At 39.7% G+C, this 60,948-nt stretch overlaps 2 protein-coding genes across 2 annotated transcripts in view; one reads left to right on the top strand and one right to left on the bottom strand.

The window, feature by feature from the left end:
* The first annotated feature begins 331 nt into the window (after positions 1–331).
* Positions 332–26,408, top strand: LOC143420000 (integrin alpha-X-like). The gene is made up of 29 exons (XM_076887862.1): positions 332–427; positions 688–791; positions 1,632–1,702; positions 2,054–2,168; positions 3,792–3,919; positions 4,045–4,190; positions 9,093–9,243; positions 16,594–16,744; positions 17,008–17,081; positions 18,576–18,696; positions 18,830–18,969; positions 19,097–19,243; positions 19,334–19,546; positions 19,651–19,784; positions 20,371–20,513; positions 20,624–20,778; positions 20,916–21,038; positions 21,598–21,671; positions 23,893–24,034; positions 24,123–24,221; positions 24,335–24,414; positions 24,500–24,586; positions 24,666–24,735; positions 24,835–24,933; positions 25,056–25,136; positions 25,252–25,362; positions 25,524–25,637; positions 25,724–25,834; positions 26,001–26,408. The coding sequence occupies exons 3-29, from the start codon at positions 1,652–1,654 to the stop codon at positions 26,097–26,099; spliced, it is 3,159 nt and encodes a 1,052-aa protein (XP_076743977.1). The 5' UTR covers positions 332–427; positions 688–791; positions 1,632–1,651; the 3' UTR covers positions 26,100–26,408.
* Positions 26,409–54,496: 28,088 nt separating this feature from the next.
* The window catches only part of LOC143419842 (carbonic anhydrase 4-like), a 7,506-nt gene continuing 1,054 nt past the window's right edge, over positions 54,497–60,948 (bottom strand). The window contains exons 2-9 of the mRNA XM_076887465.1: positions 58,432–58,501; positions 58,297–58,323; positions 58,050–58,208; positions 56,088–56,236; positions 55,877–55,972; positions 55,622–55,700; positions 55,354–55,526; positions 54,497–55,239 (exon numbers count right to left, since the gene is read on the bottom strand). Coding sequence (XP_076743580.1) covers positions 55,048–55,239; positions 55,354–55,526; positions 55,622–55,700; positions 55,877–55,972; positions 56,088–56,236; positions 58,050–58,208; positions 58,297–58,323; positions 58,432–58,501 — 945 coding nt within the window. The 3' untranslated portion in view covers positions 54,497–55,047. The remainder of the gene's footprint in view (positions 55,240–55,353; positions 55,527–55,621; positions 55,701–55,876; positions 55,973–56,087; positions 56,237–58,049; positions 58,209–58,296; positions 58,324–58,431; positions 58,502–60,948) is intronic.

The following is a 60,948-nucleotide window of genomic DNA, read 5'->3' as shown; positions in this document are numbered from 1 at the left end:
TTTTTGCATGCAAGACACATTGTCCTGGATTGGCCTTCCACTTGCATTTTTTTAAAGTGCCATGGACAAGCAAATCTGTACAGGTTATTTTTTCATGTGAATAGTTGTTCAGCACCACAGTGTTGAGAACTTTCAAATGTCAGACGTTGATACTTTCAAGTGGTAATGAAAAAAACAATGTGGTTAAAAAAATAGAATGAAAGTAACATAGGGCGTATGCAGTTTCATGCATGTGGTTATACTTAGAGGTGCTGCAAACACATTGTTCTATAAAGTGGCTTTAAGTAAGAATAATGATGATGCTTTTTCTTCATTAATCGTCAGGGTTAAATATTGCTCTTGGTTTCAATATTGATCCCGTGGCTTGGAAGACCTTGAGGAGCTCTGCTGCTGGTTTTGGCTACCAGGTGGTTCAAAGACAATCAGAGTAAGTCAGAACATACATTGTTATGTTGAATATGGGTTTATAATTGCCTGTTTAAGATTACTGATAATTATTTACTTATTTATTTATTCATTCATTTATTTATTATTTGTTTAACAAAATTATCACCACTTATTCCTGACAGCATTAATAAAACAGGGATAAAATACTTATTAACAGAGAACATATGTAGTTTATTTACTGTAACTACAGTTTGCTCTTTGGACATATCATTCTCATCATGGCATCATTTATTTCCTTAGTTTGCTCGTCAGTGCCCCATTTGAACAGTATTCACAAAATGGAAGAGGGAAAATATATATTTGCACCACTTCTCACCCAAGCTGCCAAAATATAAAATTTGAAGGTAGGTAACCATTCATCTATACATTTCTTTACAGGATTTCCTGAAACTCTGACAGTAAGTATTTTGCCTTCAAAGAAATAAACCACAGTGTCATGATCACTAGGTCTGGGAGGAAGTGTTTTGAGCTTTTCGAGAGCTCTTGGTTCATTTTGCTTTTTGGCATGCACAGTATTTGGCACTAAAAAATACAATATCGGTATTGTTTATGTTTGTTTTTTCCCTTGAGTTTCCTTGAGATTTTTCCTCCATGTTGTCCTTTGCCTTTCAGTGATCCCCTGATGTTCTCTATGCTCACTGTGTCATGTCTAGGTCTTCCCCCTGCTTGTTATGTTGATTGTATTCATATGTGTGTAGTTCCCCACCTGTTTCAGTTTCCCTCATTACCTCTTGTGTATATAATGTTAAGTCATTCTTTGTCCTTTGTTGTGTTGGACACATAGCTGTGTATCCCTTAGCTCTACTTTTCCGTTTCTTCACGGATATGTATTCCTAATGTTCTTTGGGTATTGGCAATACATAGGTTCTCTCTTTTTTATTAGATTTTTATTAATTTCCATACTTTTCAGCATTAAATGCTAACCTTCTCTTTTTTGACTTTAGTCTCCTGAATTCTGCTCTTGAGTCAGCAAAACACTCCACACTAAAATAAAGTAATAGTGAAACTTAATTCTATTTAGAATTCCTTCCTGTTGTATCATATGCACCATAATAATAGATGTCAAAATGTCTGATTTATGCTAGTTTCCAGCCTAGAGGAGATATTGCCCATGCTTAAGTGTTTTAATTTTAGTTATCAATTTCACAGTTGTTCTGTGTTTTTGTATTTTGGTTTGAATACAGCACCAAGATTTGCAGTCAACATGTCCCTTGGTTTGACTATGAAAAGTGATGCTACAACTGCAAACACTGTGGTGAGTTACTGAACGGCAAACATTACCAGTGCTTTGTTAAAATTGGTGATAATCAAAAGCCTCTGTTTTCTGTGTCTTAGATGTTATAATAGTTTGTTATAATTTATAAATGCATGCAGGTCATTCCATGAAAAACAGTGTTGCTCCCACCTGTCACCAATAACATTACTTTCTTTAAATATGCTACTGTTATTTTAAAAAATCATGATTCCCAGTGTTTTTTGTTTTGTTTTTTAAATTTGTTTTGTTCTTTTCAGATTTGGTTGATCTTACATGGAATGAACCAATGTTTAAAGGACTTGGAAATAATCGGCCTACCATATTAATCACAACTTAACTTTGTCTCCTCAGGTGTGTGGTCCAACCATTCAAAAGGACTGCAGAAGTATCACAATGTACAATGGTGTGTGCTTTCAGATAGACGGTGTTACTACATTTGGATCTCCCATACCTTCCTCTCTTCGAGGTAACAGTAAATGGAACTTGTAAAAATGTATCCATAATTATCAGAGTCCTGGTTTGCCATTAATAACAAAGCTTTTCCATTTTACACCTAATGTAGTGTTATAATATTTACCTTTGTGCTTGCATATTTTCTAAATCTCAGATAAATTGAAACTCTATTAAGACTTCCCCTTATATATTCAACCATTTAAGAATTAATGAGAAAAGGCAATGGAGTAAATGGAAAATGATTTTTGTGGAAGATGAGATCACACCAATGGTGGATGAGATTGATGCCATTCTGTATGAATGACTTGCATGATTTGGTGGACTAAAAATGGCACATGAGGCTAAACCTGTAGCCACAGATTTGGGTGCATGTGCATCCCAAATTGCCACCAGAAAAAAATCTCGTACATTAAGTCTACACATTTCTTAGAAATAATTTTCACATCAAAATAAGGTTGTTATAAATAATTAGTTGCCCCCTCTCCGCCTTTGCTTTATTTCAGATAGTCTGTTTAATAAGTGAGCTAATGGAAACCAGCCCACTGAAGGAACAATGGGCTGAAAGACCTAATCCAATCATTTGTCTTCAGTGGGCTGGTTTCACTCATTATGCAAATGTACTGTTTATAAGATTGGGGAAAATGCAGTCAGCTGAGACTGAAGAAGTCACTTGGATGAGTGACAGAACATTTCTCCCACTGAAAACACTACGTCCAGATGAACAGAATCAACTTTTGGAGATTTACTTACCTGGATGATTGAGAATGCATCAAGACATTACAGAAAAATATGATTTAATTACAGTACACAACACTGAAAATCAAAGTATAGTAATATAAATTCAAAAGTGTTAAGGATAACTTAAGGATTAAGGATAACTGTCTATACATTTCCTCTCCTTGTCCAGCACTACTATGTCCAGTTGATTAGCAGGTTGGTTATCACCAGTTCATCTGTATGTATCTGGAAGTCGCACAGGATCTTAGCACGGTAATTCGCGACAACCCTTGGGGGCATGTCCCATTTTGACTTCAGGACTTCCAGGCCGTACTCAGCACAGATATATTACTATATACTATGCCAGCCACTTGGCATTCCATGTATGCCCTGCCTGCTAGCATCTTGCACCCTGCTGTCTCAGCAACATCATTACACAGCCTGCACATGGTGTCTTGCCTGGTGTGGTAGAACTCAGCCTCTATGGATCTTAAACATTCCAGCCACTTCCTCTATCTGCCAATGGTACATACCATGCAGGGGCTTGTCCTTCCATGATGCCTCCTCCCCTTGGTCTTCTTTCTTGGTTTTCTGCTGCCTGAGGCATTTACTAAGCATGCGGTCAGTTATGATCATCTTCCTGATGTACTCATGGATATTCATTGTCTCATCCTGGAAAATGGTTCAGACATGCATTAGTCCTCGGCCTCATTCCTTCCACTTAGCGTTCAGGCTCAGGGTGCTGGACTGGGAGTGAAACCCTCCATGCATGGTAAGGAGCTTCCTTATGTGTGTGGCATTCATTACTGAATACTGTCTTACTGAAAGCCTCAGAATCCTTTTGCTCGCATGATGTGAGGAAAAATGTTAAAATTAGCCCATAAAAATTGATTCGATTTTGACTCCATGTCTTTGATAGAGTGCCCACCACAAGTAGACATTGCCTTTCTGTTGGATGGTTCAGGCAGCGTATCATCTCCTGATTTTCAAACAATGAAGAAGTTTGTGAAAGATCTAATCCAATCATTTGTCTTAAATGATGCACAGGTAAGATGCTGTAGTCCCTCTTCAGTTAATAGTAGCACAGACATAAAACAGTTGCATTATTATTTCTATTTAGATCCATGAAGCATGACAGATTGATATATTTATTGTTTTCCCCTTTTTTTTAGTTTTCTGTTTCCCAGTTCTCTACTTCACCATGGGTTCACTTTTACTTTAAAACATTTTCTTCGTCTGGATCAGTGGAGACTGACATCAATGAAATCCAGCAATACAGGGGAGCTACCTTCACAGCTAAGGCCATCAGACATGTTGTGTAAGGAAAGAAATCACATCACTGAAGCACTATGCTAAATTTACTGTCCAGAGTTCCTGTCCAGGTGACTCTTATTTTCTGGGACTCTTACCAAATTAAATAAAGTGTGGACTCTGATGCCAGTCTTTCAAAAGAGATAATGTACACAGACCTTTGTTTTCAAATATTATCAACAGAGCCGATAAGTATTTCCTAACTGAATAATGAATTGTACAAAAAAATATGTCCATTATCCGTGACTTTTCTGGACTTCCATAGAGATGTTCGTAACAAAGGCTAAATTGAATTTCAATTTGAAAATCTAATATTTGGATTATCTGGATTGGCAGAATAGAAAAATCTGTGTAATGCTAAATGAAAATATAAAAAAAGAAGGATGGATCCAAAAATAACAATCAAACGTGTTACGTAAAGCAGTTTCACCCCGGTTCCTTTTTTATTCCTCGGGCCTCCAGAGACGACACAGGACTCAGTAGTCATTTCACAAAACCTTTATTCATCTTCAGTTACGCATGCACCTTCTAGAAGGGGAGACGTACAGGTCCGGTGTCCCTCTGCAAATCTCCACTTCTTTGTTTGTTTCCACCAGTTTTATAGAACCGACCCCATTGTAAAACCCACATGGTGTGTTGTAAACTCTGTGTTTGTGTATGTATGCGCGAGCACGTGAGGGCCTGTGTGTGCGCGTACCAGTGTGTGTATGTATGTGCACGTGAGTGAGCGTGTGTCTCTGTATATGTGACTTCCTGCCGGTCATAAAGTCATCTCCCCTCACCCAAGGTACACCAAATTCCACTACCAGACATACAAAACATATTACAAGCACTGAGACCCCCACTCTGCATCCACTGGGCCATTGGCCTCTTGTTGTCTTACTCTTACAGCTAAGCATGTGGAGAGTCTCCTGGAAACCTACTTCTAAGTTATGACAATTATGAGCTTTTATTACATTCAGGGACAAGCATCAGCATCCCCCAACTGTAGCTTCCTGTCTCCTTTTATGACAGGTTGACCCCCAGTGTCCATAAATTCCTCTCCCTCTACACAGTTACACACTCTCAGGCCTATGGCTAAACCAAACTAAAACACACAGACAAATCCTTCCCTATTCTCTGATGTACTGCTGGACCCTCTCATCTAAGCAAGTTTAACACATTATATTCTAACAATTGTTTTCTTGTACCCACACATGCAGTCTACCCCATGACCATACGTCCACTGTAAAAAAGATTTATTGACATTATAAATAAAATTATGTGTATATATATATATATTAGGGGTGCAACGATAAACAAAATTCACGGTTCGGTTCGATACTTTGGTGTCACGGTTCGATATTTTTTCAATACAAAAAAATGTTCATGCCTTTTTAATTTGTCATTTATTAAAATTATAAATATATATTTTAACTCAAAAATACAGTTTAAATTTAATGTTGCTGAAACAATAAAATAATTAACAAAAAAAAAAAAATCTATCTGATCGAGAAATCACTCATCTTTGGAAAAGAGAGTTTAATACAGAGAAATGGCTCTTTCCAAAATAAAAGCTATACTATACGTTTCTTCTGGGCTATATTCTCAGCAGCATATTAAACGTATCAGGTCCCCATAAGGAGAATCATGTGCTAACGGCTGTCTAAATCAGCGGTCCCTAACCCCCGGGCCTCGGACCGGTACCGGTCTGTGAGTCGTTTGGTACCGGGCCGCGAGAGTTGAGGCTCAGGTGTGAAATATATGGTTTCAGGGTTTTTATCGGTTTTCAGCGTTATTTTGTTATCGTTTTTATCGTTAACTCGGTTTTCCTTGGTCTTTTCACGTGTGTTATGAATAGATCTTCTTTTTTTCAGCACCGGTACTAGTTTTATTTTGTTGTATTTATCCGCGACACCTTAAAGGCCGGTCTGTGAAAATAATGTCGGGCATAAACCGGTCTGTGGCGCAAAAAAGGTTGGGGACCGCTGGTCTAAATGACTCGGATACAGTTTGTAGCATGCGTGCTTGTTGTTTTTGTCTGCTTCCACTTGTCTTTGCACTAGGATGATGTCTGCGTAAATGTGCAGTCATATTCATTGTGTTCCCACTAGTGCTGTCAGCATAATCTCGTTAAAATGACATTAACACCATAACGCGGCAAATCTCCGTTAACGAGTTACTGCAGATCACCCGGTGCGTGGGGCTGGACGGCGTCAACACGTTAACAACAGAGATGGGCAGTAACGCGTTATTGTAATCTGATTACTTTTTTCAAGTAACGAGTAAAGTAAGGGATTACTATTGCAAAAACGGTAATTAGATTACAGTTACTTTCCCGTAGGAACGCTGCGTTACTGCGTTACTAAAACCGTGATTTTTTGCGAGAATGTCTCACGACAGTGACGTAAGCGAGTGCGCCGTTAGTGACAACAGCTGTGTGCAGATCAACAATGGATCACATATCGATTGTGGGAGAGAGTATGAGCGTGCAGCGTTTAAAGCGTGGAAGTACTGACCTTACTTTGAGTTTGATTCCATAAAAAGTGACAAAAACATTAGCATCCATCCTGCGTGGGAAGAAAACTTCTTTTTACAGTGAAAAAAACCCCTAAACTTCCAAGCAAGCACCGAGTGCGCAACGACGTAATGGGAAATTCACAGAGAAACTCGCGGATTCTTCAACTGACCGCGGCACACCTGCACCAGGGTAAACATCCGCCTACCCTAGTCCTGCTTTACAGGTGAAAATAGAGCAACAGGACTGCTGAGTCTTTGACTTTATTTATTTCCTGCTGTGTTTTACTTGCATCTATTTGAAAGAGTGAGTGTAAACACAAAAAATATTTTATTTTATGTGCTGGAATGTGCAGAAAATAGGTTTAAATGTTAAACTAATTTATTCAACTCAGAGAATGTTGCATATAATTAAATTTTTGCTTGATGCATAAAGTTAAAAGATTAAAACTGATAAAACAAGTTAAAAAAAGAGACTTTTCCATTTGATTACATTTTGTATGATGGATTATGTAGAAAAAGTAGAATTGGGCTGAAAGATCTATCGCTTTATCTCCTCTTCAGGTTGTAAATCGTGTTTTTAAAAAGTAACTAAGTAACTAAGTAATTAACTCATTCACTGCCAGCCATTGGCAGTGAATGAGTTAAACCCATTGACTCAGTCACTGCCATTGACGTCTATAGACGTCAATGGCAGTGAATGAGTTAATTACTTTTGAAAATAAGTAATCAGTAAAGTAACAGGATTACTTTATTGTGGAAGTAATCAGTAATTAGTTACTGATTACTTTTTTCAAGTAACTTGACCAACACTGGTTAACAAGCTAACTGCACTAACGCACTAGTTCCCACCAATGTAATTGAGCATTGCGTGGCACATCCGACATACTGTTTTACTTTGTCCATGACGCGCTTACCATCAGGGTCATGCTTCACATGAAAACCAAGATAGTTCCAAAAGCCAGATCTGAATGAGGGTGGGGGAGGTTCAATTTCGGGTAGCATTGAGGCAGTTGCCATGTTGCAACGAGCTTAGCTTCTGTCTTGCTGCTAGCTTGCGCTGCGCTCAGTGGATCTGCACTCGACAGTGCAGCCTAGGCGGAGTGGTCGAACGCAGATCCACTGAGCGCTCAACATAGCCAGCGTTGTCAGAAGAAAAGTTGGTAAATAAATTACAAATTTTGTATTGTTCAATACATATGCGTACCGAACCGAAAGCACTGTATCGAATGGTTCAATACCAATACAAGTATTATTGCACCCCTAATATATATATATATATATATATATATATATATATATACAGTTGTGGTCCTAGCCTGTTTGGAGCCCTGGGCGAACACTACCTCTGCCCCCCCACACACACACACACATAAAACATAGGATTGTACATTAACATAAAACGGCTACCACAGCCATCATAATTCGTCATACAATGAGAACAGGACAAATCAACAACTAATTAGGACTAATTAGTATTAAAATCTGTAACATAATGTATTGTTTGGAGTGTAGTCTGTTACTGTTGGTATTTTTACCATTTCTTCTTGGAGCAACTTTAACTCACATAATTTCCTTAGGGATTAATAAAGTATTCTGATTCTGATTGTTTCAGGATGACCTGCTATTATCCAATGACACAACTGCTTATCTGTATCTTTTGCTCGTTTCTCCTCCTCTTCTTTTCTCTTTTTTCTAAAGTGAGGACCTGATTGCTTTGAACTTTTCTTGTCCATCTTCCATTGGTTTTAATTTTGCACTCCAGTATGAACACCCATCCCCTACAACCTACACCTTAGTTCACAGATTCGCTTTGTCTAGGGTTTATTTCTGGGATTTCGCACAACCCAGGATTCAAATCATGAATACATAATGGGCTTGGATTTACATCATTATGAATGAAATGTGCTGTATTTGGAAGCAGCCGGACCCTCCCCTTTCGACGAGTTGTGTGTGAGACTTTAAATCATCGAACTGTAAATTACACATTTTAAATTGTTATTGATCCCTTTACCCCTGGTCCTAAAGTGTATATTTATTTTCTTACTCTTCTTATTGTTTGTTTACTTGCACTGCTGTAACTGGAGCCTCGTCGTCTCGGTCAGAGAATCCCACGCCGCCCCGCCCTCTCCTCCCTGTGCCTCAAGCAGAAGTCGCACCTCGCAAACGGAGGGCGCCCTTACTCCCAGCAAATGGGCGATAGAAAACCGATCGGTGCCTATGCCATTCCCGATATGCGCTGGCATGACGTATGAGCAATTTTTTTTTTTTTTTTTGCCGATGACCGTGCAACCGCCCGTGTCGCCCGTATCAAAAACCGCTACTGTATATATATATATATATATATATATATATATATACATATATATATATATATACATATAATTTTTATTTTATTTTTTTAATTTCACAGAAACACTGTTTTCATACCACAAGAAGGTATGAGACCTAATGCAAAAAAGGTCTTGATAGTAATTACGGATGGACAATCTAATGACCGGACTTCTCTGGATGGTGCAGTACAGCTAGCAGAGAGTAAAAACATTGTTCGATTTGCAATTGGGGTAAGTACTTCAATTATTTAAACTTACAGAATGTGCCATACTGAAAATATGCTTTGGTCAGCTGTCAGGCTAAGACTGATGTGGCACTATATGGAAAAAAGCACTGAGCCACCCACTTATTACACCTCCAGAAGCTAGCTCTCTCTCTCTCTCTTTTTATATATATATATATATATATATATATATATATATATATATATATATTATGGAATGCCGTTTAGAAAAATATTATACATATATATCAATCAAAGTCTTAATATATAGAATGAAGCTTGAATGTATATAGAATGATCTTCTGAATGTATAGAACGAAACTTGAATATATATAGAATGAAACTTAAATATATATGTAGAATGAACTTTTGAATATGCATGCCACATGCTTCAGTTATTAGTAAATTAAGTTGTGTTCAATAGAAATTTTTATTTTTTTTGCCAGACACTAAAAATTGTGAAATATCACAATACTGAAAAAGTTCCAAGGGTATTATTTAGGTAAAGGTTGATAAGACTGGTTTTATCTTCTTATTCACTTGTGCCATTTAAATCATAAAAGTAGTAAAATAAAGTTTTTAAAGTACACTTTTCTTTCATGACAAACCATACTTGTCGCAGTAAAAAATGTTACACTTTATGTTACATATCATGGTATGATGTACTAATTTATCTGTTAATAAACACGAATTGTGAATTTTATTAAATAAAATATCTGTTATACATTTTCAACTTTAAAACACAGAAATGTTTTATTTAAACTCTTACAGGCTGATATTTGGAAAAAAATGACACATAAAAGGTAGGAACACAGAACACTATGTATTTCCAGAACCCAGAGGAAGAAAAGAGTATTCTGTAGTAATAGAGCAACACTGACCTTAACAAAAAAAAAAAAAAAAAAAAAAACAAAGAAAGAAAGAAAAGAAAAGAATAAAACAAACAAAATACAATAAGCCTGTCTAATCAAGTAAACAAAATCCTTAAACATTCCCTAAAGAATGTAAACCAGGTTATGTTTAACAGTTATTATTATTATTAGTAGTAGTAGTATCATTATTTGATAAGAATGTAATGTCATATAGTGCGATGATGATATAATGTTCATATTTCAGCTATATATTATTATATATATTTAATGTGTGTCATATTTATAGACAACTTGCTGGCAGTGTTGGAGATACTGTTAGTCCCCCTTTAAATATGTTTTCATTAGTGTTACTGTAACACTTTTCAAAACTTTCCCAAAACCTAACAAAAACTATTATTTAAACCTGTGAGTTAAGCTAGAAATCAAGTGAAAATTAATATGAATTTCTGTGTAAAGCATAAATATTCAAATGGGACACTGAATCGGAGTCCAAACAGAAACACTTCTGGTGGGTGGCTGCGTGGCCAGTGGCTGAGGCGATTGAGCAGGTCCGGAGGCCGACCACGCCGGCGACGAGGTCCAGTCAGCGGCCTGAACGGTGTCCGCCGACGCCAAATCCGACGTGGACGAGGAGAAGGTGATGAAGCAGCAGCTGCAGGTGACAGCGTGGAAGCCGGTGTGACGGAGCAGCAGCTGCAGGCGACGGTGTGGAAGCCGGCAGTGACGGAGGATCCGTTGACTGCACTACAGGAGACTGGATGACAGACAGGACTGGCTGGACTACAGGAGACTGGACGACAGACTGAACTGACTGGACTACAGGAGACTGGACGACAGACTGGACTGGCTGGAGGACCGGCGACTGGGGGACAGGAGGAGACTGAACTGACTGGGCTGGAGAGGTGGATACTGAACTGACTGGACAGGAGAGGTGGAGACTGGACTGAGCTGCAGGTGACTGGACTGACTGAGCTGGCAGCTGAACAGCAGGCAACTGAACTAACTGGACTGGCGAGGCTAATGGCTGAGCTAAAGACTGAGTTAGTGAAGGGGACAAAGCTGCAGCCTGGGCTAGCGCATCAGGTGCTTGAGCTGGGAAGAGCTCAGCTAGCCTGATCAGAGACAGTGCTAGAGCATGGAAAGCTGGATCAGGAGGTGGATGAAGAGGTGGACTAGCAGGTGGACAGGCTAGCTCTTTCAAGCCTCTAGGGAGGTCAGGCTGGGTTCTGGCTGCCCTCAGCCTGAGCACTGGGACAGGCACGGGGGGTGGCTGGACACCAGTCACCCCCACCCGAGAAACATGAATGTGTGTGGAGGTAGACTGGGTCACAGCTGCCCTCGTCCTGGGAGCTGGCACACGAGTGGGTGCTAGCTGGGCCCTAGCCATCTGAGGTGCTGCAGGGACAGGCTGAGCATTAGCTGCCGCCCCCCCTGAGAAGGTGAAACGGGTGGAGGGGAAAGCAGGCTCTGAGCTGCCCTGCTAGGAGAAAAAGGTTGAGTAATGGGTGAGGAAATGGTGATTGAGTGGGAGAAATTATCAGGTTTAACAGTGATAATGTCTTTAGCAGTAGCCTGAGATGGTGGAGCAGTCTGTTCGGAGGCAGGATGGTTAGAATTAATTGGATAATCCAGAATGTAGTCACATTAAACCAGGGGTAGGCAACTCCAGGCCTCGAGTGCTGGTGTCCTGGAGGTTTTAGATGTGTCCATGATCCATCACAGCTGATTTAAAGGGCTAAATGACTCCTCAGCATTTCTTGAAGTTCTCCAGAGGCCTGGTAATGAACTAATCATTTGATTCAGGTGTGTTAACCCAGGGTGCGATCTAAAACCTGCAGGACACCGGCACTCGAGGCCTGGAGTTGCCTACCCCTGCAGTAAACAGTCTTTGGTTTAGGTGGGCGGTGAACAGTCTCTGGATTATGGCGAGGTGAAAGAAAAAAGTCTGTTTCGCTCACCACCGGATGCTGCTGCTCCAAACAGGAAACAGGATGGCGGCGTGAGCCTTGCCTCCACTTAGCTGTGGCAGCAGGCGGATGAATGAGGCGGTGGGTGAGTGAGGAGCGGAGCGGCAAGAGAGGGAGAGGCTGAAGCGCGGCGAGAGACGCCCACTCTCCGAGGCAAATACTCCGGTGCAGGTGAGGCAGCAGGTGGGAGAACACGGCCTCTCTGAGGTCCGCCCAGAGCCAAACGACTCCCCTCGAAGATGTGCTCTTCTTCCGCAAAGAGCCGCTGTTTCCCCCTGAGCTCCTCCGCCCTAGCGGGAGAGCGCTGCCTCCTGCTGCTCGAACAGGACAGTGTCCACTGAGTCCACAGCGTGTCGTCATGGCACGGTTTGTGTCATTCTGTCAGGAGTCGTGGTGTGTGGGTGAGAGGACGACAGGAAGGAACCCAAACGCAGGACTCACGGTGCAGAATGATGATGATTTATTAGAGCGAGTGAGTGAACAGAACAGGAACGGCAGGACTCACTAACTAACTGAAAGACTGAATGGCTGGCTGAACAACGGAATACAGACGGGAATGAAGACAATCACAACATCAATGACAGGACAGTGAACTGGTAAAACTGAGGAACTTGAATACAAAGACTGAATGATAATTGGACACAGGTGAGTACGGCTGAATGTAATGAAACAGGAAATGGAACATGTGGAAGAAACAGTAAACATGAACTGAAAACGCTGGGTCAATGACCCAGGAATCTTGACAGACTTATCTCATTTGAGAATGTAAAGAAAAGTTGCTCTAGGTGGCAGATCGTTCAATGACTACATCTAGCTATAGTATTTCAAAAATAAACAAAGGTATCTGAAATACAAAACATGGCTGATAAACCTCGTATATTATGACATTACCACTGACATTCCATACATTGTGTGGAATAGCTAGACACAGGAAGCATTTGACAAAATTGAATTCTATTTAACAGTGAGGTTGTGGCATATTCTTTTGCTGCCTGCAGGGGTACTAAATAATCGAATGTTACTATGGGTCATATCAGAGAACAGAGACAAAACATGCAATATAGGCAGGAAAACAGATGAACTTCAATCCAAAAACAAAATATGCCTCATATGTATAAACTGAAACCAATTGCATCCATCCATTCTCTTCTGCTTATTTTTATCTGCGTTGCTAGCCTATTCCAGCTACCACAGGATGAGAGGCAGAGTACACCCTGGACAGGTTGACAATCTGACGCTAGGTTAACAACATTAACAAGAAACAAGAAAATAAAACATGCATATGCAAAACAGAAAAACAAAAACAAAATCCTCATCATTTCTACAATCCTTGACATCATTATGCTCTTCCAAATCCTGGTGAATTCCGTATTGCAAAATCCATGTCTGATTTGAAAGTAGTACACTACATGAACTGGTATACGAAGGATATTTTCACAAATATTGGTCACTGGAAATCTGCAGTTAGTGATGAACTCAAGGCTTGGCTTTGGGGAAAAACCCAGGGCTGAAATGCTGTCACATCCGGTGCAGAAAACAAGAATATCTTTCAAAGAGACTTCACTTTCAACTATAAGATAGAAAAATACAAAATCAAAATGAGATTCTAACTAAGACTATTGGTATACTGATACGTTAAAATACCAAAAGATTAATGCAAAAGAAAAACTGATGCATATTTTGAAAATTAAGCTGTACTTTGAAAGTCACACATGAAGCTAATTAGCATTTAGTGAAACCATAGTGTCGAAAAAAGAAGTTAGTGAAGACCACAACAATTTAAGCTTAGGTGGATGCAGAAATAGTCTATTATTTGTACTCAGTAAACAGGATTGGTAATAATGCATTTATCTACGCTTTTAATACACTGAAGTGAAACTGAAATCACATTTGGGTATAATCTTTCTTGTAAATTCAGCACTTGCATTGGTACTTGGTATTCTATACCTACTGCACAATCCACTTTGTATTGTCCCTGTTCTGTCTTTGTTTATTGTACAGTTAGTATTGTACAGCTATGATTATAGTATTGTATAGTTAGTAATTAGTATCTTTTTATCCCTTAATTTTACCCAAATTTAGCATGCTATTTATTTGTAATTTCTAGTATTACATCTCTTGGAGATATATATTTTATATACGTATAAATGCAACATGGTTTCCAGTTTATTTGGAGCTACTTTTAGATAGGAATATTTACCGCATTTGTCAGAATTCAACATTTCTGTGAAATCCTGCCTGCTTGTATGGCTACTCTCTCCATCAGAATATGTCTGTAAATATAAACAGATAATACTTTTCAATATACTGACAACAAAATGGCATAGTAAATATTAATATTATGTTTATGTATTATGTATTTAAACATAATACAAGTGACAATGTTTAAGGGAGTTAAACATTGTCCATCTTTACTTTGATTTTATTTTATGAACATACATTCATTTGCTGAAATGCTCAGGATTAATTACTGATTCATTGTCCTCACATTAAATAACCTTTTGAGGTCTGACATAAATTGACTTCTGATGAAACAGTTTTTTCACAAGGTCTCCATTCAAAGTCTGTTTGGAAGTGAGTGATGGCTCAACTAGTTTGGTGTGGCATGTCAGCAAAATCTGTAGCCTAGGGGAGGAAGAAAACATAGTGTATATGAAAGTTTTGTTAATGCTAACAGACTACAATACAATACAATACAGTACATCAAAAGGTTTAATTTTTGTTAACTCTAAAAGATATCAATCCAGTCATCTGATCAGTGCCCACAGATCCTTTTTGGAAATACCCAAAGTTGACCTTTAATAGTATAATAATCTAAGTAACAAAAACAATCTTTTTATGAAAAAGGATCTAAAGCTTACCTGCATCCTTCAACAACTGGCTGGAAGGCAGTCCTTATTGACTGCATTACTTTGTCTGAGTCCCATTCACAGCTAAACTCCAGTGCAGATTGTATATGTCCATTTTCAAAAAGCCAAGCTTTTTTGTTACACCTTGGCACATGTGCAGTTAGATGGTCCTGCAAGAGAATCACTTTGGTGAAAGACTGAGCCAGAGATTGTGACCTACTTAGCTGTGCTCGAAACCTATTAGAGAATAAAGGCAAAGTAAACATTTCTGCATGTAATATACTCCCACTACTCTGATCAATGAAGCACATTTTATTTAACAAAATACACCATGCTGTACACATATCCAATTTGCATTAATAAATACCCACTAGCCCCATGGTAGCTAGGATAGGCTCTTGGAATTCTGAATTGGATAAGTGGAAGAGAATGGATGGATGGATGAATGGATAGATAGATGATGGAAGATAGTGGGATGGGTGGGTGGAGAAACTTAACAATCACATAAAAAATTTCCTAAATTCACAGAGTACTTTTTGTTGCTTTAGAAAAATGTTTCATTAAATTATATACTGCCAAAAACTATGTATTGTAACAACTGAATGATGTGCTTTGCTTTCACACAATGTTTGCAGCTTGAAATATTATAGAAATCGCATGTTTTCACAGTTTAGTCTCCACAATCACACGCTGTGAGTCTATCGCACACTGTTTTTTACTGTGATATTTTTGTTTACTTAGCTTAGTCTAGCAATTGAAACTTACGGGCAATTGCTAACCTTCCACTAGTAATTTCAATGTATTTAGTTCCGTTCTTACCTCTTCTGCTTTGGGCCCTTTCGAGTGCAAGGTCTAAGAATGTAGATGGGACACGCTGTGAGGGACTCTTGTGATGTGGAAGGCACGTTCTCCATAACATTAGCTGGATAACCAGGGGCTATCTGACCGGAGAGGTTCACTGCATTTGGTCTTCCACAGTGAATTTATTCAAATTTCTTCATCAGTAGCACGATGCAGTACACTGGTACTAATATTAGGTTGGCCAAAACATGCATTTGCCTGGGTGTTAATAGCTCCTCATTACTTAAAATCTGAGCCACACGATTCTGTGCGGACTGGCTCATAGTGCCTTTCTTCGCAGCTACAAACAAGGAAAACACTAGTGACTGTATATTCAGAAGATCATTCTATATATATAATATTTTCCTAAACGGCATTCCATAATGTGTATATATATGTAAGGACACATATACACACATATGCACATGATTTAAAGGACACACACATATATACATCTCTCTCTCTCTCTCTCTCTCTCTCTCTCTCTCTATCTATCTATCTATCTATCTATCTATCTATCTATCTATCTATCTACATACACACACATATATATGTGTGTATGTGTCCTTTAAATCAAAGCACATCCCAATAAATACACAAAGCTGAAATGAAGTTTTTCAAATAAATGGCAATGCAAAATTACTGATTGGAACACGAATAATGTGTATTCTGGATTTGGATGTAATGAGTTTAACGCTACATAAAACATGTCTGTAAAATGTATTATAAATGGAGATAAAACCTTAAGTTTATTAAAAACTGTGTTTTAATAAAGCAAGGCATCTTGCATAGTATGAGAACTTAAATGTATTTTTTTCAACAACCCTAGGTGGGAAATGCATTTAATAAAACTGAAGCAAAACAAGAACTGCGCACCATTGCATCATCTCCCTCAGACAAATACGTGTTTCAAGTGGAGAACTTCGATGCACTTGAAATAATAAGACAAAATTTGCAAGAAAAAATTTTCTCCATTGAAGGTACAAACATAAATGTATTGTGTTAACTTTGTTACAAATTTCTGTAAACATACAAATTTAAAATGATTATACTTAATAATAAGGAAAAAACAAACTTAATGTCTCATGTCAAGGTAAAATTCCTGTTGCTCTACATGCTGTTTATTATAAAAGTGCTGTGACACATTTATGATGAACAGCAAAAAACTTGAATAATAATGAAAATTTGTCTTTGTAACGTGAAATTGTATTGTCTTTTATCTTCGCTTATTTTTCTGTCACAGGATCTCAAACCAGTGGAGAGACACTAAAAATGGAAATGTCTCAAGAGGGATTCAGTGCAGTTTATGTGCCTGAGGTAATTACAGTTTTTCTCAGTCGATTTGGTGCTTTTCTCAGATCAAAATGAAAATTCTCAAAACCATTAGTGCAACCTCCACATTTAGTCATTTGTGCACATCATAGTAGCGATTTCTCCTTCCTCTGAACAAATTGCAAATGCTCTTGGACATGTATCAGTTGCTTTCATTCAATTCTCTGCCATCGACAACATTATCATTTGCTTATGTCATGTCAGTCAAAATGAACTATACTTTTGGAAGCTAAATAGTGGTTCCCAATCAAACTAATAGTCTTTATTTCATTGAGTCATTAAATACAAAATTGGTGAATTAGTTTTCAAATGCTGTCAAGCAAATGTTATACCTTTTTTTCATAAATTTTTTCCTGTCCCTGAAATTGAACAATTTCTCTCATGCCATAGTCCCTGAGAATGAGAGGGGTGGAGGTCAACTCAACAAGTATGTTGTTGTGTGGGATAATGTCCCTTTTCACTACACACATCTGGTCAGACAGTGGTTTGCAGCACATGACAGAATGTCTGTTGAATATCTCCCTCCCTACTCCCCATTCCTTATTCCGATAGAGGAGTTTTTGGCTGCCTGGAGGTTGAAGGTTTATGACCGGCATTCACATGCACAAATGGCCCTGCTAGCAGCCATGGATGCAGCATGTGATAACACCACAGCAGAGTCATGCAGAGGGTGGATTCGCCACTCCAGGAGACTTTCCTTGCTGCATTGCAAGGGATGATATCCGTTGTGATGTAGATGAGACAGAAAGGAACGTCTGAATGTGCCAGAATGATTTACGTTACAATATGTACTGTTATATTGTTCACATTTGTGCACAGCTCTACCAAAAGGTTATTTCTCATGTTTATTCTAAATACGTGACTGTAGAGTATTTTTCTTTTGCACAATGTTGTAGAATTACAAACATCCTACACAGTAAAAATGTGAAACATATGTATTCAGTGTCTTGTACTCTCTTACTTCCATAACTACTGGAATGTCTAACTTTACTGCAGATTTTACTGTACATGGCTGTGCAAAAAGTGTATAGTGCTGTCTTGAGCATTTTCAGGTAGTGTCACCGACCTGACCCTTTTTTGCACTAAAAGATACTGAGAGAATACTGTACACTGTGAAAACATGACAAAGCCATTTTTTAACTTGTTCATCAAGATGGTGTCAAGACTTCTCATTTTGGTGACACTGACAGTTTCATTGACACGAATACTTGCTTTTGAGGAATGGATTATCGATTTTGAGCAAGTGACCTGCTTTTGCAGGTTATCAACTAGGTTTTGCAGTTTGCACTAATTGTTTTGAGAAATACACTAACTGCTGTGCAAATGTTAATAGTGATGTGAGAAAAGCACCAAAGCGACTGAGAAAAAATCACCAGACAGTCTAGTCATAGAAAGAAAGATTCACATGTGCCTGTCTGGTAGTTTTTATGACTTTCTGTCTAAATTGTATATAAATTGTATTTTCTTTCTACACTGTAGGGAATTCAGATGTCTATTGTTGGTGCAAACCAGTGGAAGGGAGGCTACGTGCAATACACAACTGGCGGCCAGAAGGTGAAAACATATGAGGATGTGTCTTTGGAGTCTGACAGTTATCTTGGTAAGAATATTACAGCTTTAACAATCTAACTTATACACATGTGATCATGTACATTCACAGCTCTGCTGTAATTCTTTCACACAAACATCAGATTTTATATCTGTCTTTCCTTTTTGGCCTACCTAAATTCTAGGTTACTCCATGGCAATTGCTAAAACTCAAAGCGGCTCACTGACAATTGTTGGTGCTCCAAGATATAAACACAGAGGAGTTGTGGTCGCTGTTAATAGAGAAAACTTTGAAAACCAAAAAATTGAGCCATTGGCATCACAGGTATGTATTTACAAGACAGATGTGAATGTAACACTGTAAACTATATATAAATTATTTTCTCAAATAAAAGCTGATGTTTTTTTTCCTAAACCTGAATCCTTTCAATAATAATTTGTTCCTTACACAGTATCAGACTGGTGAATATTTCGGGGCAGAGGTGTGTACCATGGACATAAGTAATGATGACATCACTGATCTAATCTTCATATCAGCCCCAATGTACATGGAGCCTGATAGAGAGGGAAGAGTTTATGTTTGCAGATTAACTGGTTTGGTAAATCACAATATCACCTACTGTAATTAAATTATTCGGTTTATTTACCAACTTTTAATGATCTTAAAATATTCACTCTTCTCCTTTCAGTTTGTGGAGTGTAATTTTGATGATCCATTAGTACTAAGAGGACGTGCAGCTGTCAAAGGAAGGTTCGGCTCTTCTCTTGCTGTGCTGCCTGATCTAAACTCAGATGGATTCATGGATTTGGCAGTTGGAGCACCTTTGGAGAATAGTGGTGAAGGCAGCATCTACATATTTAATGGTGAAGGAGGAGGAAGAATCAGTCCTACTTACTCACAGGTACATAACGTCAAAAAATTCACAAAGAGTTTTAATTGCATTTATCCTGCAATATGTCTAAACAATCTGCAGCTTGATTACTTAAAATATTTTCATGTACACAGAGAATTACTGGCTCTGAGGTCCAGTCAGGACTGATGTTTTTTGGTCTATCAATCAGTCAGTCGTCTTTTGACCAGAGCGGTGATAAACTTCCTGATTTAGCGGTGGGTTCAAAGGGCACAGTTGTCTTACTGAGGTAAGCCCAAGATACTCCAGTCATGTGTTATTGTTATTTATAGCAATTGATATTGTTCACTTTACAAGGTCAATTTTATGAGAATTGCACATGATTGATTTATGACTTTTTAATCCAATACCGATGCAGGGTAAAAAAAATAAATAAATTGACTTTTTTGAGGTCACATTATATTAATGAATTTTATCATGCTAAAATGGTCGAATCACTAGAAAAAATTTCTTTTCTAATCATCTTGTTACATCATTATAATCATGGTTTCTCTCGTGATTAAAGAAGCAATACATCTGTCAGTTAAGGTCCTGGAAAAACAGCTTGTGTGGATTTGAGTCTCAAAAAAATGTGAAATTATATTTTATTTTACATCTGTTGAACATCAGTTTTACATCTGTTACAATAGCAACAGCTTTGTTCTAACAAATGACTTTGATGCAGAAATGCAAATCATGTGTTACTCAAAACACTAGACAACTGGGTAGTCTTGTTACTAATCCAAGTCAGAACACCAATAATGGAGAGCAATTTTTAGTTTGCTATTGAAGATTAACGTAGCTCACATATATTTTCCTTCGATGTCCATTTACAGATCAAGACCTGTAGTAATGGTTAAAGCTGAGGTGTCTTTCAGCCCAAACGAAATCCGTATTCAGAATACAACCTGCTCAAAACCACTGGAGAACACAGCTACAGTCTGCTTTACCATGAGCAGAGTGTCTACAGTCAACACAGGTTCATCATTCTCCTCACTTTTTTCTAACTACAAAGCCATTATCCAGCAGTTTGATGGTTTCTCTGTATGTAAATTTGTAGCATTGAAATCAAACTCTGATATATTCCAGCTGAAGCAAGGATTAATTATACTTTAACGCTGGATGCCACTCGCAAACCTCTGAACAACCGAGCGTACATCAGTGGGAAACAACGAGCGAAATCTGGATCAGTTGCTGTGAACTTAACTAGCAAACTGTGTTCAACTGTAAAATTTATTATTGAGGTAAAACCGAATAACAACATCAGAAAAAAAATATTATGACCATTTCATGAAACAAAAGATGTTATTTAATTAATTGTATTTTTTTTTTTGTGTCCTCAAACACTGAATGTGAACCTAACACTGCTCTCTTCTTGCAGGCTTGTCCAGAAGATGCTGTCAATGAACTTTCCAATGAGCTCAAATTCACATTTGATGGTTTTCCTTCAAAAAAACTTAGACCAAGTCTCGCCCCACAGGCTCAAGCAACAACTATTCATCCTGTGAGGAACCTTTAACGACACCTTATTAACTTGGCATCTGAGTCTAGTCTTTATGAAGTTTATGAAGTTACGAAATTTTAGTGTTTTGCCCTTAAATTGTCTGAAATAATGTTATTATTGGTGTCTGTTTGAGCAGTATCTATTGAAGAGACTAGAAGTAAATGAGTTACCATCACTGTAGTTGTAGCTCTCTATATAGTAAACGCATTACAAATTCTACTATGACTTTACTTTCTATGTAACTCTAGCTTCGGGGCCAAGGAGAGACTGTGCATTTCTCAACTGCTTCAAACCTAGTGACAAACTTCAACTTTGAAAATAACTGAATTAAAAATACACAAGCCTTATGAAGGGTATCTCTATGTGGGATCACACCTGATACATAGGTTCCTGTGTGTGCAGAGGATTTTCCAGAAGTGGATTGAGAACAGAAATGTTCTGCAGAAAACTACAGCTAGATGGTGGAATACAAAAAGTGGTGATTTCAAATGTTCAATGTTAAATTTAGTCTGTAAATAATGTAATAAAAATATGTTTTATATTATGTTTTCTTCCACAGTTAGGGTTTGAGATCAACTGCGGCACTGACAACAAATGTGTTGATAACTTAAAAGTGGATTTCAACTTCACCAGGTGAGGGTCAGGTGCAAAACTCAAGCTTTGGTGTCTGGTAGCATGTCAAGTTTAAGAGTATGAACACTAAAATTATTAATTAATTTAAAGGAATAAAATGACAAACTTGGAAGTGAACAGAAATAAATAAATTATAAAAACAAACAAAAACAAAATGCTTTTTTAGATCCGAGTTGTATTTACGTCTCACTTCCCAAATCAACAAATATAAGATTTATTCTGGGTGCCAAAACTGTGTTGTTAAATGTAGAATATGTTAGGCTGGAAGGACCAAAGGACAAGGGGGAACTAAGATAAAATACAGAACAGATTTGTCTTCCAGTAATGATAACAGAGAACAAAACAAGGAAGTAGAACTCAAGAAACAAGCTTGTTTGTCCAAACTTGACACACAAAGACAAAAAAAAACCCACTGAGACAAGCCTGGAGGAACACAAAGGGATCAAAAAAGGAATCAACTATCAAGAATAAAAACTAAGCAAGGAACTAACAGGACACAATAATAAAAGCTCATTAGAAATAAGGAACATAAAATCAAACATTTAACAGAAGTCGACAGCGCCTGAACGTTTTTTAAATCAAAAAGAAATCATTAACCCACTAAAACTCAAACACTTGGCTCCATGAAGACAGAAAGAGTGACAGATGATTTAATATAACTGATAGAATCACTAATTATTTAAGTCATCTGGTGAGAATCATTCACATATAAACAGGTCAAGAAAGTTTCTTCTTAATGTCCCTTTTGGCACCAATTTGTGATTTTAATTTCTGCTTTTACTTTTGAATAAATTAGAGTAAAAATACACTCAACAAAAATATAAACGCAACACCTTTGTTTCTGCTCCCATTCCCGATGGGATGGACGTAGAAACCTAAAATTCATTCCAGATACACAATATAACCATCCCTCCCAAACAGTGGTCACAAATCAGTCCAAATGTGTGGTAGTGGGCACATCTGCTATATTGAGATAATCCATCCCACGTCACAGGTGTGCCACATCAGGATGCTGATCTGACATCATGAGTAGTGCACAGGTGTACCTCAGACTGCCCACAACAAAAGGCCACCCTGGAATGTGCAGTTTTTTGCGCTATTGGGGGTCTGGGGACCCAGAACCGGTCAGTATCTGGTGTGACCACCATTTGCCTCATGCAGTGCAACACATCGTCGCATGGAGTCTATCAGATTGTCAATTGTGGCCTGTGGAATGTTGGTCCACTCCACTTCAATGGCTGTGCGAGGTTGTTGGATATTCATGGGAACTGGTACACGCTGTCGTATACGCCGGTCAAGCACATCCCGAACATGCTCAATGGGTGACATGTCCGGTGAGTATGCTGGCCATGCAAGAACTGGGACATTCTCAGCTGCCATCTGCCCTGAACAATGTGAACCATGATTCATCCGTGAAGTGCACACCTCTCCAACGTGCCAGACGCCATCGAATGTGAGCATTTGCCCACACAAGTCTGTTACGGCGACGAGCTGGAGTCAGGTCAAGACCCCGATGAGGACGACGGGCATGCAGTTGAGCGTCCCTGAGACGGTTTCTGACAGTTTGTGCAGAAATTGTTTGGTTGTGCAAACCAATTGTTCCAGCAGCTGTCTGGGTGGCTGGTCTCAGACGATCTTGGAGGTGAACCTGCTGGATGTGGAGGTCCTGGGCTGGTGTGGTTACACGAGGTCTGCGGTTGTGAGGCCGGTTGGATGTGCTGCCATATTCTCTGAAACGCCTGTGGAGACGGCTTATGGTTGAGAAATGAACATTCAATGCACGGGCGACAGATCTGGTTGACATTCCTGCTGTCAGCATGCCAATTGCACGCTCCCTCATTGCTTGTGGCATCTGTGGCATTTTGCTGTGAGACAAAACTGCACATTCCAGGGTGGCCTTTTGTTGTGGGCAGTCTGAGGTACACCTGTGCACTACTCATGATGTCAGATCAGCATCCTGATGTGGCACACCTGTGAGGTGGGATGGATTATCTCAATATAGCAGATGTGCCCACTACCACACATTTGGACTGATTTGTGACCACTGTTTGGGAGGGATGGTTATATTGTGTATCTGGAATGAATTTTAGGTCTCTACGTCCATCCCATGGGGAATGGGAGCAGTAACAAAGGTGTTGCGTTTATATTTTTGTTGAGTGTAGTATAGCTGTAACTTTATTTTTTCCTTCCATTTTCCTTGTGCTTCCTCATACTCTGACAGATCCTCAGTGGTTAAAGTGGGCATTGATGAGCTTTTGGATGTCACAGTCACAGTGGAGAATAGAGGAGAAAACTCCTACAACAGTCGTGTTATTCTCACGTATCCAGCTGGACTCTCCTACAGGAAGTTCACCATTCAGCAGGTAAGACACCAGGATCAAGTCTGTATCAGTTCATCACTGATCTGCTGCTCTTCCAATGCATCCGGCAGTAATTTTGTTTCTAATAAAGGGAAGAATTGAGTGCAACTCTTTGGACAGTGAAGATGGTTTATCTCGAGGAAGGACAGACTGCACTATTGACAAGCCAATTTTCAAGAGCAAAACTAAGGTGAGCTTTATACTTTTTCTCTGTATAGAATATCTTTTCTCACTCCTTTATTTTCACTTTTACACAGTTTACAGACAAATAGGAGTCATTCTTATCTCTCTCATTCAATTAAGGCTTGCTTCATTGTCTCCTATGGGATTGACACCAACAGTCAACTTGAGAGGAAGATCTTTGTCACTGTGAATGCCAGCAGGTACTTTTCATTTTGCTACAGGTACTCCTCATTAAAACAATAGTCCAATAGATACAGTACAAATAATTTATTTTCTCTCTTTCAGTGGAAATCAGGAGCATGCCACAACAAGTGAACTCTACAAAAAGAAATCAATTTATGTGAAATACAGCATTTTTATGACATTTGAAAAGTATGTGTTTTTCTAACTGTAATGGGGAAAAGTTTATTTTTTTTACATGGCATTTAATATTTCAAATATACCTGTTTAGCTCCCTCAGCTACAACAATTTTACATTTGGGATGAACGATTTGCAGAAACCAGTCCATCAATCAGTCAAGGTGAAATACAACTTCTGCATATGTCTGTAGTTCAAAAGTTCATTGTATGATGTAGACCTAACTATACTGCTGGGTTATACTTTTGTTTTTCAATTTTAGGTTACAAACGATATCAGAGCGCTGAATTTCACTGTGGTGATCAGGGTTCCAGTGAAGCTTGGTGAAAAAGACATTTGGGTGGATTTGAGCAGTCTAAGGGTAATATGTGTTTGAGAATTGATAGTTACAGACTCAAAAATGACCTATGCTTGTGTATGGATGATTGGGTTTAGAGAAATTAAAATAAAACCAAACGTATATAAATAAAACATATATCTCAGATTGCAGAATGTCAGAGAGGAACTGATGAAGAACCACCTGTGAAAGCTTTTGTTCCTGAGATACAAAAAAATAAAGTTGTGGTATGTATACTACTGCACTTTACCTGTTGAAATTTAACCAAAGTGTATTGTTAAAATTAACATTACACTGGATCAAAACTTGTGTTGCATTTAGTCTTCTTCAAATGGCCCACAGGACTGCTCTGTAGCCAAGTGCAGACTGTTCAAGTGCAGCACATCCATGGGGATACGGGAGAGTAGGACATACGAAATCTCTGCCAACCTCAGCTCAGGATGGATAGAGCAGGTAACTGGCAGGAATTTTATGTTCAATTATTCATTAATATTTTTTATTTTTACAGATGATTATGTAGCAGTAACTTGTTAAATCTTTTGATAAAATCATTCCTTGTTAAATCAAGCAACACCTAATTTATCCCCAATTTATTTCACTTTTTTTTTTCTTAGATTGGACTTCAGTCTGCCAAATTCCTCTTAACCAGCACAGCCACTCTGGAGTACAACAAAAACCAGTACATCTACTTTGCATCAGGGTCTAACAGTAATCCTCCTGTTCGCAAGGTGATTGGAAATTGCTTTCTATTGTTTTCTCGTTTCAGTTATATAATAGTTTAAATTTATTTACTTTCTATTAACTTGTCTGTCAGATTGAAGCAGAGGTAGAGGTGTATCCTCAGCCAAATTTCACCAAAGAGATCATTGGAGGATCCCTGGGAGGACTGGCTTTTCTAGCTTTACTCACTGCTGGCCTGCATAAGGTAAGTTCGATTTTTTTTCAGTCAGTGTCACAGCCTCACAAAGTTAGTATAGAAAACATCTAGTTAAAAATAAATTATTATATTCACTCATGTAGCTTGGTTATTTTCATTCCTTTTTATTGCCACAAATGACTGATGCATTTTTATGTTTTTTTTTTACTCCCAGTTGGGATTTTTCAAGAGCAAATACAAACGGATGATAAATGAAAATGAAGAAGACAGTCCAGGTCCAGGGACTGATGCAGCTGCAAAATCCGCTGAATAGCAAGGATCACGTTTGTAGTCTTGATGCTCTAAATCTTTCATTACATTTTATTAATAAAAATGATGCCCGGAAATGTCCAAATGCTTGTGGTGTCTAAACTACATCACTCCTTGACTAATTGACCAAAATAAAAATGTTTCTACCTAGTTGTCAGGACCATCAAAACAGGATCCCAAAAATGAACCTAAAGGCAAAAACTTTTTCAGGACTTGAAACGTGTTCAGATTAAACCTGTTCCAAATGACAACTACAATTTTCTTGAGCAGAAAAAAACCATTCAAATGATCATGTTTTGGAAAATGTGTGAAATTCAACTGAGATGCTTAAAATTGTGTAATGTTGCTTGTTTTATTCGGGAATAAAGATATTTTCAGCTTTGTGTTATAAAATTACACCCCTGTCCACTCAATGTAAATGAGGGTCTTCCATCCATTACTCCATTATTCATATTTCACAGTACTCAACACAGTTATAGATCCAAATGGTAGATTCCTAATCATTAAATTATCTATACTTAACAAAAAAGCTATGTATTGTAAGTGTACATGGCCCAAATGTTGTTGAACCCTTCCATGTTTTTTTAGTGCACTCTCTGAACACCTAGATTGCGCACTTGTTCCTGGTGGCAACCTCAACTTTGGACTAAATGAAGAAATGTATATGCTCAATACAGCAGGAACTGAGGATAACTGGGAATCCACAAATATAATTAAATCTCACATGAGCGATTTGGGACCTTGCAATGCATGGCGCTTCCTTCACCCCAACCGTAAAGAATATACTTTCCTCTCACATGTCCATCACTCCTACTCTCATCTGGATTATTTCCTAGTCAGCAGCTCACTGTTGGGTGACATTTAAGACACTGAGATACACCCTACAGCTGTCAGTAATCGTGCTCATGTATCTTTAACCCTTGTATTATGTTGAAAAAAAATCACATTGATTATGTTGCGGGTCATTTTGACCCGTACTGTGTAAATCCACTCAGAATTGTCAAAAAACTGCAATAAAACAATAGCAACTTTATTTTCCATTAGAAAAACATTTAGAACACAGACATACAACACAGTTTGAATTACCATAACTCTTTTTAAGAACAATTTAGTAAAAGTTTTTCCTTCTTTACAAACACATTTCTTTTGAACTTGCCCGATTTTCTCAGTTTTTCAGTGTTCAACATTTTCAATTTTGTCCACATGATGGACAGAATGTGACTGTGTGCTTTCTGCAGATGTACTTTTTGCATTTCTCACAAACAGTGCTTGTTTTAATGTCTTCTCGTGAGGGACAGACCTGGCATCTTTTCCGTTTTTTTACACCTGTATCCACTGGATCAACTGCAGATTGGTTGGATGGTGCACACTTGACCTTTTTAATGACAGCTGCTGCTGCTGGGGATCGAGCTGGTCTGACTCGCATCTGGATCTTGGGAGTGACAAGATTTTTTCCCAGTTCTTCCAGGAAAAGGTGACGTCGGTACAATTTACCCGCATTCCAATGTTGGTTGATTTCAGTCCACAGGACATAGGCATTGTAAGCAGACACATCCAAAATGTTGTAGAAAATTACCAAGGGCCAACGAGCTGTCTTGCGCTGGCAGCTGTATGTCGCTGTGACTTTGTCAAGATTGTCCACTCCTCCTTTGGTGGAGTTGTAGTCTAGGATCATTTGTGGTTTTTTGTCTTCTCTTGTGCTCAGAGATGCATCTGTGTTAGGGGTGGGTTTTTATAATCGATTCATCGATTAAAATCGATTCTGGCTTGGATAACGTAAAATCGATTCATTAAAATCCTGAATCGATTTTTTAATATAAATTTATTTTGTCCGAAATGCCAGAATCTCTGGTGACATCTCACAAAATTTCAAGAACCACCAAACAGTAAATGAGAGCAGGTACAGGGATTCTTCACATAGACTTAAACACAGGGCGTGACCCGCGGATCAGAATCAGTTAGATGTCGCCTTTCTCACAGTCGGGGCTGAAAGTGAAAGCCGACAGCTCGCTGATCCGGGTCCGTGCTTTGTGTTCACGCCCTTTATGCGCTGATTCTAAGGCTGTTAGTTTGATCTCTCTCCAAACAATATTGACCGAACCAGCAGCAAAAGAAGATCCAAACGCTTCACATAAACATCGTCATGAATTCAATCTTTTACTGTTTTGCTTCCATTGCGATGCGCAGCTCTCTCTCTCTCCCTCTCTCCCTCTCCCTCTCTCTTTCTCTCTCTCTCTCGAACAGTTTTGCTTTCTTCATTATTCGCTTGCTTGTTACGCACAAGTCTACTGTTGCTTACAGCGCTGTCGGCCGCTGTTTTTTTCCCTTTTACATTCTTCCGAAAAGAAAACCTCATTTCTGCTGTTCAATACTGAACAAATTTAAACTTTTTAAAATTATTCAAAATGCAAAATGCTTAGCCGTGTCTCTAATAAAACCGCTGTAACGTCAGAGGTAATGTTCATTAATTAATGGTTTTCTTTCGTTTTTGATGTACTGCAGAATATTTTTTATAAAATCCCAGGCCAGGAAAATCACCTACATGTTTTTCTGTGTTTTATCTTCAGCTACTTTGACACAAAGGCATCTGCTGTGATGCTCACAGCTTGGATAAAGTCTTGCGAGTGTCAGCTTCCTTTTTATAGATACAAAAATATGTAAATGTACTGATCTGAATTATATTTCTGACTGTCAAAATTTCCCAGATTTAAATTGAATCGAATCGAATCGAATTAAATCGAATCGTGGATCGAATCGATTCGGGACCTTGTGAATCGGAATTGAATCGATTCTAGAAATCAGTGACGATACCCAGCCCTAATCTGTGTGCATTGTGCTCATGACAAGAACATTCTTGTTTTTCTTTGGGCAATATGAAACAACTGTTGCTTTCTCAGTGAAAACAAATGTTGAGGAATGCAGAGATCTTCCCTGCATCTTCAAAATTTCACTGGGAAGTTCTGGCTTGTTTCTTCTGATTGTTCCCAACATAGTCAGCTTTCTCTTCTGAAGTTCCTCTCCAAGCCAGTAGGATGTAAAGAAATTGTCACAGGTGATGTTATGCCCTTGCAGCCTTTCACTCATCTGCAGCACCACACGCATCCCCTGATTCTTCTCAGATGCTCCTCCAGGTAGCTTTCCAGTGTACACTTGCATATTCCATGCATAGCTAGATTTTGCATCACAGGCTGCCCATATTTTGATGCCATACTTGGCCGGCTTGTTGGGCATATACTGCCGGAAAGGACAGCGACCCCTGAATGGGACAAGGCGCTCATCAACAGTAACGTGGGGACCAGGGTTGTACAACAAAGGTAGAATTTCCACCCATTTATCCCATACATCTCTGATTGCAGCAAGTTTGTCTCTTTCACGTCGACCAGCTCTGGTTTCACGGTTGTCAAATCTGATCACACGAGATATCTTGAGAAATGTCTCCAAAGACATTGTTGCTCGAAAGATTGGCCTTCCATTCTCTTCATTCCATAGACTTGCAGTTGCTTCTCCCTTGGACCTGTATACTCCAGCTAATATCAGAATTCCAATATAAGCACGCAAGTCAGTCTGATCCAGTGGCTTCCATTTTTCTTGAAATACACGCCTCCCTTCCAGGTTAGTCATGTCCAGTATAATCCTCTCTATTGGAGGGGATATGAAGAGTTCAAATGCTGATTGAATATCATCAACTCGTGTGATGGCAAATCTTGTAGGACCAGGAGTCATTTTGATGACATTAGAAGATGACAGCCTGCCTTGACTTCGGTGTGGTGATAATGACCATTTTATATTACCATCTTTAGATGTCCATGTCTCCTCTGTGGATGATGATTGCTGCATTCCTTGGTTTTCATTTGATGTAGAGATGGCGGCACACTCTCCCTCAGAATCCTCCTCCTCGTCTGAAAATTGGCAGTCCGGATCATCAATAGCATTGTCCTCGGCCTCTGAAAGATCCTCAGTCTCTGAAACATCTTCTTCTTCATCACTATCCCAGTTGAAAAGGAGTGATAAAGCTTCTTCAGTCGTCAACCTTCTGGAACTCATTTTTGGTGTGTTGAAATGACATGAGAACAGTGACAAGAATAGGGGAGAGAAAGTTTCTTGCATGCACACCTGGGTCTGAATGTATATTCAGAAGCAGTCAAAACAAAGTACATCAAAGAGAAATGTTTATTTTGGATCTGAACAACTTTTTACTTACATAAAAGTGTGCGGGTCAAAATGACCCGCAACATCATCTTTGTATACAAACACTGCAGAGACATTCCAGGACACATCAAAGTGTCCATATTTTACACACCAGTTCATGACCCCAGATAAGGAAAAGTCATAAGCTTTCATGAAGAAAAAGAAAGGATGACCAGTACTTTGGTCAACACAAAAACTGGAATGGGTCAAATTGACCCTTAACATAATAAGAAGGTTAATACCAACACATAAAAAAACATTCTGCCAAGTAAAAACTGGAGATTTAATACATGATTGCTAACCCTAACCTCAATAATAAGGCTCCATGTCCAGATGGATTTCCAGTAGAATTCTACAAAGAATTCTGGTACCAATATTCCACAGAACATTGAAGGAAATCAAGAAAAATGGCAGACTACGACCAAATAAGAATTCTGCCAACATCAGTCTCATGCTAAAACCAAAGACCCTATATTTCCCCTCAAACTATCGCCCAATATCCCATATTAATTAAAGAAGAGATTTAAGATATTAAAGAGATAGAGAAGATAACCCCCTTCTTAAAACAACCTGATCAAACCGCTTTCATAGAAGGTCAGCACTCACCACCTAGATTACTTAATTTAATAGACTACTCATGTAGTAAAAACACTGAAAGAACAATATTGTCTCTAGATGCAGAAAAAGCATTTGACAGATTTGGAAGCTGAAAATTTTTGTTTAATTATGTGGGCTAAAGAAAATAAAGTTATGGACTATATTTATATGAAACATGTGTATACTTACTACATGACTACATTTGAAGTATTTTAACCATTTTAACCATTAACCATTAAGCATCCAAAACAGCTTTTTTGAAACACTGCTCTGAAGTTTGCTTCAAAACACCCAGGTCACATGACCACGACAAAACCACAGTGTTTCCACCCAGATTTGACAGGTGACGTACCTGCTGCTTGTAGCCATTGGCTGGCACCAGGACTTTTTTTACTAACCAGAGTCATTTGCCATGACTGAAATAATGTTTTGGATATGACTGCTTCTATTTCTTACACACGCATTACCAGAAAATAATAACTTCTCTTTTATTATTCTTTTTGCGGTGGATTGCGAAGACCAATAGCCATGGCTAATCCAAAGATTTAAACACTGTAATCAAAAGTGTAATCGACTGAATATTATATAGATAGAATAAGGCATATATATGAGAGAAAGTGCAACATTCCTGGGTGAGCTCCATTCACTCATTTCAGAACAGAGAGAGTGGTACAATAAATTCATGAAAATCTCTCAATAAAAAACAGCCTCCACTTTCAACAAGAAAACAAAAACCACGCCTCCATGTGATCTCTAGTTTTTTTTTCTATTTTCAAAAGAAGTTTATTTTTTTCCCTTATAAACAGGAGGCTTGCAGGTTCACTATAACCAGGACTTCAGACTCAGTAAAGCATCATGTCAGTCTTGCAAGATACAGCATCCACAGAACTTTGTACTGAAATTTTGTCAATTTTCCGTTTAATATATTTTTTAACGCTATGCCAGCTTCTAGCCAGTGTGTGGAACAAACCTGATGACATGAAAACATAGAAAGCTTAAGAGTTAACAAAACACATGCAAGGTTTGAGGGCTGTGACCAAAGCAGAACAAAAAAACAAAGCCAACAGAGCCCAAAAATGCTCCAAACTGTGATGTTATAACAGGAAACACAGCAGTCTTTTCTCTGTATGTTTTACTTTATAAATTGATTTATTGTGCCCAGCACAAACATTGACAGAGGGAGAATTTTGCTGACAACAACAGCCTCAATATTTTTCTTTCTTTATGCAGGGATTTCTCCCAAGCATGTGTTAATCACAATTATTGACAGTCTGGCATAATAAGTAACTTTGTTTGGAATTGTGCAGAGCTTTTCTGTATCACAGTTTCACAGAAGAGCATTATCAAGATATGGCAATGGCCAAATTGGCCAGCAGGTGTCACTGTGGAGATGGATTTCAGATTGTATCGCACCTTGAAACAATTCCAGCACAAATGCTTCGAATATTTTGGTGTTCCACGAAGCCTTGCTTTGCCGATCACTAGGAACAAGTACAAAACACGGTGAAAGTCAGAACAGGAACAAAGGGAGATGGACACAATAAATACACAGGAACACAGCTGGAGCAAATAAGACTGTGAGACAGGAGAAGAAAACTGAGCACAATTCACATATGACGAGGTACTGTTGAAAAAATAAATAAATAAAAAATAAGACAGGAGTCACAACAAATGGAGACAGAAATGCAGGGAGAGAGAGAGCCAAAGAGAGACAGGGAGATACTTTACACAAAAGGAAACCAACTTAAACTAAACACAGAACTTGGAATAGGGCAAACTCAAACGCATGAAATAATACACTCAAAATTAACTAATGATCTTAAACCTCATTCCAGAAAACACTAAAAGTGTCAGGAAAACATGAAATACAGACCTGGAACTAAGAGAATCGAAATGTTTATGTTTCCACTCTATGCACTAAAAATGCAGAGTAATTAATTTCTGCAGCATTAATCTTTTGTCTAATTTTCAACAGTAGGTGGATAGTGATCATTTGGTGTGAGTATGTACAAGCTTAAATCAGGAACTTCTGCTTGACAGAGAAATCAACAACCTCTGTTCTGATATAATTTGTAATAATGAAACAATACACAGTGGAAAAAGTTGAAAAAAGGGAAATCATGAACAAAGGGAGGTGCAATAGGGCATGGAAATGATGTCACCAGCTGCAATCTATCAGTAATTGTAAAGCAATCCTGCTACTTAGTGCAAATTAATCTCAGCTAGTTCAGTCCTAATTGGTGGTTTATAAAAAGTTGTCTCATTACCAAGGTGTCACACAAGAAACATCTTATGATGGGTAAAGCGCTCTCTCAAGACCTTTGCAGCTTTGTTGTTGCAACACATACTGATGGAACTGGCTACAGAAGAATTTCTGTTGCCTACATCATCTGGCCGGGGTCTTGTGTGGAGTTTGCGTGTTCTCCCCAGGTACTCTGGCTTCCTCTCACAGTCCAAAGACATGCAGTCAGTGGGGTCAGGTTAATAGATGATTCTAAATTTCACATAGCTGTGAATGGTTGTCTGCCTCTGTGTTAGCCCAGTGACAGGTTGGTGAACTGTCCAGGGTGTACCCTGCCTCTTGCTCTTTGTTAGCTTGGATAAGCTCGAGGCCACCTACAACACTGATAAGGGGACAGGATGCCAGTGACTGTGGCATGCTGCAAGGGACAGGTTGCAGATGTCCAGAAAAACCCCTGCCAGTTGGTCAGTGCATATCTTCAGAGTCCTGCCTGACACCTTATCTGGTCCTGCAGCTTTGATATCAATTCTCCTCAAAGTGGAACTCGCTTGGTGTAGCTGCAGAATGAGAGGCTACCCCTGCTCCTCCAGTCGGGGGCGATGTACAGTCTCACTGTTGCTGTCAGGGCATGCAAAGAAACTGTTCAAGGTGTTGGGAAAAGTTGGATCATGGCTGACCTGTTGCTGTGTTTGCAGTGTGCTGTGCTCCCGATGAATCTCCACATATTTTGTGGGTAGTTATTGTGGAAGTTCTCCTCAATGCACTGTTTGTACTTTGCCTGCTGGATTCCTTTTCTGAATCCTGTTCGGGATCTGTGTGAATGTGGAGGAAAGACCTTGGGATTGCTAGGGATGATGCAATGATCGGGGACCATTCTTAATTTCGTTGTACCTGTGACAATGACAATAAAGTGTCTGATTCTGATTCTGGAAGCAGTTTGGGACAGCATTTGTTTTTTGGAGCTTTCTGAGCTCTTGTTTAAATTTACTGTAAATAAATTCATTGGATCATTGGAAGGCTGCATTTGTGTCCAGCTTTTAGGTCACCCCCACATAAATGGCTGTATGAGTTTAACTTGGAGTAATGTGTGTTCCTGAGATCACCTCATATAAATTCAGCTGGCCTAGAGTTAGCAGGTGGAACATTTAAAATGGTTTATTATCAGATCAGTATCATCGATAGCTGCTTGAATTGTACTTTTTATCAGAAAGGAAAGCAGTGGTATTACACATGACTATAGAAAGCACGCAAACTGTTTGTGTGCAGTTCGTCACACAGCGTGTTGCTAGCTAAAGGTCCAGCTGCTATATTTCACAGGGAGAGAAAAGAATGAGAGCTAAACTCACCCAGAGATGGAGAAAGATAAAGCCAGGAGAGGAAAAAGGGGGGCTATATTTAAAGGTAGGAACCCTGTCCCTTGCTCTCACTTGCTCCCTCTCTCCCCTCTGTGTCCCTCGTTCCCTTATCTCCCAGGTCCTAGTCATGTCTTCTGTTTCGATGTCTGTTTCTCCCCCCGGTCCCAGAGTCAACTGTGCCTTAGTCTGCATGTTCTCTGTTTTATTTTGACAGTCTTACAGCCAGTGTTCAGTTTTGCTTACCCCTATGCCATTATATTTATATTCTCCCCAGCTGTTTTCCCTGTGTGTTTCCACTTCCTTCGTCACCCCATGTGGATTTCTTGTGAGAGTTTTCCTTTGTTTATTGTCAGGTTGTATGTTTGTCTTGTGTCATGTTCCATGTTCCCCATGTCCAAGGTTTACTTTTAGTTTTCCCAATGTAGTTTACTGCTAGCCTTGTTTCCTTCTGCCTGTGTTTTTCCATCAGCCATAATAAAGGCTCGCTTCTTTTTTTTTTTTAGTTCAGGCCCGCCTTCATTTGTCTGCATTTTGGTCTACACACAACAAATTCAGTCATATTTCAAGAGGACTGATCAAGAGGGGAGCTGCCGCAACATGTGTGGCTGGTAATACACAGTGCCGCTCTCACATTATCCACAAAGAAATTGAAAGTTTTCTCATGCCTTAAATGAAGGTTCAATGCAGGCAGGCTGTTGAACACCAAGAAGAGTGTCTGTGGTATTAAACAATATGAGGCTTATTGCAGTTTGACCAAATTATCTTTGACAGATATTTCCTTCTGACATCTTTCACAACTGTATGATGGCAATAACAGAATTCCTTAAAATTTGAAATGAAACATGGAGCTTTCTTCCACTTTTGTACACTCGCACCTAATTGCACTTGTTGTTTCATCCAGCCAAGGCTAGAATAGGTATTGGCTACCTGGGTTTTAATAAAAACATAGCATCTAACACTGTATGACCAGTGGAGTGAAACCAAGAGCGGAAATCATCTATCATGACACAGCCTCAACGCAAACAACACTGTTCCAAAGAAAGTTGAAAACCAAAGAACAACTTGCTGAACAGGAGCGTGAGGTTCAAGAATGTTCCCAGATGAGAAAATGTCAAATGTCATTACACGCATGTAATCCAAACAGCGTCACAAATCTTCACATTAGAAACAGACACTTTAAAAATGTCAAGGGAGTTTCCCCGTTCCTGTGTGAGCGCAGACATGCACTGCATAAAATTAAGAGTCAATAAGGCTTTTAAAGTCCTTAGCTGATGCTTGTCCAGGACAGCACACATGTACTGCAATCACCAACACACCATATTTAGGCATGATTTCAGCCAAACGTTCAGAAAATGTATTTAAAAAGTCATTACTGTATTTGGGTGATCTGTTTATTAATGCGCAAAGTACAAGATAGGACCAACCAAGTTCAAACAGCTAAAGTTCAAAGCGGGAGAAAGGATAGTCATGAAAGCCGTTTTACATCTGTGAAGATGCTTCTAAGCAGTCGCTGTTCCTCCTCGGCTCAACATGAAAGTTGAAATGGCAGAAATCTAATGGTAAAAGTTCAGAGAAAACACCAGACTCAGCAGCATTCACCCAGGTCTCCATGATGCAGAGGCGACCACTGGAGTTGAAGAAATCCTTAAGGATGAGAGTTGTTTGATACTGACCTTCGCTTTCACTGGGCCAAATTATACAGCAGCTGGGGGACACAAGGCAATGGCAGTTAGTTTTACTTATGTTTTACATGTTACATGTTATACAGCTTTATATAGAACAGCAGGAATGATTTCCAGAAGCCTTCTTTATGGCAGCGAGGTTGCTGCCATTTTGCTGCCAACAATAAAGAATCTGAGCTTCTTTAGAAAATTTGACCCGTTTCTCCATACAGAAGCTACTGCTTTCTTGTGCTTTGTATGCTTCTGTGCATTATTCTGCTTTCTGCCAATACCCTCAGAGAGGAACTGTTAATCATTGGACAGTCCTCTCTATGTATTTCTCCCCCAGTTTTTGTCGACCCTGATTCTGGTTGGAGGCACAATGACACCCTACGTGCTCCCATCTGGCCAACCAGTGATCACTGGCACGCAAAACAGATGAACTGCTGTTCCTGTACACCGACTTTCACAGATTCTCCTCCCTTTGCTTCACTGAAAGCTTGCTCAGTGAACACATCCAGGACTGCATTCTGCAGATGCTGGATTTAAATCTTTTTCTCAAGTAGATAGCAGCGTGGAGCAGGCATAGCATCATTCGGAGAACCATCCATGAAACTCCTGAAGTTTCCAGATGACACCACCGCCATTAGGCTGATCCTCACCTGAGACTGGGTAACAAGCCCCAAGTACAACCAGCTTGTTGAAGGTGCTGACTGTAAGAACAACTGACCTGAAATGATAGTTAAACTGAAAACCTGGAACCTTCGTGGTAGCTTACCATGACTACAAGAAGTGTTCTGAAGGTCTAATAGAAGATATGAATGTGGGATTATGGCAACACCTAGAGAAACCTTCAGAAAGGTGTGATGAAGAAAGGCCTAGCTGTCCATACCATGGAAACTGACAAGCCAGGTATACCAGAGAGTTAGAGGGCAAGAAATAAAACCAGGCTGAACCAGTCAAGGTTTACTCTCAGTGGCATCAATAGCTGGGGAGAAAATGACACTGTCATCAATAGTTATAAAAAGCAGGTCAGTTTGTTGGTACAGCCCTCCAGCTTGAGCTTTCGGTTTCAATTCAAGGGTAAATGTTATAGATGAATAGACAATGACAAGGAAGTTATTTTGAGGAATGGCTTTTGTCAGTTGGCACACTCAAGAAGTGGAAAAACGTTCTACATAATACATAACAATGACAGAGTAGTTATTTTGGTGCATGGCTTTTGTCAGCTCTCACACAAAAAACACTCCAGTGAATAACTGGCATGAAAGAGATGAGGTAAGGTTATGAAATCTAAATAACGCTTTACACTGACATCCAACATGACTCACATATAGTATGTACACAGTATCCCAAGCAAACTTCATACAAGAATAAGAATTCAAACATGACTAATTTAACAGGTGATGAAAATCTTTGGATGCCTGCGAACTGACCAATAATTAACTACTTATTCATTTAGTTGGTATAATAACTGTAGTATTTTTAATAAAGCCACTGAAAACTTTAATACTATCCAACCACTTCTGCTGAGTAGGAAGCTGCTCAGGATGCATGCCACCACTTCTACTGTCTCCTGGATTGCTGGTTGTCTGTCAGAAAGGCCTCAGTTTTCTACGGCAGGGGGGGCCACGCTGTCTGATGTGGTAGTTAGTAATAGGGCTTTGGAGTTGACGTCATGCTGCAATGTACTGTGGGAGCGCTGCGCCATTTTCCGTGTCCACAAATCAAAACAAACACACTGTGTTGGAACAACGACTACAAGAAAGATGCTTAAAAGCAGCTCAAAAGAGAATGGACTGTATTGAGACCGACTGCGTCCAGAGGTGAAGGAGCGGTACTTGCAGAAAAAAAGCGTGCATTGGAAATGTGGACCCATATGAAATATGGCCGTGGAGTAGAAACCCTGAAGACCTACCGCTATTGACGTAGCCTGACATATTTTCGTACTTTGTCTGTGGAGTCAGCGTGTACAAGTCGTCATTCAAACAAAGGTAAGTCAGCTTGAGTACTGTGAGTGAAATGCGTTGGATTTCCCTCCGAACATTCAGATTAGTGCAGCATAAATTCATTCATGAGGGGGATATTACAGTGAGAACATGTGGAGGCTGTTAGAGGGATAACATAGTGAGTTCAGTGCATTGATGTGACATTGTCCTGAAGGATTTAGTTATTCTTTATGGTTAAAGAAATTGCAATACTTTATTCAGATTTATTATAAATAATTCCAATTCTACATCTTGCTTCCATGTTTGTACCCTGTGTCACTAAAAATACATTTTATTTTAGTTTTATACATTGATTGTCATTGTATAAAAGGACATTGAATGTCCTTATAATATTAAGTGATTCATAATTGTCACTTTATGCTTTCTCCATCTTTAAAGTGATTACATCCTTGCATTACATACTTTAGGTTCATTTTCTGCAGGCAGGTGTCTGAGAAAGAACAGGCAGATTTAGAATATAACATGCAGCGTTCTATAGATGGATGCATAAAAAAATAAAAAATTACATGTATATGCTAACTTTCTAAACACTTAGTTACACTTATGATAAAGTAGATTAAACACATTTGTGTCTGCCTTGGCTCATTAATTCTTGTACTTAAATTAACTTTGTCTTTGTATGTTTCAGGTACTGCACTCTCAAAGACTGAATGTGTCATGGTCCTGCGGCCATGACTCAGTGACTTTGTGTTTGTGTTCCTTATTGTTATTATTCTCTTTATTATTCTTGGGCTGTTTTGGGATGGTTTGTGTTTTGGGATTTTAGATACTGGGTTTTGGGTTTGTGCTCCCTCTATTGGTCCCTGGTGTTAGTGTTCCCCTGTCTCGTCAGGTTAATCAGGTCCAGCTGTGTCTCCCACCTGTGTGTGATTTCCCAGTGTCTCTCTGTGTACTTATAGTGTGTGTTTGCCTCTGTTCCTCGTCACGTCGTCTGTGTTCATACCCGGTGAATTTCCCTGCGTGCTCTCCCTGCTGTTCTCCCTTCATGTTCAGGTTTGCCACTCCTTTGTGTAGTTTCTCCCAGTTTAGTTCGTCCTTAGTTCTGTTTGCCATCTCCACTTTATGTTCAGTATTGTCAATAAATCACCCTTCACGTCTGAATAAGTGCTGCATTTGAGTCCTCCTTCCACTCTTCACACGGCTGCTGCCCCGAACCGTGACAGAATGAACCAGCATTGCAGCCATGGGTCATTGTGAGCATCACAGGGAAGGTTGAAGCCGCACACTGCACCTGTATGGCTGGAGTCGCGGAGACCTGCAGCCATGTCGCTGCTCTTCTGTTTAAAGCAGAAGCAACAGTGTTGATCGTGGCACAAGGACTGTTACAGATGAACCTGTATACTGGGTTTTGCTGTGTAATATGACCAAGATACAGTCAGAGGTTGGCCATAAGATAGACTTCTCTTCAGCTGCCCAAAAAAAGGCTCTTGATCAAAACGTAAACGGACCATCCGTATTGAAAGGTAAAAGGAGCCGTCCTCAAAATAGAAAAATCCCACTTGCTACTGTGGAGGAGTTGTCACCGCTATTGGATACTTCACTGGAACACAGTAAAGTGGGTCGTGGGAATGACCCATAATGATTTATCTAGGGGTCTAGATTTATGCCTGTAGTGCACTGCCATGTAATTTGCTGAATATGTACTGACTGAGTACCACTGTTCAAAAGTTGAATAAAGAAACAAACAAATTTTTGCCTCTTTTTTTCCTTTAATTAAAACCACTTTGTAGAACATCACATCAGAAACCGGAGGCAGGAGCAGAGACCCGAAGCGGCCGCCGGTCCGAGTGTCAGGTGAACTGAATTTCAGGTAAGAAGTTATGACCTGCAGTCTATCTGGGTCAGATATAAACCAAGTTTAGGTGGAGTTTATTTTCGTTATGCTGACTTTTTCATACTGGGTACTAGCTAGCATGACGGCGTTTCTATACAGCTGGGTGGGTGCTATGTTACTGATGTTGAACTTTATTTTGTTCATAAGGTTAATTATTAGAGTTGACAACCGTCCCCTAAAAAACAGAATAGTCTCATATTCAGAGAAAATATTTTTTCGTATTGAGGTGAAAAGGAACACAGTTTGTCCCGGACTTCAGCTACAATGAAAAAGACACAAAGCTGGAGTTATTCTGTGTCTATGCTGCACAGCTGCCTCTTCTTCTCTCTTTCTCTCACCCTCCCTCTCCTGTTTCTTACTTCAATCATGAAACTGATCAATGATCAGCTGATCAGCTTTTCTCTTTTGTTTGTTTATCGCCCACTTTGCGCCAGAAAGAAGAAACCAGCGGATGTCGCGTTAAACAACAGCAGCACGTTTAAGCTTGATCAGCTGCTGTTAGAATTTATTTAATATTCATTTCTAGCATCAGCTGATGTTTGCTGGAGCCACAGCTGTAAAAGCTGCTGGTCATGATATCAGTTTGGATATGTGGTGAGAGAGAAACATGAAGATGAAACCAGGAGATGTCCTTACTGAATCATCAGAGCTGAGCAGGTGATGGAGAAACAGGTTTACCTTTTAGGTGACATGAATGAGTTGAAGGGAAGTCATGAACGGTTTCTGAGAGACAAATAACACCTTTTTTTTTACGTAGCTGACAGCTGGTAACTGTGCAGGGGCGGGTCTAGCAAAGTTTTGCCAATGGGGCCAGGTAGGGCATTAACAGGGAGAGGGGGGCACAAAGAAATACTTTTCTTTCTTATTGTCATTTAAAATGTCTAGCTTTTAAAAAATAATTATCTGAATCTTACAACAAAAAGCACACATGACGCTGTGACGTAGGCTAGAATCATGGCGGTGAACAACGACGGTCCAGAAGTGGGATTTCTCTCGTGGAAATATGCACATTTTTTCCCTTCTATTGGTAGGTGGCACAGTGCACTTGTGGCAACTAAGCAAGCTAGAAGACTGGCAGTCTTGCTGGGTATCCAATTACGGAAGTGTGACCAAGTGGTCGGCGGGGTTATAAAAGAAATAGTAATAAAATGACAACGCCACCTAGGGGAATTTCACCCCCAGGAAATATATATTTAAGAATAGATAAAAGGAATAAAAAGAGGCCGCACAGATTCAAGGATGCACACCAAGGCAGGTTGGCTCCACTATTAAGATAGTTTTATTTATCGTTAAAATAAATAAAATATTAGAAAGCAAAATGTAGCGTCGTTGTTGACAGTGTCCTAAAGTGAAAATAAAACAATCGTGGAACTTGTACTTACCAGCAGCCGTGGACCCAAAAGAAAATCACACAAAAAGAAAATCACTACAGCCCACCCTGTGCTGTACAAAAGAAAGTGTGAAAACGACCCACCACCTGAGGTCCCAGGGCTACTGGCACATCCTCCGTTCACTGAAATAAAACACAGAGAAATACGTTAAAAGAATAAAAGGACACTGAGCATCAGGCTGGCTAGAGATCATAAAAAAACTAAAACCAACTTTAATAAAAGAAGTCACACACACGCGCGCACACACACCACACTGGAAGGCTTACGCCCCACAAGTCAACTGCAACTCGTGCTGGTGGTAATTGTCCAGGCCTCGATCACAAGCCGGTCTGGCTCCCCACAGGCTGAGATCGGCAACTGAGGCAGTTTAAGGTTCCCAGCGTGACACTCGGGCAGAGGATCGCTCCAGCCCGGTCACAGATGTGGGTACAAGCAACAATCCAGAATAAAATAAAATAAAACCAGGCGAACCAGAAAAAGGTAAGCCTGCTTAATAAAAACAGTTTCACGACAAGACAAGACAGCAGGCTCCACCGAGGAGGAGCCCTCACAACAGTGGCTGGGAAGGCGTTTCGCTCTTCCAATTAAGGTCGGGCAGTTTGCCACGGAGATGTGAAGGCAGCAATCAAACCCTAAAACCACATAAATATAACCTTAGCCTCCGGTAATTGTGAATGCTAATAAAAGTAGTTATCACGACCGGAGGCGCTATACTCTCACTGGTGGAGATAACTCGAGCACCTCTCTCTGCAACGCCGGAACAAAACAGAAACTGCTGCGCTACAACAAGCCACAAAAACTATATTACTACCGATTCTAGTACTCGGAGGGAATCGGAGGTTAAGCGAGAGCCTACCTGTAGCTGTCATATGATCTACTCACTTGCTGATCAATCCGTTGTGGTGTGCCAGCATTGACTGCTGCTTTTTGCCAAACGGACCAGGAGAACACCGGCTTAACTTTATATGGACTGGCGCCACCCTGCAATCAATATGCAGGTGGGCTCCCAATTAACCTAGTTGCGCAGCCGAGAGAACAAGCGCAGGGGAGAGCGAGAGCAGTAGAGCGAGCGAGGGAGAGAGAGAAAGAAAAAGAAAGGCAAGTAACCCATCCGGCTACAGAAGCAACACATTAATAAGAGAATTCTGAGTAAAACCAAAGTTACTTTCCTTAGTAACTAGTTACTCTGAAGGTAACGAGTAACTTGAAGTAACTGAGTTACTTTTGATAGAAGTAACTAGTAATGTAACAAAGTTACTAATTTAAAGTAACTTACCCACCACTGCCCACTGCTAACATTACTTTAATTACTGTATCTTTTGAAAAATACCGCTATTTATACAGCACAAGACTTAAGAATATTTAACAGGAGCAAGTTTCATTTTTCCCTGGTTTTACTACCACACCAAACGCAGCAAAACCTTCACCATCTTATCCAGAAGGGTCACCTCTTCACCCTCACATGGAAGAAGTAATCTGATTGGCATGATGGTATGTTTGAAGCAGGTCCCTTGTGTAGCGCTGGAACCCAGTCATGATGTTTCATCCATTTCATAGGCTGGTTTGCTGCAATAATGCCAAATAATTAGCAACTCTATAAATAGAAGGTAGTTCTGCAAAATCACTGAGTAGGATGTTTGTTCTAATTTGCTATGACCTCAGAGCGCATTGAAAATAAAACTAATAGGCTATAAAGAGTGATATGAACATATTTAGAACTTACTGGAATGAAAATGTCTGGAGCACCAACAGATATTTGGAGATGGAAGAAAACTGGATATCAGCTCATCTCACAGCTGCTATCCAGGCTAGATGCCTTCCTTTGGTAACATCTGATACACGAGCTGCCTCATGTTGCTTCCAGGTTGGGAAAGAATGAAAAGATAAACCATTTTGAAGCTTATTCTCTTGCCGGTCGTGCGATCGAACATTGCAGCCGACCACACAGCAAATACGAACCATGGCTGTTGTGTGTGCCTTCGCTCCTTTTTTGCTTGCGCTTTGTTTGGACACGGAAAATGGCGCATCAGGCCAAAATCCTTTCCACGCCCACCCCCGTGACATCACGCTCCAAGACTGACAGACCACGTGACTTCCGCGCATTGCATTGTAGGTACGAGTGGCAACAAAATCAAAACACTGCATTATACTCCATACAACACCATACAACACTCCATAATAAAGACTTTAACTGATCAAGCACACACATCCATACATATGCAATAATACTAAGTGCAATAATCCTTTCTGTCATCGTTGTATTTTTACTCAGTTGTATATAGTATTTGTATTTGTATTCTATTTTTATCTTATTGTATATTTATTTTATTTTATTCTACTGTATATATTATTTTATTTTATTCTATTCTGTACAGTTGTGTACTGTATTTATTCTTATTGTATTCTAATTTTTGCCTCATAACTCTTGCACTGTCCACTTCCTGCTGTGACAAAACAAATTTCCCACGTGTGGGACTAATAAAGGTTATCTTATCTTATCTTATCTTATCTGAAGCGCTAGCATTTCCAGCACCGGTAATCATTAATTCTGCGGTTTTAATCCCTACTTGCAATTTATTTGGCCCAAAAACAGTGATGTACAAAACGAGGGAAAACATGGCAGGTGCATAGTAATTACATAAATTGCAAAAAAGTGCAATAAACTACAAAAAAATTGAAAATCGTTTTTGTTTTTTTAACATATATTTCTAGTTAGAGAAATTTAAGAGGCTTATCCCTCAAAACTGTAAATACAAAAAAGTTACACAAACTAGTTTCCCACCACAGGAAATTTATTTTGAGTGTCTTCATAGTTTTATTTTTGAAATACACCAATTTTTATATACTGCAGGAAAAACGAAAATAAATATTATAGTGCAAATTTGCAAAATAACAGCATATGCATCAAAATAAACTATTTCCAGCAGTGCAATATGAGTCTTAAGCATCCCAGAAACGACACAGAAAGTCATAAAGTCAAACATAACTTTTTAAAACACATAACAAGTAAAACACAAGCACATAAGGCCCCGATCGTAAAAAACTACATTTCCGCAAAATGACGTCACTTCAGGTTTCGGGCAGGTCATGCGGTCGTGTGATAGTTCACGCTGATGGACGTAGGAAGTGTTACAAACAGCTGATGGATCGGCAAAGCGTGTTTCTGGAATATCATGTTTTTGTTGCTGCAAGTGATTTTTATGCAGTTTTTGCAAAGCTATATGTGGAAGGAAACTGTGACCTAGGACAAGCTGATGGCATAAGATGTAAGTACAACTCCTCCAGTTTCATATGCAAAAAAAATTATTGCGCTAGCTTACTTGGTTGCAGAGCTACCGGGATTTAAAAATAGTTACGCAAAACAGAGCGTGCCCGCTCCGATCGGCTGTAAAGGGTTAAAGTTCTCTATGTTGGGTGAGTGTTGAGTAATTGCATATGAGAGCATGAGGGTGGGAATGGATGTTTGTATCTGTGTGTGCCTGTTTGTCTGTGTCCATATGTCAGGTTGGGTATCAGACGCCACCTCTCTAGGGACATCTCAGGCCCTCCAAGGTACGGAGGCCTAGCTCCCCCCACCACTTACCCTGCCATGGGTAGACGCCCTCAGACATCAGTGCATTGGTGGTTCTTTGTGTCCAGGGATGGGTGTCCAGGTACACACCGGCTCACTCCTTGTGGCTGCTTGTCAGGGCCTGGAGCCTGGGGCTTGCTCGGGCCACTTTGGGAGTGGGGTGCCCTCGGCCTCTCTGCCTGGGGCTCGGTCACTCTGGCACAGCTGGCTGCCGGTGGAGCTCACGGGCATGTCACTGCAACCCCCCCTGGCTTCTGCTCCGCGGCTGCTGAGTGACCTCTCATCTGGGACTCTCCTCAGCTCTTTCCGGGATAGTGGCCCGGCTGCCCCTCTGTTGGTCTACCTTGATCTCTTGTGTTCTGAGGGCCTCTGGATGTCTGGAGTTTTGATCTCCTCCATACCTGCTTCATGCCCTGGAGGACGGGGCTGTGGCCCCCCACACCCTCTAGCACAGGGGTGGGCAATTCCAGGCCCCGAGGGCCGGTGTCCTGCAGGTTTTAGATCTCACCTTGGGTCAACACACCTGAATCACATGAAGAGTTCGTTACCAGGCCTCTGGAGAACTTCAGGACATGTTGAGAAGCTAATTTAGTCATTTAAATCAGCTGTGTTGGTTCAAAGACACATCTAAAACTTGCAGGGACACCGGCCCTCGGGGCCTGGAATTGCCCACCCCTGCTCTAGCAGATCATTACATGAAGGAACCTTTTAAATACAAGCGCGCTCATGCTCACAGGTGTACACACGGGTGCTCACCTTTTTGGCTCCTATCTCAAAGCATACTGTGCGCTGTTGATCTTACAGTAATGTTTAATATTTAGTATTTACTGTTATATTCCCATAGATCAACGTGATGATGTTTATTATATTGCTCTTTTTTTCTGCTTGTTTTCTCTTTTTTCTTTCTCAACAGGTGATCCAGGTGATTGATATATGTATTTTTTGTCTGCTTATTTTGTTGGTTTTTGTTTTTTGCCCTTTATCATCGTTCCTCTTCCCCGCTGTTTTTCTTTCCCTCTTTCTTTCTCCCCTTTCTTTTCCCCAGTCAAGTCTGTCCCGTATTTAGCAAGTGAAAATAAAATAAAATAAAATAAACAATAAAAGGTGAATCAAATAGACCATTACGGCAATCTGGGATGGTCCATTTAGTAAAGTAAATCCGTTGGGCATCTTTCTTCGCCTTTAGACAATAATTCTGATGGCAAAAGAGCCAAACGGGACAGGCAAAAATAAATAAATAAATAAATAAATAAAGCAATGTTCTGGACTGCCACAATATGAATTCTAACAGTTATCAAAAAGGGCTGTCAGATGTGTACCAACCCAGACTTCTGCACAACACAATTAATGGTCCCAACCCCATTATTACGGCAAGAAATTCCACAAATGAACACCTGATTCACTAACTGGTGACTACATCAATGAAGCTCACTGAGAAAAGGCCAAGGGTTTGCAGCGCTCACAACAATGCAAAAGGTAGCTACTTTTGAGAAATCTAAAATATAATACATTGAGAGTTATTTATCAAAATTTTCTTTACTATATAATTCAATATATCTTGCTTGATATATTGGATGTCTTCAATATGTATCTACAATGTAGAAAGTAGTACAAATAAAGACAAATCATTAAATGAGAAAGTCTGTCCAAACTTTTGACTGGTAGTGTAAGATCTTGTAGTGTCACCATCTCATAAAATAAGCCACTTATGGGTGGTCAAAGGAGCTTGCAAAGAAAAGCGTCTGGACTTCTTTAAGTTACTTGAAGACATTTCCCCTCTCATCCGAGAAGCTTCTTCAGTTCTAAGGTCAAATGGTGGAGAGTCCCAGATATAAGCCTAGTGGGAGTAACCCCCCACAGAGGGACAAAAGGACCCCCTGATGAGCCTCTAATCGCCTGAGCCAAGGTGTGAAAATGGGTGTGGGTCCCAATCAGCCAGAGTTTCGGGTGAGTTCATTGTGAAACCTGGCCCCACCTTATCATGCGAATTCCTAAGATCAGATGGCCCAGGATGTGAGTGGGCGTTAAGGCGTCTGGGAAGGGATCTCAAAACTGGATTATAGATGGCAGAGAGTTGGTGTCGTAAACCACCGCCTCTGTTCAAAGATGGTCGCTCACAGTGGACATAGATGGCTTCTTTCACTCCTCTTTCAAACCATCTGTCCTCTCTGTCCAAAATGTGAACATTGGCATCCTCGAAAGAGTGTCCTTTATCCTTAAGATGCAGATGGACTGCTGAGTCTTCTCCTGTGGAGGTGGCTCTTCTGTGTTGTGCCATGCGCTTGTGAAGTGGCTGTTTGGTCTGTCCAATGTAGAGGTCTGGGTATTCCTCGCTGCACTGTACAGCATACACCACATTGTTAAGTCTGTGTTTTGGCGTTTTGTCTTTCGGGTGAACCAGTTTTTGTCTGAGCGTGTTGCTGGGTCTGAAATGCACCGGGATGTCATGCTTGGAGAAAACTCTCCTGAGTTTTTCTGATACACCGGCTATATATATATATACACCCTCTCCCACCCTATGGGAGATGCCCCCAAGGGTGGTGGAGAATGACCGAGCTAAAATCCTGTGGGACTTCCAGATACAGACGGACAAAATGGTGGTGGCTAACCAACCGGACATAGTGGTGGTAGACAAACAGAAGAAGACGGCCGTAGTGATCGATGTAGCGGTTCCGAATGACAGCAATATCAGGAAGAAGGAACATGAGAAGCTGGAGAAATACCAAGGGCTCAGAGAAGAGCTCGAGAGGATGTGGAGGGTGAAGGTAACAGTAGTCCCCGTGGTAATCGGAGCACTAGGTGCGGTGACTCCCAAGCTAGGCGAGTGGCTTCAGCAGATCCCGGGAACAACATCGGAGATCTCTGTCCAGAAGAGCGCAGTCCTGGGAACAGCTAAGATACTGCGCAGGACCCTCAAGCTCCCAGGCCTCTGGTAGAGGACCCGAGCTTGAAGGATAAACCGCCCGCAGGGGCGTGCTGGGTGTTTTTTTTGTTTTGTTTTTATATATGTGTATGTATATGCATGTATGTAGTGAGCAATCAGAACAATCAGATCTGGAATTTGGGAAATTAAACTTTTTTGTGTGTTCTTTACCAATTTAAATGCAAACCTGTGTTTCCTTTCCATTCATGTTCATTGCTGTCATTGTGTCACAAAGGTTTTATGTTTACATTTGATATTTGAATATTCTTAAGACTGAGGTTTGTTAATATGACTTCGATGTGTTACTAAGATTCCCAACTTTGCAGATTGAGCATCACAGTAAATGTTTTAGTGGTTACTGATCCGTTTAAGCTTTATTAGGAAAACCTCTCCCTAATTGTAGTGATCTACTTATCTAAATGCCATCAAATACCAGTGTTAAAAAACTATTTTTGGTAACTTGCTTTTTAAATTTTGTTTACATATAAATAAGATAACCTTTATTAGTCCCACACGTGGGACATTTTTTGGGTTAGAATGACAATGCCATGGTCCTGGGTCATTTTGACCCAGCGTTCTTAGTTTTCCTGTCGTTTTGTATTTTGTTCTTTATGTTCCCAGGATTGTTTGGTTTGGTTTCTTTGGATTCTCCCTGTGTCCGTGCTTATATTGTGGTGTTTGTTCTGGTACCGTGTTCCCACTCCTTGTGTTCTCCTCATCCCCTCATGTATTCCTTCATGTTCTCTGCCTCTCTCTCTGCCTCTCTCTGTGTTATGTTTAAGGTCTGTGTGTTGGTGTCAGTGTTTTCAGTTTCGTGTCCTCTCCGTGCTATCATAAGTAATTGTCCTCAGCTGTGTTCCCCGTGTGTTCCCACTTCCCTCATTACCTTCTGTGCATTTATGTCAGAGTATCCCTTTGTTCCATGTTGCGTCGTCCCTCTTGCTGTGTGGATCTCCCTGTGTGCCTCTCTGTAAAGTGTAGTTTATATTTTCCCTAGTGTAGTTTAGTTTTGTATTCGTGCCAGCCAATAAAGCTGTTATTTTGAGTTAATCCCTTCAGTCCAGCGCCTGGATTTTGGGTCCAACTCCTGCCTGCCACACAGCGCTTCTTGACAGCCGACCTTTGCCAGCGCCATCTTACCCTTCCGACTATACATACATTACACAACATCACATGAGGAAGACAGGTCAGAGAGGTATAACAATGGAAAATGCACAACATGAGGAAAGACGAGGAGAAATAATAACTCCCCCCAGACTGAGCTCCAACAGGGAGATCAGTTTGAGAAGAGAAAAAAAAAACACCTGAGCACATAGCACATGTGTTTGGTTAGTGCTTGTTTTGGGTAGTGTGAACAAACTGTTTCTAATTTTACAGTTGGTCTAATGTCCGTCACTAGTCACCAGGTCTCTCAATTCCCGTTGTTCTTCTTCAAGATGTTATCCATATAGCAGGGCCATGAACGTCTCCTGGATCTCATTCATATTGCGTTTAAAAACACAGAGTACTCACAGCTTTGCCCATTGTCTATCATGGCGGCTACAGCCTTGTGGGATTTTGAACAGCTGTAGCCGCTTCTTGTTCATCAGGTCCGAGCCAGCTTCAATCAGCCAGAACTCTGTTATCGTGGTTCCAAATTGGTAGATGTTGTTCAATGTCTTCCATCGAGAGTGTTGCCAGACACACGTCGCAACCGACCATTGAGTATCCAGCAGAAAACGTTTCCGCAGGAAAATCAGGCTCTCCCATTCCCCGGGGGTTGTCAGTTTCGTTAAGGGACCAGTTGATAAAATCCATACAACTAAATTACATTATGTTTTATAATCGTTGAACTTGAGATTTCTGGTACAACACTTAACATAAACACTTTATACATATATGATTCAAAAATAATTAATTAACACTTCCTGTAATGCAGTTAAAATCAGCCCAACTTTAATTTTCAAATATAAAAATGTATATTTGCCAACACACTGGACACCCTTCTGCTGAACAATGACAAGTATATTGCCACAAATGCAGCTGGTGTTATTTAATAACACTTTAAACATGATCAAATTTCAGATTTATATTTATTTTTTTAAACGATTTAAACTTTAAAAACCTTAAAATGAAACAAGTCTGAAATTTAATTATTCTGAAACTAGGTTTAGGCTTCTCAAACTTTGTATTGCAAGTTACATTACTGATATAATCAATATAAAATGTATTTATTTTTCAGCCACAAGTACAGTCTCTAGCTCAATCAACACAGTTGTTTAACAATCAAACACAGATGCTTGTTACATTGTAACATTTGTAATGGTGTTTTGTTTCTCCGTCCTGGCATTACTGCCTAAATGGCTGTCATGGATTTAGGTGATACAAATGCAATGATGAAAGTCTTTAACATTGTTGTAATTTCCCTTAAGTACAGTGGAAGTGGATGTGGGTTTGAGATGCAATGACTGTGAACCTGCATTTGGCCATCTTCACTGATAACACCATCTGAGATGGAGAGCTCATCTGTCCTGGTGTCCTGCAAGGAAACAATCATATTCTTTAGAAAATTAAGTGATATTTCCATAAAAAAATGTTCCTGCATCTGCTGTAGAACAGATCTTAAGTTTGACAATCTGCATTATTACACTATTACCAAAGAAATACTGTAACTTTGACATAAACAATTATGCCATCCATACACCCATCAATTTTCTTACACTTATCTGCAAGGAAGCTGGCAGCCTAAATAAAGAATCCCCTCCCTCTCCCCTCCTCCAGTGAAATTCCAGCAGGTCCTGGTTCTGCTCCGGGGCCTTTCGTGTTAGCACATGGCCAGAAGACTTCACCCAACAGACGCACAGGAATCATTCTTGTCAGATGTCTGTACCACCACAACAGTCCATTTGTCGATAGCTTGTTCCCCTCTTTGCTCACTCGTGAACAACAGCCTGACATACATAAAGTCCTCCACTTGAGGCAGCAACTCATCCCTGATGTAGATTGGGCACTTCATTCTTTTCCTGCTGAGGGCCATGAACACAGAGTTGATGATTAATATTCCCACCGCTCCATACTCAGCTGTGAACTGCTCCAGAGATAGCCGGATCCACCACCTGATGGTTATCCAAGCCCAACAGGACCCCTCGTCAGCTTGATGGTAATTACGACCACGACAGGCATCAACCACCTTGTGGCCACTGCTCCTTGCAGCAGCAACCAGCTATGGAAGTGCAGAACTACCTAGCCTCCCTCAGAATGCTGTGAAACTGGGAGTTGATGATCTGCTGAACTGGGGTCTCTGTCAGGCATCCTCAGTGCACCCTCACTATACAATTGGGCTTGCCAGGTCTGTCCAGCATGCTCCTTCACCACCTGATCAAACTGACCTGTGAGTTTTGATCAGTTGACAGCTCAGCCCCTGTCTTCACTGAGTGTAAATAACATACAGCTGCAGATAGCCAAGCTGTGCATTGAGATGAGTATCTTTCAACCTCCTGCACTCACTCCCCACTGGAGAGATGACATTCAGTGTCCCACTTGTGAGTCTTGATAACCCTGACCACCATCCAACACACATTAATGTCGTGAAAGCTTATTTTTAAAAAGGGCTACGCAAAAATCGCCACTAAATTTTATTTCTGGTGATCTGCTGAATAATTTGGGCACAAAAAATAATTTTGCTGTTCAAAAACAGCGGATATGGGATATGATCTTTCAAAAAATTCAGACCAAACTGTTGTTGTTTGTATTTACTTACACAGCATGTCTCGCAGAATGTACTGGAGCAGCAACAGCATAGAGCAGTCATATCTCAAGTCCAAAAACAGAAGAAAGGGAAAGATCAGTAAAGCCAGCACACAAATAAAGCGAGAAGTTAAGGTCTAAAGTATGATTAAAGTTTAGCATGATTAACATAAATGACACTGAAGATTACTAATATTTTGGCAAATCAAAATACTTACCACTTAGTTGATGTCTTTCTTTCCAAAAGCTCCTTTTCTAGACATGTAAGAGTTTTATGTATTGTGGGTGCTGGTCTGAGCATCAAACAAACTAAAAAAGCAAGTAGAGGGAGAAAAAAACAGAAAATTGTTTATTAGCTGACTTGATCCTTTGATTTGAACTTATAACACAGAAAGTCAATATACTTGTCATACAACCAAATTACACTAACACATATAGTACTTGTTAATAAAATTAGCGATTTAAAATCCACCACTATGTCTAAATGGTTTTCTAAATGTGTGGTATTGTGACATTTTTATTTCTGTATTTGGCATTACAATTTCTAATAAGCACTGACCAGATAAAGCATGTGGCATTGTTTATCATAGACTACCCCAAAATGTTTCTGATTCTGATTGTGGATATAGAATTTAACTTGTTTATTTAGAAGCACAAGATAATTACTTTTTTCCCCATCTTTAAAACCAACCAAGATGTTCAACATTTAGCAGGCCCATAATCTGGTTCATAGATGTGATAAATTTGGCTTTCACAACAAGACTTGTATCTGAATATAATTTTAAACCAAACAAAAACTATTAAGACTACTAATTTAAGAAAAGTTAGTAGACTTACTACTAAGTTAGTAGTAGACTAGAAAAGTTTGGGTTACAAAACCTTTGCTCACAGACTGTTGCTGAGGGATCACCTATTCCTAACTATTTAAAACTACCAGAATGAAATCACTGTAGCACCTGTTTGACATTCCTTTACACAAGTCTTCACTTAGCAATCAGTATGGAGGCCTTCGAAGGTGCCACGTCTGCGTTGTTCTTTACCATCATGAATGGAGGAACTGAGAAGGCAGGTGCGAGTCGGAGTAAGAGACGGGGGTCCGAGGAAGACGAGTGCTCAGTAGTATTTGATAAACTGGAAATGGAAAGCTCACATGTAAGTTCTCGTGTTTTTAAATCAGATATTGGATCTGTACATGCGACATTATATTTTTCTTTAAATTGTGAAACTTGCTGTAAATACAACTGAGGTAAACTAACAGTCTTATTTAGAAACTGCATAAAAAAACCTTTGCAGGTTGGTGCAGGACAAACAGGTTAGCCTGCTGTACTGTGATGGTTTAAAGTAAAGAACAGTGTGTGACTGGCGCACAGCAGCTGCGATTTGATGATCAGAGTAAGGTTACATGTGTAGCAGAGATTCATATAAATTTTAACTAATGATGCTTAAATCCATTTACTGAATTCTACCCTCACACCAGTTTTACAAAATCAAAAAGACAGCATAAACAGTGTACTGCCAGACATTTACTGTACATAAATTCACTGAGCATTGGAAGCCTGCGTCTGAGTCCAACTTTTTAGGTCACCCTATCAGGTTGTGTGAAACTACTCTGCAGGTCAGTGCAGGATAAACAGGTTAGTTTGCTGTACTGCAATGGATTTAACCTCCTAAGACCCAAACTCTTCCACGGCATGCATTTTTAATTTCTCTTTGATATTTGGGCTGATTGGGACCTGATGAATGTAAAAACAAAGAATTACCAGATTTTTTTTTTTTTACCTAATTTTTGTTTCTAAGAAAAATGAGAGCCATATATGAGGATATTTTTTTAAATTTTCAATAGAACAGTAGCAGTATAATGTCCTCGTAAGTGGATATCAGGCCCTTGTAGAGCAAAATTAAGTATTTTGGTCTAAATAACCCAAAATGTGATGTCCACATGTGTGGATGCCAGGTCCTAAGAGGTTAAAGTAAAGAACAGTGTGTGGGACTGCTATCAGTGGCTGTATTGCTCATGGTCATTCAGGTTACATAAAGGGTAGCAGAGATTTGTATAAATTTAGCTGATGCTAGTAGCCTGATTAGATCCAGTGACTGAATTCAACCTTTGTATCAACTTTCTAGAGTCTAGAAATGCATACAGTCAGTGTGGGCAATGGAAATCAGCCAGGACAACTCGTGAAAAGTGTGCAGTTGAGGTGGTACAATTTAGTTGTGTAAATCCACAAAGGTCAGCTGATCAAAGCATGTACATCAGGAAAATCTACTGTAGTGCTCAATAGAAATTGTTGTGATTCTTTTACCCACACTGAGCCACTACAACTGATTTTAGAGTTCCCCCACCTGCTGAATCCACTTTAACCTCTAAATGTACCAATTTTTCTGCTTAGATTCAAAGACATCCTCTACAATGTAGGCAACAGAAAATAGAGTATTTTTATTTCCCTTTTTATCTCTTCAGATCTGAGCTGGGCACAATTAGAATAAAAAACGGTTAGACTAAAGTTATTTTATAATTGTGTTAATATAAGACACAAAAACAGAAACATCCTCCAAAGAGCTTTTTAATTACTTTGAGTACATTTCGGAGCCTGTACATTTTTTTACTTCTACTTGATTCAAGAAGTTGAAACAGTACTTCAACTTTTGCTGAAATACTTTTTAACAGTTGTATTTGTACTTCTACTTAAGTACAGAATGTCCCTACTTGGCGGCTTCACAAGTTTTGAACCAACAGAGAATAAAACTGGGGACTTTTGTGTTTTCAGAACTAGCAAGCTCTCAAAGGCTCAGATGGCTTCCACTAATTAAGGGTAGCAAATGCAGAGCTTATGAAAGAGCTATGTATCATTTTAAAAGTCCCAGAAACCTCCAAGAATTTAAAAAAGACAGTAAAACTCAAGAAAGAGTGATAAATAATTTTAATTGTCATTTAATAAGATCAGGAAGGTCACAGTTTTCTTCATTTCATGCAATACAGTACAGTATTAAGGACATAAACAATATGCATCCCTGATAAATAATTTTGTTCATCTAAGAAAGTAACACACAAAGCCTTCATAACATGAACTTCATAAATGAGTCATCAGGTTTTCATTTTCCATTTTGTGGTTTTAGCTACCAGTGCACTTTAAATGCATTAGTAGCTGCACTGATGGAGGCAAAATGAAAACTTGTGCATGTCATTGCTTAAAGTAAACTAGACTGATATGTAACAACAGGCAAGTTCTTTGCAGCAGGTAGCCATAATCAAGAAATAGCAGAAATAACATGGGAGCAGAGGAAGCCTTCACCTTCATAAATTACTTTTCACACTTTTTATGATTATGTCAAACATAAAGAGCTCCATTAGAAATCAGCGAAGCTCAGTTTTAATTAAATGGGGAAAGAATGCATGTGCTGAAGTGAGGCAACAGGTTGATCAGCAAAGTTGCTGATGATGTCCTCTTTCTATTTTAGCTCCAACTCGAGCCCAGTGTAAGGCTGAGGAGCAGCAGACCCAGGGAGAAGCAGGTTGTGGAGGCAGAACTGTTGCTCCTCTGAGTCCAGACTATTCTATCTGTTTGGTTTTGTACACTTCTGTAGACGTTTGTCATGAGTTGTGATGTGTTGTCGTTGAAGTGCAGTGTGGTGCTGAAGAGGTCAATCTGGTAGTGAGACATTTTTTTGTTTCCAGTTAGCTCCATGAACCACTAACAGTGTTTATGTGCTTGCAGCAATGATAATTAGGAGACACAAGGAAGAAATGAAATAACACCTACCAGATCTTTGCTGACTTTAATTGGTTCCTTAAAAACGGTCCAGACCACCGCCTCATTACAAGCGGGGATCGTCAAAGATCCAAGGTAGCGGTAATACTTAGAGAGAGACACATTGCCAAGCAGGTCTTTCAGGGAAAACCCAGCTGCAGTCGATTTAAACGAAACTTTCTTGTCTGAGGACAGAAACAAGGCCTACATGAAGGAACTATTAATGAGACGATTTCGAGCCAGAAACAGGAGAGGAGTTTTTTTTTTAAAAAAATGTTACTTTTTTCTGTGATGTTGGCCAAGTAAGAGGTCAAATTGCGCCAGCTTTCCGGCTGACCAGTTGAGTTGCCTGACATTACCTGGGAAAAAAAATGTGTATTGATTGTGTTGTTTTCCCCACCTCATAGTTTAAAATAGACCAACACGGAAAAACACCTCAATGATATAGTGACGTTGTAAGACGTCTCTAAGACATAACAGCTATATCTGAAGTAGACAGCAGGCATTATAAAAACTTGCTTGCTGCTTCTCTCACCTCAATAAAGAAACCAAGTGCAGCAATTCCGATGGGATCTTTAGCAGCTTCAGTTATATTCCGATTGAAGATTGGCTTGGTGTTCACAATATGCAACTGGGAAAAGTAAGTTATTTAGTTGGATTTTTTCTTGTTTTTAATATCAATATTAAGATTTTATTAGCAAAAAGAAATGTCAATATCATCAATACAAAATGAAAAAAATCTGTGCCTCCATAGGATAGCGCTTTCCATCCACTGTGTGCTCTGAGCCGGGGACAGAGGAGCCGTTGCCCCAGTGGAAGTGGAATTGCACGGTGTCATATTCTCCGGACAGGTCCCCTCCTGAAATCTTAACTCCGCTCTCAAGGGTCACTTTGACTGAAAGAAGGTGAAAAAACAAAAACACGATAAAGTTACAGCTAACCTGCGAGGAGTCAGAGGAAACATTCAGGCGCAAGGCCAGTCCCTCCTGTAATGTTAACTTCTTTCGTAAGGTTAACTCTGACTGTAAGAGAATGGGAATACAAAAACAGGATGAATTTATACCAAACCTGTGAGACCTAAGAGAAAATGCTCAGGTGGAAGGCTTGTGCATTTAATTTTAGGATAGGGAACTGCATTGAAATTCCAGTTAGACAATTTAGCATATTTTTGTTATTTTGTTTGTTTTGTAGTTGCTAAAGTAAGTCGAAAACAGAACTTTCAGGGGACAAAAACATTTTTGTAGTCACTACTTTCTGTTTTTTGCTCTTGACGAAGGCGGTCGCTTTTTACTTTTTGTTTTTACTTTTCCTTGGAACACTCTCTCACAGTCTGTTTCTAAAACCTAAAAGAGAATTATGGATTTGATTAACTGGGCTCGGGACAGCCCAAGTGCCCTGGAGGTACTTTCCCTGCTGGATACACGATGGACGGGTGACAGACATGGAGGATCGTATGCCTGGCGGGACTGTCGATCGAGGACGCTGAAGATATCTACCTATTCGGAACCATGATAACAGAGTTCTTGCTGATCGGAGCTGGCTTGGCCCTGGCTTATCGAAGAATTAAGAAAGCGGAACCGGCTGTTCAAATCCCCACAAGGCTGCCTGCTGGGATTTAAACGATAGGACGAGGAGTGAGTTTATCAAAATGGGCTCATTGAGTGCAGCATGAATAAGATCTTGGAGAAGCTTACGGCTGCCGTGAATACTCAGAATAAAATCTCTGAGTGCAAACTGGATTACATCTTGGAGAAGCTCACTGTGGTTGTGAGTTCTCAGAATCGGCTCTTTGAGCACAAGAATGACAACATCACGGAGCGTAAGGTTGATAACATCATGGAGAAGCTCGTGGCTCTCCAACGGGAGATTGAGAGACCAGTGTTAGACTGTTAGAACAGCTTTGAAATTCATATGAGTTGTTCACACTAAAGTAAAAAACACCAGCACTTCATGCGGATACCCTTTCGGCGCCAGCTGCGGTCTCAAGGCTGGAGCCAAACAAAAACACCCTGATAACGACTGTGTTTAGATTGTTCTTCCCATTCTACCTGGGTTGGCTGGAAGACTGTTTACTTAGCCTGGCAGGGCGAAGGACACTGTCTCAGCTGAACTCTGGACACATACACACACGCACACAGACATATATACACATGCAGATGTACACTCATCCCCCCTCCCCCTCCAAACGCCTTCGACACTTATTCCCCTCCGATGCTGACGGTGGATCAAGGAGACCAGCGCTTATGCTGCAGGCCCGAATGCACTGTCTATATTGGCTGTCTCTCACCCTTTACCCACCCCTTTTGCTTGTCATGTGTTTCTTTGGTGTATTAAGAGTTTTTTCATGTGCTATGTGCAGAGGTGTTTTTTTTTTCTGTTCTCAAACTGAACCCCCCGTTAGAGCTCAGTCTGGGGGAGTTATTTTTTCTCCTTATCTTTCCTCATGTGGTGCATTTTCCATTGTTATACCTTTCTGACCTGTCTTTCCCATGTGATGTTTTTGTGTAATGTATGTATGGTCGGAGGGTAAGATGGCGCCTCCATTGCATGCAATAGGTCGGCAACCTTAACATGAAATTTCCCCTTGTGGGACTAATAAAGGTATCTTATCTTATCTTGTCTTATCTTATCTTATCTTAAAGCCATAAATCCAGTTCTGAGCTCTGAGTGCTCAGAGTAGAAAAGCGCTGTATAAGAACCATTCTCACCTGTTTCCCCATTATTTTCAATGGACATAATATTGGAGGAGTTTTCAAAATGAATTTCAGACAGGTTGTTGTTCGGTTTGGCAGATTCGGAGACGATGTTAATGGGTGACTGTCGAGTTCCGCTGCAGTTGGAGTAATTTTTTGCCCAGTTGAACTCATCTATAAACAAAAAGGATACATAAAGTCACTGAAGTGCAGTCACCCAGTGGGCAACATATAATAGATAATAGATGTACTTGGTACTTACTGCATGACGGAAGGTGATAACACCAGGCTGGATGAGAAGGGAAAAAAGTTAACATTCAGAATGCCATGAGTAGAAATATTGTGGAACACTTCTTTCGAAATATCTCACAAAATATTCTCATCAATGAATACACACATGGTTCCTGTTCCCAGGAAGGGGGGACAAAGATGCACACAGTAAAGGCAGCTGCTACAAACCACTTCATCTGAAATGAGCAAAAAAGCCACAATGTTTATAACAACTATAATAATAATAATAATAATAATAATAATAATAATAATATCCATAATCATAATAATCAATCAATCAGTTGACTAAAATGAATTAATAATACACTAGTGTTTGAAATGGCAAATTGACATAAAAATAAACTTTGAACATTGATATAAAAATTAAGTAATGCTAAACTTTTAATTTCTACTGTCAGCTTCTATTTTAGACTAAGGCAAATTTTTCCGCACAGCACAGTGTCTTACCTTTGATGTACCTTTGCCTCCGTTCAACCTGTTATCAGATGCAGCTCAGCTCACCCTCCCTCTTTTTATTCCCTCAGCCCAACCCTGCTGCTGGCTGGAAAACACCTCCATAAGACATGTGACTAGATATTCATCACTGCAAAATAATTACATGGAATGATCTCTATGTTTGTTTGTTTTTAACCCTTAGATGCACATGTGGGGTCATATTTGACCCCACATGTTGTTTTTCTTCAAAATCTTTAAAATGAAAAGTTGTAATATATTCATATTCCAGGTATTCCTCATAAAATATGTTTGTAACATGAGGCCATTTGCATTTTTATTAATTTTTTCATTAATTAAAAATAAAAATGCAGTTTTTGTATCACTACCCCACTCTTCCACAAGTGGGGTCAAAAATGACCCCAAGGAGTTCCTAAGGAATCTTGTATGAAACTTTCATTCTTAGCAACTCTGACTGTCCCACTTACACTTCTGATAGAAAAGGGAATAAATTTTTACAAAGTAACATACACGATTTATACTCAGGGCTACACATAAGTGGTCCGCAGGTACGCATTCGCTGTCAAATTAAAGTATTCCCGGAAATTCAGAGAATACGTGCTTCTTTTGCGGTGGAGGAACAACAAAGTAATTGCTTATGGAGTTTGGTTCTTCGACATCTTTAAGAGTTCTGAACAAATGTCTGTCCTCCTCCAGAACATCTTATGTACGCAAACGCGAGTTCCAACTTCTTATCTGGTACATGTCTTTTATTTTGACAGCGAATGCGCACCTGCGGACCATTTATGTGCAGCCTTGTTTATAGTTTCCTGTGCATTTCAAACATTGTCCTTTCTGAAGTTTTTTTTTTAATATCTAAAGCAACATGGCTGCTATGAGTTCAAATAGGATCCCTGTGGATCTTGCCCTACAAGTGATCCTGGACGGATGGGATGAAGAACCCATCGGAGGCATTGACCCAGAATCTGACATCTAAGATATACAGGACCCAGACTATTGTGCCCCCCACTGAACAAAGCCAGTCAGATACAGAGGAGTCCTCTGATGAGTCCTCTGAAGAGGAAATGGATATTGAGTCTAACAGAATGAGCCCCTCTTACTGCTCTAGCCACAATATTCTGAATTAGTCAGCCAGGGCTTGCACCTGGGTTTAGTACTGTCTCCCCAATAGATGCATGGAAGATGTTCATGTCTGATAATATAATAGAAGAGGTTCTGACATGCACAAACATGGAGGCATGAAGAGTAGCCACAGACAGGGGAAAAGAGTGGAAAATGTAATCGAACATAAGCTCCTGGCCTTCATTTGACTGACCATTCTTGCAGGAAGTGAGAAGAACTGGGATGTACCAGTCTGTGTGTTTTTGGGGAGTCCTCTGCATAACCCATTGTACAAGGCCATTAAGTTAATTCAAAGATTTAAAGATATTCGCCGTTTCTTGCACTTTGATGACAAGAAGAGCAGAGCCTACCGACTGAAAACAAACCACATGGCCACAAACCACATTTCTGCTACATATGGGGCCTGTTCCTGGTCAACTGCCGACAGAAATTCATCCTCAGTGATTGTGTTACAGTGGATGAACAACTTGTGCCTTTCAGAGGGAAGACCCAGCTTCTGCAGTATATGTCAAGCAAGCATACAAAAGTGATACAAGTGATATAAAAAACTGCAATTTCTTAAAATTAATGAAAAAATAAATAAAAATGCAAAGGGCCTCATGTCACAATCATGTTTTATGAGGAATACCTCAAATATGAAAATCTTACAACCCCTTTTTTTTTAAATATTTTGAAGAATAACATCTGAGTTTATAGCAAAATGCATTGTTTCTATTTGGGGTCATTTTTGACCCCTCTCGTGGAAGAGTGTAGGTATTGGTAGGTTGCGCATACAAGGGTTAAGTATTGTTTTTTTCACCTTGAAGCACTGTCAAGGAAAAAGGGATAACAGCCCTTTGCAAGAGAAAGGCTGTTTTGTCGCAGGGTTTTGGTTTGAATCATGTTATTTGTGTGAATTAATGATGAATACGAGGAAGTAAACTGAATCCTTGACTGCTATCAGTTTTTCATTTTTTTTTTTTTATACCAACCCCTATTTACGAATATAAAAATCTTCAACATATATGTGGTTTGCCCTGTACTTTCTGGGAAACACAGAAACCAGTTC

This window comes from Maylandia zebra, linkage group LG8 (assembly GCF_041146795.1).
Source record: "Maylandia zebra isolate NMK-2024a linkage group LG8, Mzebra_GT3a, whole genome shotgun sequence".
In the NCBI taxonomy this organism is placed as follows: domain Eukaryota; kingdom Metazoa; phylum Chordata; class Actinopteri; order Cichliformes; family Cichlidae; genus Maylandia; species Maylandia zebra.
The sequence above is the reverse complement of the archived record's forward strand: the minus strand, read 5'-3'. Positions and strand labels throughout refer to the sequence as shown.

Excerpts from the sequence above, each read along its gene's own strand:
- LOC143420000 (XM_076887862.1), top strand. The coding sequence starts at position 1,652 with ATGTCCCTTGGTTTGACTATGAAAAGTGATGCTACAACTGCAAACACT. Across the intron at positions 1,703-2,053 it reads CTACAACTGCAAACACTGTG|GTGTGTGGTCCAACCATTCA; the intron begins GTGAGTTACTGA and ends TTGTCTCCTCAG. Across the intron at positions 24,587-24,665 it reads ATTTTTATGACATTTGAAAA|CTCCCTCAGCTACAACAATT; the intron begins GTATGTGTTTTT and ends ATACCTGTTTAG.